The sequence below is a fragment of the Pelodiscus sinensis genome, chromosome 7 (genome assembly GCF_052426305.1).
Source record: "Pelodiscus sinensis isolate ZL-2025 chromosome 7, ASM5242630v1, whole genome shotgun sequence".
Taxonomy (NCBI): domain Eukaryota; kingdom Metazoa; phylum Chordata; order Testudines; family Trionychidae; genus Pelodiscus; species Pelodiscus sinensis.
This window is the reverse complement of record NC_143058.1, coordinates 32684494-32756582: the sequence shown is the minus strand read 5'-3', so window position 1 is coordinate 32756582 and position 72089 is coordinate 32684494. Positions and strand designations below refer to the sequence as shown.

General features: G+C 41.9%; 1 protein-coding gene, 1 long non-coding RNA gene and 2 other non-coding genes across 6 annotated transcripts; 3 read left to right on the top strand and 1 right to left on the bottom strand.

Annotated features, from left to right (window-relative positions):
* The first annotated feature begins 9048 nt into the window (after positions 1-9048).
* Positions 9049-9119, top strand: TRNAG-GCC (transfer RNA glycine (anticodon GCC)). Its single transcript has one exon. It is a non-coding gene; the product is annotated as a tRNA-Gly (tRNA).
* A 294-nt stretch (positions 9120-9413) lies between these two features.
* Positions 9414-9485, bottom strand: TRNAA-CGC (transfer RNA alanine (anticodon CGC)). The gene has a single exon. It is a non-coding gene; the product is annotated as a tRNA-Ala (tRNA).
* A 19241-nt stretch (positions 9486-28726) lies between these two features.
* LOC149524051 (uncharacterized) lies at positions 28727-36769 on the top strand. The gene is made up of 2 exons (XR_016350039.1): positions 28727-29396; positions 30694-36769. It is a non-coding gene; the product is annotated as an uncharacterized LOC149524051 (long non-coding RNA).
* Positions 36770-37633: 864 nt separating this feature from the next.
* Positions 37634-47803, top strand: NR4A2 (nuclear receptor subfamily 4 group A member 2). 3 transcript variants are annotated; one of them, XM_075933425.2, is made up of 8 exons: positions 37634-39855; positions 41479-41600; positions 42221-42908; positions 43684-43813; positions 44129-44292; positions 45030-45232; positions 45445-45623; positions 45741-47803. In XM_075933425.2, the coding sequence occupies exons 3-8, from the start codon at positions 42234-42236 to the stop codon at positions 45995-45997; spliced, it is 1608 nt and encodes a 535-aa protein (XP_075789540.1). In that variant the 5' UTR covers positions 37634-39855; positions 41479-41600; positions 42221-42233; the 3' UTR covers positions 45998-47803. The 3 variants fall into 3 exon arrangements, with proteins under 3 accessions (XP_075789540.1, XP_075789539.1, XP_075789537.1); XM_075933424.2 differs by lacking the exons at positions 37634-39855; positions 41479-41600 and having other exon boundaries at positions 41607-42908; positions 44129-44217; positions 45741-47799; XM_075933422.2 differs by lacking the exons at positions 37634-39855; positions 41479-41600 and having other exon boundaries at positions 41607-42908; positions 45741-47791.
* Positions 47804-72089: the final 24286 nt, after the last annotated feature.

Genomic DNA, 72089 nt, shown 5'->3' with positions numbered 1-72089 from the left:
TGTAGATTTTTCTGCTTCTTCATTCTTGTCTTTTTTCATAATATTGCTTCCTTATATCACCACCTTGTAGTAACTGAAACCCATTATCTCACGTATAATCAGGATAATGAGCATATTCTCTCATTTAATGGCTTCTGTGCCCTGGGGAAGGAGGAATGAGGTGGGAGGTTAGAAGTGGGATAAAGCCTATGTGGTAATCTTGGAGGCTCAGCAGATACAATAAATAAAATATAATACAGGAACATTGTTGCAGTCTCTAGGTAGCTAGCAGCAGCCCCAAAGTCTGTGGGAATGTTAGACTATAGCTTGCAGTTCCTTTAAAAAAAAAAAAAAAAAAAACTAAGACTGGCTCCTTAAAATATCTCCCCAAATAAGCCTGTTTACACCCACTCCCTAGATTTGTCTGATAAACACATTTCAGTTCCAGGTTTCCTTTAAGTTTGTATGGCCTTTTGGGTGTTTCCTATATAAACATGCAAGAATATTAAAGTTCAATGTGCTGTTAGTTTTTTAATGAAATCTTATGTGATCCATTAATGAACTGGGGCACACTGAGCTAGTCAGGCTAACTGAAACTCACTACCAAACAGCAGTGAGCCCCTTTTCCTCTTGCATTGGAAGTGCATTGGGGTCACTTCTTCAAGTAGTAACCAAAGAGTGTAGAGTATCAGGGTGCTGTGCTGTACAAAGGCTGGTGGGGTTAGGGCACTGCAGCAGGGCTGCAAAGCACACCCAGACTCAGGCTGCTGCATGCTGGCCTGCTGACTGTTGGGATGTGTCTACACAGCAGGGCTTAACTCAAAATAAACTACACAAGTTGAGCTACTTCAATTGCGTAGCTTATTTCAAAATAGCTTACTTTGAAATTGAGAGCATCTACACAGCACTTATTTCAAAATAGAGCATTCTTCCTCCGACTTCCCTTACTTCTCATATACAGGCAGTCCCCGAGTTACGCGAATCCGACTTACGTCGGATCCGCAGTTACGAACGGGGCCCTCTTCCTGGTCTCCAGCAGACCAGGGAGATGAAGCAAAGCAGTGGAGCACGCGGGCTGTCCGCTGCCTGCGTGTTCCGTCGCTTTGCTCTGCTTTGCTCCCCGTCCCCCTGGTCTGCAGACCAGAAGGACGGGGAGCAAAGCGGCAGAACACGCGGGCAGCAGACAGCCCAGACGCACGTCTGCTGCCCGCGTGTTCCGCCGCTTTGCTCCCCGTCCTTCTGGTCTGCAGACCAGGGGGACGGGGAGCAAAGCAGAGAAAAGCCGTGGAGCCCGAGGGCAGCAGGACAGTCACGGCGCCTCTGGGCTGTCCCGCTGCCCCCATGCTCCGCAGCTTTGCTCCAGACGCCTGTGGTACAGCAGCTGGGGCGCTGCCGGTTGGTCCTGTAGCGCCGCTCTGGGCGCTACTGGACCAACCCGGCAGCACCCCAGCTGCTCTGCCCCAAGCGTCCTGATTCAGCCGCTGCTGGTCAGTTTCAGCAGCGGCTGAATCAGAACGCCTGGGGCAGAGCAGCTTGGGTGCTGCTGGGTTGGTCCAGTAGCGCCAAGGAGCGGTGGCGCTACTGGACCAACCCAGCAGCACCCCAGCTGCTCTGCCCCAGGCATCTCCAAGTCAGCCGCTGCTGAAACTGACCAGTGGCTGACTACAGGAAGCCCCTGCCCCGGGCTTCCTGGAATCAGCCGCTGATCAGTTTCAGCAGCAGCTGACTTGGGGATGCCTGGGGTTCTTAAGTTGAATCTGTATGTAAGTCAGAACTGGTATCCAGATTCAGCTGCTGTTGAAACTGATCAGTTTCAGCAGCGGCTGAATCTGGACACCAGTTCCAACTTACATACAGATTCAACTTAAGAACAAACCTACAGTCCCTATCTTGTACGTAACCCGGGGACTGCCTGTAATGAGGTTACAGGTGTTGGCATTAGAAGTCCTCCAGATTGACAGTATTTTGACACTATTTTGAAATAACTGCCTGCTGTGTAGATGTGGACTAAGAGTATGTCTACAGTTGCAGCCTAATTCGAACTAGGACTGCAAATGTAGGCATTCAGAATTGCAAATCAAGCCTGGGATTTAAATATCCCACACTTGATTTGCATCTTCCCGGCCAGGAGCCATTTTTGAAATTTACAAGCCCGAAGTAACTGCCCGCGTCTACACGCGGCAGTGAAACGGGCATTCGAAATAAAGCCCTAGTTCGAACTACCTGTTAAACCTCATTACAGGAGGAATAACAGGTAGGGCTTTATTTGAACTAGGGCTTTATTTTGAATGCCCGTTTCACTGCCGCATGTAGACGCGGGCGGTTACTTCGGGCTTGTAAATTTCAAAAATGGCTCCCGGCCGGGAAGATGCAAATCAAGTGCGGGATATTTAAATCCCGGGCTTGATTTGCAATTCTGAATGCCTACATTTGCAGCCCTAGTTCGAATTAGGCTGCAAGTGTAGACATATCCTAAGTTATTTCGAAATAATGTTGCTGTGTAGACCTATCCTTGGTGTCCAGGCTGTGAGCCCGAGCAGCCAAACAGCTGAGGTACCTAGAATTACACAGCAGAATCCCTTACTGGTTTTGGGTTGTGGCCTGGATTATGACAGAACCCTGCTTTTTTTGTTTGTTTGTTTGTTTTTGTTTTCTATATGAGAGACAGTAACAACTCCAGCAAACATTCAAGTCTGTCACTTTGTCCCTAAACTTTCTCCAGCAACAGTTCAAGTAATGAGTAAAAAATATTAGGAAACTTGTCCAAAGATACATCAATGCACATTTCAGTGCATTTAACAAATAAACACAGTTTGAATCCCATGTTGTCTAAGTTATCCTCTTCACATTACACATATTTTGTTTCTTTAACTAAGTACTGGTAATTAACATAGGCATTCAGATAATGTATAAGAACAGATGCTTTCATGGGAGCATAAAAATTCACAAGGAACTTATGCAAATTGCTAGCTATGTAATCAATAGCTGTCTACTGAAACAGAATTAGTTCAACATTAGTTATGTTTCTTGTCAATTTTTGTTTAGTGACCTTTTGTGTTGCAGAACTAGGCAACTGAAAATAAAGGGAAATGAGGAAATCCAGGAGTTTCCATTTAGCTAATACTGTACATGTGTTTCTGAGGAGACAAAAAATTACCAGATACAAATGACTGATAGCATATTAAACTTGGTGATTGTATTTCATGTTCTCTGCTCTTTTCCAGCAATATGTTTGGCAATATCAGAATATTTAGACTTTTTTCCTACATAAATATTTTCTTCGTGTATTTAAATAATTAATTGGGACAGGCCTACTGGGGGTTGAGGTAAACTTAAAGAAGGCAGATTTGTGTGACCAAGTGACCTTTTCCTGTCCTACAAGTTCCTATGCTCTCGCTGTGCTTAAAGGGACATTGTCAAAATTGCTAGGCCTTAAAACTTTTAACTTGAACTGACAAGTTGTTCGACATTGTAAGTCTTACCTTAAAGATTACAGCAATTGTTTCATTTGTTTTGTTTAAACAATCTTTGCTGAAGGCTTTATAATATATATTTATTCTTTCTGTCTATATAGATAACTATCTTAAAATGCCCAATGTACGTTAGGGCCAATTAAACAAAAAAACGATGTGCTCTTGCTCCTGGGAAAGAAGTTATATGGTAGCCCAAGTTTTCTTTAATTTCTAGAGAATGTGAATCCATAATACAACAAAGTAGTCACTTTATTGGTTTACAATTAGTGTCCACTGTTCTTAGCCTGTTCATACACTTCATCTAGAGTTGGGGATATTCAGGTCTGGAATTAGTTTTAAAAAAAAGGTACAAAAGGTACAGAGTATGAACCAAGTTAGACCCACAGAAGGGCATGTATTTACAGGGCTGTCCTTAGGATTTATGGGGCTCTATGCAGTACTAGTAAACTGGTGCCCCTCTGCTCTATGGCAGCCAGGGGGGGGGGGGGGGGGGGGGGAGGAGACAATTTTTAGAGACATGATTTTATAATCTTCAGCAACACTCTAATGAAATATTTTTAAATCAAATTTTAAGCTAAGGGCCCGTAGACTAGCACATTAAATTCAGAAAATGACAGTATATATCTGAGGTGGGCAAATGCCTGTTAAATGGCTTCATTGCCACTTGAATAGCTCTTTCACAGGTTCAATGTTCTGCTAATAGGTCTGACAGGCTTTTTCGCTTTTATGTTAACTAGAGCCTCTCCTGAGGAAGCAGAGCCACAGAACAGAGATAAAAAGAAGTGGATAAATGGATATTAAGGCCCAGTGATGACCCACATTTTCAGGTGCTATATGCAGCTGCATATTCTGCATATGGGTGAGGACGGCTCTATGGATTTACATTTATTTCATAGTTATATTGTTTCTAGGAATAGTAAAGAATTAGTCTTATTTTATGCCATATATACTAGTGAGCAAATATTCAAGGAGTGTAAGTTTAAACAAAACAATATAAATATGTTTGTAGTCAGAGAGTACCTGTGCCTGCTGCTAGTAAAGTGGGGAGGGGGCAGAGGGAGAGCAGCCAGCTTTAGCAGTGTTAGGCTATGTCTAGACAGCAGCGCTATTTCAGGATACCTGTTAAACTTTAAACACACCTGTTATTTCAAAATATATTTCAAAATAATGGGTGTGCTATTCTGGTGCCCCTGTAACCCTCTTTCTGTGAGGGTTAAGGGACTTGTCAGACTAGCGCTTTATTTCAAAATTTGGCACTGTGTAGACAGCACCAAATTTCAAAATAAGCTCTTTTGAAATTACCTTGAAATAAGCTACTCAATTTGCATAGTGCAAATAGTGTAGCTTATTTCAAGATAAGGGTGCAGTGTAGACGCACCCTTATGGAACATACTCATACACAGAGAGCATGAGCCAAGCAACAGATCTGTGGAGGCATGTGATTCTGTATGTCCCTTCCCCCACATGCATCACCTCTGTTAGTTTTGTAATAGTTTATTATAATAGTTTCTTGTAATAGTTTATACACTCTTTACTATAAGAAGTGTATATGTCAAGAAGTTTATACTGTACAATTATTTCTGTATTTTTCCATTGGTGCAGAAGTAAACTTGGGGGCTGATATAGGATGTATTGGTTTTCGGTGACTGTCCAGATCTGTTCAGTCAAAAGGCTTTTGTCCCTTTTGCAACCTTTTTACCTATTTGAAAATAATTCAGGGGCTCAAGCTGTCTAAATAATACCCTTGTGACATTTTCCCCCATCACAATCTGATGATAGCAGCATTCCAAATCATAATGAGTCAGAAAAACATTTGGGAATCTCCAGGCACCACTGTGCAGTAGCACATGAAGAATATAAAAACAGTTTTTCAATAATGTCAACCAATTACATGTCAATAGAAAATTTGTATGATAAATATGTATCTGTTTTGTTCATGCAGCCAAATAGTTCATAATATCTCAGTACTATAATATATTTTTTGCTTTTGCTGTAAGAAAAAAAGAATGCAAATAAAATCGCCACAGAAATACAACGCATTTATTTTATCTTTTTGAAAAATAAAGTATTCAAAAAATTGAAATGAACTCTAAATCTTATTGTCAGAACTGTTGGAGTCTAGTAGTAAGAAATGTCCCTTATCTCTTATGCTACAAATTAAAAATTAGTTATGCGGCATGCAGCCATAATCCACAAGCCCAGAGAAAAATGAAGTTTGCCTAGGTAGCCTATATCAAATGCTTTTATAACTAAGTGATTTATGAATGTGTATCCACTTTGTTTTAATGTGGCAAATGACATGAGAGACAACTGAAACTTTTTTTGAGGGAAAGTACTTGTACTTTGACTTAGTTTAAGATAGTTATTTCAGAGTGTTGCTATATTTCTTAGCCCCCACTGTCTAGTACCATAAATCTGCATATAATCACTTGTTTCAGAAATCTTTTCTTTACCACCATTTTTAAAGAGGAAAGCGCACTATGAGTCCATGATATGATATTTTCAAAGGTGCTCCAGGCATGTTCTAATTCTAGATTTATATTGGAGCTGCAGTAAAAGAATGTCTGCAAATTGCTTTTGATTTTCCCACGTCACAGTGCTATTCAGGTTAGCTCTGCTGGCTGGATGTCATAAACAGATGCAAAAAGTGCCTTAGCCATTTAGGGTAACAGTTTTCAAAACTCTGTTAATTCAGTACTCGTGCTAATGAACTGTTCTGAAAGGGTATGTCTACATAGCAAGGCTAAAGCCGAAATCGGCTACGCAGCTTGAGCTACGTCAATTGCGTAGCTTAAGTCGAAATAGCTTATTTTGGCTTTTGGCACTGTCTACACAGCAGGAAGTCCGAGGCAGATCACTATTCCTCCGACTTCCCTTACTCCTTGTAAAATGAGGGTTGCAGGAGTTGGAGTAAGAAGACCTCCACATCGCCATTATTTCAACATTATGTGTAGACATAGCCAAAATGATCAGGGGGTTGGTTGCTGATCACACAAACCTTGCTAAACCATAGGGCTCTGTGGTGGCAACCCTGTAAATCAGTCAAGACAGTTTCTTGAAGATTGCAATTCAACATAACTAAAACCTATCCCTTTAATCACCTAATGCCTAATCCTACCAAGAGAACCACACCGCAGAAAGCTAAGCTGTTCAGCTGACTTCCGAGGGACTTTGCATAAGTAAGGTATCTCCACACAGGTTTCTCTTTGCAGAATCTGGGTCTTAGGTGTCTTTTAGCTTTTGCTGCTCAAAGGAAATTCCTAATCGAATTAATTGGATCTGAGTGATCAATATTTAGCAAATATTTTATTAGAACAAACATTGCTGTGTTTTGAAATAATATATTTGCCTTTTTTCATTATTCAATTGGCATGTGGATCTGAGTGAATAAATTTAAAATATATTAAAATAATTTATCTGGAATATTTCATTGTTATTTTCCAAGGAAAACATTTGTTTTTTTCATTATTTACCTAATTCTTTGGGAAGTTATTCCTATACCTATTCTGTGGATAAAGTATCTAAAACTGTCAGATTAAAATGCAAAGCAAGAATCCAAATACATAGTAATAAATAAATTGCAATCAAACTAATGTAAACAACAAACAAACAAAAATCACTGATGATATAAAGCAGGCATAAAGGGCTCTATATCCCTGTCTTTTCCTTATGCTCTCCTCCCGCAATCACTAACATTCTAGGCAAGAAGACCCTTTTGTCTTTAACTTAACCCCTTAGGAGTTAGGGATTTCCATAGTCTCAAAATGGTGATGGTTGGTAACATATGTTCTGTGACATATGCTATCGGATAACCTAAAGAGGAAGTAACATACTGAGTTTCTTTCTAGTTCAGAACCAAGAAGACTGATTTCATGCAGCCTCTGTTTTCACACACAGAAAATTTGCGCATTCACTCACTTGAACATACAACTTATGAGCGTACATGGGGTAGTCAGATGCATAATTACGAAGTTTATGTGCATATATGCCTCTTTGCATAGGCAAATTCATATTTTGACATATTATATGAACTCACAAAGCGGGGGAGAGCTGAAAATTGTCTGTGGTGCGTCTACACTGAACCCGGAGCTTGAAATAGCTTATTTTAAAATTTGGCGCTGTCTTCCTTGCACTTATTTCAAAATAAATCGTTGTTCCAAAATGTCCCTTCCTCCACGTGGAATGTAGTTTACAGGGCTGTTGGAATAGTGAACCCGTTCTATTTTGAAATTATGGGCACACTCAAAAGATGCGGAATAGCTATTTTGGTATCCCCAAATAGCGCTGAAATGTAGATGTACCCTTAGTGTTAAAATAATTCTTTTTCTTTGCATCTAGGGGTACATCAACAAGCAACATTATTTCGAAATAAGTAGCGTTATTTGGGTGTGTCTAGACTACATGCCTCCTTCGACGGAGGCATGTAGATTAGCCAGATCGGAAGAGGGAAATGAAGCCGCGATTAAAATAATCGCGGCTTCATTTAAATTTAAATGGCTGCCCCGATCTGCCGATCAGCTGTTTGTCGGCAGATCGGGGGAGTCTGGACGCGATGCCCCGACAAAGAAGCCTTTCTTCATCGGCACAGGTAAACCTGGTTTCACGAGGCTTACCTGTGTCGATGAAGAAAGGCTTCTTTGTCGGGGCATCGCGTCCAGACTCCCCCGATCTGCCGACAAACAGCTGATCGGCAGATCGGGGCAGCCATTTAAATTTAAATGAAGCCGCGATTATTTTAATCGCGGCTTCATTTCCCTCTTCCGATCTGGCTAATCTACATGCCTCCGTCGAAGGAGGCATGTAGTCTAGACACACCCTTTGGAAATAACTTAGTCCGTGTCTACACAACAGGCAGTTATTTCAAAATAATGTTAAAATACTGTCAAGTTGGAGGACTTCTTACTCTGACTTTTGTAACCCTCATTGTCCGAGGAGTAAAGGAAGTCGGAGGAAGAGTGCTCTATTTTCAAATAAGTGCTGTGTAGATGCTCCCAATTTCAAAATACGCTATTATGAAATAAGCTATTCAATTGACGTAGCTCAATTTGCATTGCTTATTTCAAGTGAACAACTCTGGTCAAGACTATACCATTTGTCACAACATGACATTACTGCATCTCTGTGCAAGTGATGACACTACACTAATACACTGTCAGTTGACAATGGTTAATTTTTAATAGAGATAACATGATACATCATATTGTATCAAAATGCCAAAATATTGACACAATGTTGCAAATGTAGTCATGATACATTGGTTTGTTGGAAGATAATGTGAGCCCTGGAAGACTGAAGTCATGGTACCCTGTAACAAAATCTGGCAAGCTCAAGATACATAAAATAAAGAAAATAAAAAATTGCACACAGTCTCAGCCAATTTCCAAGATATTAAACTAATCTGCATATTTTTCTGCATCTTAGAGACTATTTTATATAAACCAAATGTTAATTAGCGGAAGGTGGCTTTAAAAAGTATAGTCTGCTTTAAGGAACAAATATTTAAATGTATTTGTTTTACACCATAGTACATATAGATGCTAATGCTGTACACAGTCACATTTCACTTATTCTTATATACAAACCTCATCCCCATGAAGCATTGGTGGTTCAGTGGTAGAATTCTCGCCTGCCACGCGGGAGGCCCGGGTTCGATTCCCGGCCAATGCAACATGTGTTTTTGTTTTTTGTTTTTTTTGAGCCAGCATAGTATCAACTTTTTAAAAGCCACCACGTCTCCCTGTTTTCACTGCTAGCGCCTTCAGGCTGCATTTCATTCAAAGACCAAACACCACCAGAAGCTTTTGCTCTGTTATTTTCAGTGTCCCTATTACTTGGCCTATGCCTTTAATGATAAGGACTCAGCATCTGGAGGTTACACCAGCCCGGAGACGCAGGGCCCACCCACTAGGGACCCCTGGAAGCTGTTGGTAAAGTGCAAAAACAACAAAAAAAAAAATCTGCTGGAGATGCCGGGGATTGAACCCGGGACCTCACACATGCGAAGCGCGCGCTCTACCACTGAGCTACATCCCCCAGCTGTCCCAGTAACTCCCGCCAGGCCTATGCATCATTCCTGCTCTCGTACCCACCGGCCCACCTCACGCCGGGCCCAGGTTCGCCCCCCCCTCCCTTGCGCTGGGTCTCGCTCCGCACAGCTCCCCGCGCGCCCGGCACTAGCCGCCAGCCTCACTCAGCGGCCCGGCCCTGCGCGCCTGGCCCCAGGACAGCGATATGGGCCTGGCCGGGGCAGGAGCCTTCTTAGGAGCGGCTGGTGGCCCGCGGGCCCGGGGGCAAAAAAAGTTGGGAGGAGACTTCCTAGCTCTGAGTGTGCCCCCCCCCCGCGGCCCCGCGCTTCAGTCCACCCCGTCAAACCGGGAGGGGGGGGGGACAGAAATTGTGGTGCGGCCCGTATCGGAGCCCCTCCTCCCCCTGCCTGCCTGAGGCTCTGGGATGAAATGTAGGTGGGCGGGGCGGCGGGTGTCTGTGCGGGCCCCGGGGAAGGGGCTTGGGGTGCAGGCGCTGGGAGAGAGTTTGGGGGTGAGGTGTCAGCTCTGGGAGGGAATGTGGTTTTGGGAGGGAGCTGGGGTGTTGGCTTGGCACGAGTAACGGGATCAGGAGAGGATTCTGACCTGGAGGAGGGGGTGTAGGGTCTAGGACGGGGTTGTGACCTGGGGTGCAGGATTTTGGGGTGTGATCTAGGGTAGCAGAAGGTTGGGGGGAGAGAGAGATGGAGTGCCAGGTGCAGACCCCTGCGCATCACTCAAAGCAGCTGGCTCTCTGAACACCCAGCTGCAAGGAAAAGTTACAAGAGCAAAAGTTCCAGAAGATGCATTATGTGAAGCCGAACCCTAATCGCTTAGCATACACCCAAAGTCTCTGTAAAGAAAATGGAAAATTGTTCCGTGCAAGGCCAAGTGTTTGCTTCAAAGCGGGCACGTTACAGCAGGTACCTAGACATCTCTGAGGAGCATTGGGACACACTCAGTCTGGAGGCAGGCATGGTAAGGGTCCTGCCAGGCCAGAGCTTGAGGTGCAGGTTGGCTTCCTGCTGTGTGCAGGTTCCACACACATGGCCTTCCGGAGACACTGCTTCTTTTCTTGCTTGCAGGACGAGATGGGGATGTATGTGTGACGCATGCATCCTCATGGAGAGGAGGCTAATACAATGGTCTCCCAACCTTTTTAACCACAAGATCACTGTTTTAATTTAAGTGCAATGTAAGATCTACCTCAAAAAAGAATACCTTGTCCCACTTCCTTTCCACCCCTTCTTTAAGGCCATGCCCCCTCCTCTTCTCTGAGGCCTTATCCTGCTCACTTCTTCCCCCATCCTCATTCACTTTCAACAGGAGAGGGTAGGATTTGGGGTGCAGGCTCTGGTTTTGGGCCAAGAAATTTGGAGTGTGGGAGGGGCTCTGGACTTAGCCCAGGATAGGGGTTTGGTGTCCAGAAGGGGTTTCAGAGTGCAAGCTCTAGGAAGGAGTTTGGGTGCAGGGGGGCTCACATCTGGGGCAGGAGATTGGGTATAGGAGGTAGTTCAGGGCTAGGACAGGGGTTCAGGAAGCAGGCTCTGACTTGGCAGGGTTTAACTGAGACAGCTTCTGGATGGTGGAGAAGTGGGGTTAAGGCAGGCTTACTCCTGCCCTGGCCTTGAACCACTCCTGAAAGCAGGTGCCATGTACAACATTGGCTCCATAGCGCCATGTGCTGCTCCTCATCTACAGGCACTGAGCCCACAGCTTCTACTGGCCACGGTTCCCCATTGTTGATCAATGGGAGCTGCAGGAGTGCTGTCTGCAGGCCATGACAGCATGTGGAAACCCCCTGCTCTGCCTTTCTCAGGGGCTGTAGAGACACAGCCGCTTCCAGGAGCAGGGATAATTACTCCAGCCACAACAGGTTAGGCATTTTAGAACTCCCTACTCAAAGAATTAAATATAAGTGTAAGAGAGAAATTAAAATTATGAAATGCACAGACCAGTCAAAAACCAAAACTAACACGTTTGGTAAGCAGTAAAAGAAGTAGCAACAGTTCCTCCCTCTCCCCCCCACATATGTGTTGGGAGATGAGAGTGAAGCACAGTGTGTTTGTAAGAATGACAAACACACACACACTGTGTGAGAGTGACATAGGGTATGTCTACACTACCCTCCTAGTTCGAACTAGGAGGGTAATGTAGGCATACCGCACTTGCAAAGGAAGCCCGGGATTTGAATTTCCCGGGCTTCATTTGCATAAGCGGGGAGCCGCCATTTTTAAAACCCCGCTGGTTCGAACCCCGTGCAGCGTGGCAACACGGGGCTCGAACTAGGTAGTTCGGACTAGGCTTCCTATTCCGAACTACCGGTACACCTCGTAGTTCGGAATAGGAAGCCTAGTCCGAACTACCTAGTTTGAGCCCCGTGTAGCCGCGCTGCATGGGGTTCGAACCAGTGGGGTTTTAAAAATGGTGGCTCCCCGCTTATGCAAATGAAGCCCGGGAAATTCAAATCCCAGGCTTCATTTGCAAGTGCGGTATGCCTACATTACCCCGCTAGTTCGAACTAGCGGGGTAGTGTAGACATAACCATAGAGTTTGCATTGCCAAGCTCACTCCATCCCCTTCTCTCTGTGTGGAGATAAGGTACGGAAGTGGGGGGAAGAGGGACACCCTGACATCACTTTCCTGCCTCTTCTCCCTCCCACATCCTGCACAGCAAGCAGAAGGCTCCCAGGGGGATAGCTCCAAGGCAGAGGGCAGGAGCAGTATGATAGTGGGTGGAGGGGCAATTGAAGTGCCAGCGCTTGCTAGATTCCTGGCCAAACCAGTCTGGATCATCTGTCCGAGGATCTACTGATAGATCCTGGTCTACTGGTTGGTGACCACTAGGCTAATAGGTTCCCTTACTCCTCCCTCCATGTTACCATGCAAGATATCAGTCTTCTCCGAATCACACCATGTGATCAGGAGCATATGCTTATTGAATGTGGCCAAAAAACTGGGTCTTTTGCTGCACTGCTTTGTGGTTCCATGGCACCAGAAAATTTACTGGTGGCTTGGCATGGGAAAGCGTCCTACCATGGAGGACAGAATAAGGTTATGTAGGCAGAGAGAGAGTATGCTGCAGCTCACACCCCATTGCCTGAACCCGCTTGTAATTAGACAAAATTTGTGAACTCACTGGAAATTCCCTCCCTGGGGTCATCAATGGACTGGGAGACATCCTGGGGGAGGGGGGGAACCGGCTCCAGCATCATGAGTTCATGGTTCTCAGCCATCTGCAACTGGCTAGTCTACTCCTCCTCTTCATGCCCCTCTGCCACCCCACTCGCCTCATGGCTGACACCATGCATGTCTTGTCCAGACTTGATCACGCTGGGGGATCTGGCCAGGTTCTCCCTCCCCCCACCCCATGGGATTCAGCTGGTCATAGTAGAGGCCATGTGAGGTGCTGTCCCAGAGTGCAGCTCTCCTCCTTTGCTTTATGATATGACTGCCTAAGCTCTTTGATTTTTATCCTGCATTGCTGGATGTCCCTGGAATAGCCTTTAGCCACCAGGCACGTTGCAGTCCTGCCGTAGGTATCGTCATTCTGAGTTTGGGTCCCTCAAGGATGGGCTGCTGCTACCCTGCTGATACAGAGGCAGCAGCACAGAGCGGCAGGCAACCGGTCCACGAGGGGAGCTGGTTTTTAAACTGGCTCCCCTCATGGACTGACTCCCCCAGTTACCCTGCACTGCTGCCTCTGATACAGAAGCAGCAGTGCGGTATGACAGGAGCCTTCCCTGGGCCGGGAGCACACTGGCTGCTGGCCCTACCCTCAAGGACTATTGAATAGTCGTGTAACTGACAATATTTTGTGCGGTTACATGACTATTCAATTATACAATAGCTAAGGTCCCTAGTCTCTGTATTGGCATAACTTCAACTGTGTAAGGGCAGGAATAGCATTGCTCCTGGTGAAAAGCAGGAGTACAGAAATCAACTTCAGCAGCCCCAAAGGGCAATGTAACAGGCTTGGTAGTATAGATGCATCATTTAGAAAATCCACCATATGGGACTAAGGTTGATGTGAAGTCCTAGTGCAGACCAGGACTCTGTTTCTACACAGATAATATTTCTTGAATCTAAGCAGTCTATCTCATGATAATGTAAACCAGGGCTACTCATGGCCCGCGGGCCACATGTGGCCCGTGGTCCATTTGTTTGTGGCCCACAGTGCGGTTTTATGCAGGGCTCAACACGCGGCACACGGGTGGGAGCCAAAACAAAAAAGTCAATATAATGGTCTTCTGTTGATATGCATTTTAGTAGTTAAATTTCTGGACTGTTATTGCTCATTAAAAGTGCTGTCATACGGGTGGAAATCAGGTAAATATTGCAGTAATATCAGCAGAACTCACTTAAATGGGGCCTGTGTGTTGTGTAGTCTTGCCTTAATCTTTGTATTCATGCCCGTCAGTGTGAAAGAAGCTATTTGCATATATTTGAATATATATTTGTATGTATATGCAACTGTGCTTAAGTTGTGGTCTTTGGCATGTGCTGTAAGTATCATTGTGGCCCCCGGGGCTTCCAAAGTTGAGTAGCCCTGTTGTAAACTATTCTGCCTTCAGTTTGTGTGCATTTATAACAGATGTTAATATAAGGAGTTGTATGTGCACATTGGTGCCAGCACAGACCCCTGAGTTGATGAGGATTCTTTGCCTCTTAATAAAATGTCTATATTCCTCTAGCTAGCATTTGGGGCTTCGAAATTCATATTCTTGTTGAAGGAGCTCTTTTTCCTTCCTAATAAAATAGTGTACAAACAATTTAACATTGTCTTCCACAATGCAAACAGTAACCACCAGCCTTCTAGATATTACTGAATTTGCTTTTGATAATTCATACAAATCATAACATAATTAATTTGACTGTTAATAAAGGACAAAATAATAATAGTGTTAAGCAGCAAGAGCATCAGATCAGTCAAGGGAAGTGAGCAGTCACTTTCGCCCCTTATTCACCTCCTTGTAGTGGTCTGAATAATACATGATAAATACATAGTATCGATGCATACCTTGATTGATTGACAGGGAAACTGAAACTTCCTGTTTTGGGAGACAGATCAAGACACAGTACAGCCATGTCACTGAGGAAAACAGATGCCAATCTAAGTACTAGCAAGTATTTTATTAATGTTCCTTTTGGCTTCCAACATAAGAGGCTATTTGCAGCTTATAATCAAATAAAATCATGTTTGTGATACAGCTCAATTTAAATATCATGCAGAGCATCCCTTAATAAAAGTACAGTGAATTGAATCACTCAAACAAAACACTCCTACTGGACCATACTCAGAAAAATAGATTGATTGATCTATATAATATATTTTGCTTTCCTTATATAACTATAAATCTGTTCAGTACAAAATGCCAGTATTCCCAACTATTGAATGATTTTAAAACTTTAGAAAGCAGAAATCTAACAATGTTGTTCCTGTAACATTACGCAAACCTCCAAACATTGCCACATATGCATTGTTCCAGATAGCCTCACATTAGGCTTGTCCAGATGTCCGGAAATAATCCTGGTTCCAAGAAATACTGTGCAAAACAATTTTTTAATTTTGCTGGATACCACAATGCAATTTAACATTCAGCTTAGTCAACAGCTCTCTCACAGGACTAAATTCACCTCTTGGTATTTGCGTTTCTATGCTGACATCAGGAAAAAAACATTATGGCTACATTTAGACTGGCATGATTTTCCGCAAATGCTTTTAATGGAAAAGCACTTTTTGCGGAAAAGCGTCCGTGCCAATCTAGACGTGCTTTTCTGCAAATAAGCCCCGATTGCCATTTTCGCGATCGGGGCTTTTTTACGCAAAACAAATCTGAGCTGTCTACACTGGCCCTTTTGCGCAAAAGCTTTTGTACGAAAGGACTTTTGCCCGAACGGGAGCAGCATAGTATTTCCGCAAGAAGCACTGATTTCTTACATGAGATCGTCAGTGTTCTTGCGGAAATTCAAGTGGCCAGTGTAGACAGCTGGCAAGTTTTTCCATAAAAGCAACTGCTTTTGTGGAAAAACTTGCCAATCTAGACACAGCCTATATGTATTCTGTTTGGATAGATACTCAGTAAAAGAACTAGGATTAATAGATACTCAGTAAAGGAACTTTTGCCCGAACGGGAGCAGCATAGTATTTCCGCAAGAAGCACTGATTTCAGACAGTAGGAAGTCAGTGTTCTTGTGGAAATTCAAGCAGCTAGTGTAGACAGCTGGAAAGTTTTTCTGCAAAAGCAGTTGCTTTTGCGGAAAAACTTGCCAGTCTAGACACAGCCTATCAGTCTAGGATAAAATAGTTTCTCTGCATTTCTCAATAAGATTAACTCATTCCTGGTACCTCAGAAATGTTGTACTTATTCAAGAAAGGACTTAATTGTCCCTGGTAATATTATCTCCAATGTTGTTCCTATTAAAGCAAGGGTGGGAAACCTCAGGCCCATGTGTTGCATAAATTGCTAGTTTCGTCCCCTGGAGTCTAGTTCAATTTGCCTCAAGAAGAGAGTCACACTTTCAGGCTGGTTCCAACTCTATTTTATTGTTTGCAAACAAGGACGGCCAAGGAGCTCAGTGCTCAAAGCAGGGTCGACCATGAGCATCGCCTGAGCTGAAACTTTTATAGATTTCACATTCCTTCTGGTCAGCGTGTCGCAACGTGATTGGTCACTGCAAGTTTACTTAGTTCCCTGGCAGAAAGTTTAGCAGCTTCTAAGACATGCGCAATCAGCTAAATGATATGTGCTGTTTCTAGCTTAAGCAATGGAGGGGAAGAAGCACACTTAGTTTTTACTACACATGGACTGCATGCGCTTGATCAGGGTTAGCTGCTGGCGGGCTGCAAGATAGTTTGTTTACTTAGTGTCTGCAGACAAAGAGCCCAGCAGCTCCCAGTTGGCATTGTTCAACATTTCCAGCCAATGGAAGCTGTGGGAAGCAGTGGCCTGGCCTGCAGGTTCCCCACCCTTGTATTAAAGGCTAGCTGCAACCCTTAAAATATGGGTCCCTTAAAATATGGGTTTTCAATGTGATACTCAGTGGCTATGGTGAGTTCTAACCACCCTCTTACTTTTAGGATATGAGGGGGAGTCCTAGAACTTTCCTTCTGTTGTAATATGAGAGTCACAGTTTGGAAATTGTTATTATTAGAACTAATGCCCTAAAATATTCCTAAATGCAAAGATTGGACCATATGGAAAGTTTCAATTTCCTCCACTTTACATAAACTCTAATTAGGCGCAGTTCTAAAATCTCTTTGTTCCTTGTAGCAAGGTCTCATTATAGCTTCCTATAATTCAATCTGAAAAGGGTTCAATATCAAATTTATTTAATTCTAAATAAAGGGTATAAAGATCTATAAGATTCAGGAGGTCTTTTCTGAAACCCAGAGGTTAGGGCTTCTACCTGCCATGTGGGAGACTCAGGATATGTCTACACAGCAAGAAAAAACTTGCACATGGTCTGTGCCTGAACTCTGGGACCCTCCCACCCTGAATCCAGAAGTCTACATAACATGAAAACATCCGACAGCCCTCCTGAGGCCTGTCAGCCCGAGTCAGCTGGCCCAAGACAGCCACCCATGCTGGTTTTTCTTTGCTGTATAAACATACCCTTACTGTCCTGTCTCTCTGCTCCAATCACTCTTTCATTATTCATCCACAGTGGACCAGCTTTAAGAGAAGAGCCACACACCAAACTACCTCTAATTCAGTGTATAGCCTGGTCTCCCCCCTTTCCTTGAGTGGTAGGTAACTCTATTCAAATTGTTTTTCCTTCACTGCTATAGAAGGGGGCTTGACCCTGGGTCTTCTTCAGCCCCTTGAGTAATCTCACCACAGAGCTAAAAATTGTGAGGTGGGCATTCTCTTCTCTGGCTGTTTCAAGTGAGGCAGGCACCAAATTCATTCCCACAGGAAATTAAATGACACAGGTCCTGTTCATGGATCACTAAGCAGAGATAGGTGCTCCCTGCAGCCCAGAGTTAAGTGCCTCAGGCCCAGTCTACTCTACAGGGTTAAGTCGACATAAGCTGCCTTCTCTCAACCTAGCTGTAGAAATGTCTTCAGACTTCACTTAAAATTGGCTCCTGACAATGTAAGTGCTTTTGTATGTCTATTTAGTAACATCACCTCTCCAAGTGATGTAGCATCACAGTCGATGTAATTAATTTGATGAAGTGTCAGTGTGGACACTGTTGCTTACATCAACTATTACTGGCTTTCAGGAGCCATCCCACAGTGCCCAACATTTCCAGTTCCATCAATATAAGCATTCCTGGTGAGGATGCACATTGCCAACACAAGGAGCCAAACATGCACACATTCAAGCAATTTCATAACTGTGGTGATTCTATGCTGATGTAAGTTAGGTCAATGTAATTTTTTAGTGTAGACATGGCCTCAGTCTGAGAGGAATGGAGCTTAGTACACAACCTTCTCATCAGCATTTCCCATTGATTAACTTAGGCAGCTCGCTGCTTAGCTTGATGGCTTTATGGATCATCTTCAAAGGTATCTTTTTCAGTCTCCACTAATTATATAGGGACTATCAGTACCTAATTCAGCTTTTTGAATCTCAGGATTTTTACTGTGATTTTCTAGGAGACTAAAAGGCACTGTGCCAGTGTTGCAATGCCAAAATCCCTTTGTGGAGCCCCTCCTACATTCTTTTGAGTTGAAGAATCTATTCTTCCTCTATGTTCTTATAATGTAAACACTACCAGAAACAAATCATAAATAGTCTCTCATGATGTTAGAGCCAGTTGAATAGTGACATCACAGATTTGTGAATAAACGAACAATTCAAGTTCATTTGTTTGCATTAGTAAGAGTATGCTATTCATTTATTTTCTTAGATATTCAAATGGGTCATCACAAAATGTTAATTAATCTTTCACATTTCACCAATTTGTACCAAAGTATATTCTTTGGTATTTCCATTCTCTGTGTAAAAAGTTTTCATCCGGGCTCAGAAATAAATTCATATGACCTAGGGGTCTAATTCAAGTAATCCATAGAATCCCAATTATATGCTTGTGATATTAGTCAAATATTTTAAAATACATAATTTATTTACAAAATTTGGGACAAGTTTATGAACAGTTTGCTAAGCCAGGTTTGTTTATCACTCAGGGAACACAGTTGTCAGAGTAAATATTACCATGGAAGATTTTTGAAAGTGCGTAAGCATTTAGAAGCAGAAGTTCCATCAACTTGCAATGGGACTTATGCTCCTAAATCCTTTAAGTGCTTTTGAAAATCTCTCCCGCTGTCCTTTTACATGACCGATTTTTATTACATTCCCTCATTTATTTGGTTTGGATTACTCATCTGAGAGAGGTAGTGGAGCATGCAAAAAGTCTTCATGTAACTCGCATTCATACACTGCATGCCATAAAGACTGACACAGATTCTAGATGTTTAATGTCCCTAACAGGAATAATCTAGTACACCACCTAACATTCAGTTATGTACAAATATGGCATTTACCATCCCATGATGTAGAACAAAGAAAACTAGTGACAAAAATGGAGAGAGAAAAACAGGATTAAAGCTCTGAACAGCAACATTTGTCATGGTTGGAGACAGATGCGTAAATTATAGCCCTGTAGAAATTATTTGACTGACAAATTAATTACACAGAACAATAACGGCTCCTTGAGCCAAATTCAGCCCTGAGGAAGCAGGTACAAATCCTAATGACTTATTAAAAGGAATCTTGACTCTACTTCAACTGAATAAAAGTAGAATATTAACATTATTGGATTTGATGTTAAATTGAATGTTTGTTGTAAGACTCAGAAACACAGAGTCTCATGTAGTTATACAGATTTTCACAGATTATGAAACAGAAATTTCCAGACAGTTAAATGACACCGCTTTTTACAGGCCTTTAATTTCTATTATAATCCCACTTGAGAGGCCATGACAGAAGTTGATTTGGAAACAAACACAGCATTCCAATTAGGATAGATCATTAAACAGGACACTTCATATTTGATCGGAGCATACCTGATTAGTGTTTAGTTTTGAAAATGATTTGTTTTGAAAAGCATCTTATTTTATTAATCTTATTCATGCACTTCTTCCTCTCCTGACTCTTACTGCTCTGTGAAGGCCATTAGAAAGCACATGAGAGAAAGAGAAAAAAAACTTTATTTGCCTTTTTTTGTACAGGTAGTATGATATTTTTAAGGAAGAAATACAGTGGATTTAACTATTGATCCCGAAATAACTATTTCAAAATAATCTTATTCCCGAAGGAAGGAAGGAGTACAGATTTCAAATAACCAGCCCATATTTCGAAATAACAGGCTTGGTAGTGTGGACACTCCACTTATTATTTTGAAATAAGGAGTTATTTCAAAATAACTCCCTAGAGTAGACCAGAGCAAAGGGATTAATTGTATGACTAAGGATTTGGAACATCAGGCTGTTTTTTCCCCCAATATTATGCATGTAAGTATAGATCTATAATTATCACTGAAAAGCACACATGATGAGTTTCCAGATGTTAATACTTATCTGTTACAAGTTGTAGTATATTGGCTATTACTGCAACTATGCAGAGTTATTATTGCTAATAGATGCTTATTTGTCACTTTGATCAAAGAGTTTTGCATGATCTAGAATATTTTTAAAGTGCTAAAAGCTTGTTTGCTGTAAGCTGGTGCTGTCAAAGCATCTTAGATGTGTAATATGAAACAATAATTAGAAATACTACTTGCTGTTAATTAAGAGTGTGTTAAACAGGGTCTTAACACAAACTATCATTATTTAAAGTAAATTCTTTGCAACCCATAATATGACCACACAATGTTTTAAAAATAGGAAGAAAAGTGGTTTCCTTAGAAACTTTAATATAATGATTTGGAATTCCAAGGAGTCAGTGAAATTCAATTGACACATTTTCCAGTCAATGGTAAAACTCCCCTGGATTACATAAAATTAGGATTGGATTTTATATGCACAAAAGGCTGTAGACCAAATTTTACTCTCAGTTACTTTGTCATAAATCCGAAGTGACTTCCCCGACTTCAGTGAAAATGCCCCATATTTCCACTAGTACAAGAGAGTAGAATTTCATCCAAGGTAAAGTGAGAAGTAGGCAGTGTCACAGCTCTATAAAGCAGAACAACCCACTTCACCTTAAATCATCTTTTGCAGTATGTCTTAACACCTTCTCTATTCCACCCTTGTATTTAGCTGTGACAGCCTAGAAAGACCTGAGAAAGATTTCTCTGTTGTAAACTTGAAAGCTTGTCTCTTTCACCAGTAGATGTTACTTCACCCACCTTGTCTTGTAATATCCTTGGACCAACACAACTACAACAACACTGCAAACACCTTTGCAACTAAATTTAAAAATTTTAAATGTTGAGCTTTTTCACTCCAAAATGGTCTTATTTTCCTTCAGAAATTATTCTGTAAGACCTAGATGCTGTTGTAGTGCAGTTAAGAAATCCAGTCCCTGACCTCTCAGGGCTTCCAGTGTATTGGAAGAAATTTAACCACATCTATGCAGTTTGCATTGACAGAAATGTAGGAAACATTCCCACATTGGTAAGAAGCTTTGAGATATGGTGCTTTTTATCTGTAGATAAGGATTAATTACTACTAATATATACACCTGAAGGTAAAGTTTAGCCATCATGTAGACTTGTAGATAAATCACACTACCTATGATAGGAATTCTGTCATTTATAAAGTGCAATTCTGCTCTGAGGGTTTGATTGTATCAAAATTGCCCCTTGTTACTCAAGAGATGGAGAGCATGGATCAGCATTAACATTGCACTCCTTGTCAGTACTAACCCATCCCAACCCAAATCCCTACTTAGCTGCCACCTAACCCTGTAGACACCTAAGTATTTTACAGTAAGAAATCTCCAGTTGTCCATATTCCTGACTCTGGGCATGCATGCAATTGCCATACTCTAAGCACCCGGGCATCTGTCACCTGCCTAAGCCCCTGAGCAATCCATGAATCACAGGGAAGATAGACACTCCTCTGCCTAATTCACATGCAAGGCCCAATCCGGTAGGCATGCTCAGAGGCCACCTAACTCTACACAAAGCAGGTAGGGGATAGGACAGGTCTCCCTTATAACTCTTTGCCCCAGAGTCAGAACACTCACTGAGCATGTGAGAGAGCTGAAGTTCAGGTTTCCCTTCTGCCTGATGAGAAGGGATTTGAACAGGGCTCTGTTAACATGTCAGATGATTACCTTGACTGCTGAGCTGGTGAGTTGTAACCACCGCCTGGGACCTCTGGAGTTTAGTATAAGAGCCTCTCTACAGCTTCACCTATAAAGCCAGCTGGCTCTCAGGCTGTAGAGAGCTCCCATGTTCTTCTCTCTCATGGTATCTTGTCTTAAATGCCACTACATGGGACAGTGAGTGTGGGTTACATTCATTCATCTTTTCCTGTCCCTGTTAATAATTAATTATTCAACTATTGCATGGAAGTGGAACAATTTCAACAGTCGAGACTGAAGGAGAGCCAGAGCAGAGTATTCCAAAGCCTAGTCGTTATAGTCTTTAGCTGAAAGGTGGGAGAATCCTGTTCAAGTCCCTTCCGCTCACCAGGAAGTCTTAAACCAGGGGTCTCCAGCTTTGGTATTCTACATACTTAGTGGGTGTGGTTCACTCTCTGACCACTGGTTTACAAGTTGTAAGGAAAGTTCCTTCCTCTCTCTGCGTGTTTTCATGAAGTTAGGAGGCCTCTAATCACATTAAGTTGGGTCCTATACATGAGTCAGGTAGAGACGCTCACTTGCAGAGATAGGCACCTCTCTGCAGTCTGGATTTAGATAGCTATTTCCATAACAGAGGCAAGGTTTGGGACACACCCATTTTAGGGGAACTCCACCTAGCATGCTGGCTTTGGAGATAGCACTATAAGCCCTGGCCTACAGTAGGACCTTAGTCCAAAATAACCTCCTCCTCCCCCAAGTTCAAATTAGTAAGCAGTGTGTCCACACTACCAAGCCTGTTATTTTGGAATAACAGGCCACAGATTTTGAACTCTGTATTCCTGCTTTTCAACAGGAATAATGCTAACTCTAAACTTATGAACCCAAAATATCATAAATGTGGATGCTCCAATGCTGCTAATTTGAACTAATTGGCCTCCAGGAGGCTTCCCTCAGTTTCCCAGAGTGTTTCCCGGACTCTGAGTCTGAAGTAGCGTGTATACATTAATGGAGCCTGCCTCAGACAAATTTCAATGCTTCCCTGTAATGAGGACAAGCAAGTTTGAATTTGTTAAATCTGGAGTTCTTAAATTGAATTTAGTACTTTCAAAATAATTTCCTAATGTAGATATGGCCTAAAGGTAAATCTACCCAGAATTTTATGCCTAGGTCTGAGCCTGGATTCAAGCCAACTCCCAGTTGCATTCACACAGTAGTTGTGCTAACCTGGGGCTTGGATCTAGAGTTCCAGGACCCTGCAGGGCTCAAAGGTCTGAGACGAGCTAGAACCTATGTCTGAGGAGCCCTACTGGTTCCTGTGTACACACAATCCCGACTTGACTTTTTTCAAGAGTCTTCCATATGTATCTGACAGCTCCTGGCAGCAGAATAGCAGCTCTTCAGGCAGCCAGCACAGCAGGCTAGAAGTACTATTACTGCCAGGCAGAGCCTGCTCTTTGTTTCTCACTTGAGGGCCAGATCTGAGGGGTTTTCTTTCTCATTTGTGGGCCAGGTCATTGAGGGTCATGGGGGGAGGATGGCTTTTGCTTCTCACTTGTGTGTGCCGCCCCACTAATTTTCTGTGGGTGAGTGGCCCCTGGACCCAAAAAAAGGTTTCCCACCTGTTCCCTAAGGCAGGCAATCACAACCACCCCTGAGAGCTGGGAACTTTTGTTTAAATCATTTCTCCCCTCTGAAGGAGAGGGGAAGTGTATTTGGACCTCCCACAGCCCAAGTAAGTGCACTAACCACTGACTGTGCTAAAAGTTATAAGGTAAGTTGTGCAACAACATTTTTTGTGGAGTGAAGCAGGCACCTCACTCATACCCACAAGAAACTATGCAGCTGCTAAGAAACAAGAAGAGTCCCTAATCATGGATTGCTAGTGAAGTAGTAGTGCCTCCTTGCAGCCTGGAGTTACACTTGTCTGTGAGAAACTGGCAGCATTTAGTCTATCAGTGTCTCCCTCATGGTCCTATATTTGTTTGTTATAGTCTTGTAAGGTTTCGCAGGACCTTTGTTTTTAAAGTTATAGACTAACATGGCTACCCTTCTGAGACTTTTTCCCATTGGCTATTTCAGGCGGAGAGCTGACTGGCTTTTGTGCATCTCATTCTAAGCTATTTCTATTGATTGAATGTGGAACTCAGGTGCCTAATTTGGCTTTACGGATCATGGTATTGTTCCTGTGATATTCTGGGCATCTAAAAGTTAGGAACCATGACACTCAGCATCACAATACGTAAGTCTCTTTTGGGGCTCCAGGTTTGAGACCCAAATTCTGTTTTAATTTACCACTGTAAATACAAAGTAACTTAACTGGTGCAGTTACTCGAGGTTTTGCAGCAATGTTACAGAGTAGAATTTTACGTGCAGAATTTTATTGTGGTGATGCAAGAGCCAGAAAGGATTTTCAGCTGATTCCAGACAGGGATGACGCTCTTTTACTTGTTAAATAAGCAAGTGCTGAAATACTATAATGAGGATCAGATACTTATTTGATTTCACTAGACTTTGAATGAGATCATTTTTAGAAATGCTTTTGGTTTGAATCCCTATGATCTGGAAAGTAATATTTTTGCATTTGCTTATCAATATGTCAATAAAAGCCTAGTTCTGTAGGCTTCCTTGTTAAATAATATGGACTAATTTAATAGGAATTTGATTGATATAAAATTCCATTTTGGCTTATTTTTCTAATGATTTTTGTATTAAAATGCAAATGTGCTTATTTGTCTTATCAATAGAGACTAATTTTGTTGGCTTTGCTGGTGAATAATCTGATAAATACAAAAATCAGTTTTGATTTAGGTCTTTATAATTTGTATTTTATTAGTAAAGCTCTCTGATCTGAAGAGTAACATGTTTGTTTTCACTAATAATTTTAATGGGATCAATTATCATTTCAGTATTAATCTAATATTTCACATAGAAGAACCAAGTTCTATTTAGCTAAAATATAATAGGCAAGAAAGTGTAGTTTTCCCTTAGCGGTATATATGTGTTAAATTTCTATAGCCCAAAATGTCAATATTCAGTATTAGTATTCTTTCTCAAATAAATACTTATTGTAAGGTATTCTTAGAAGTATCCAATGTGCTGCTATTATTTTATTGTGTATTGTTGCCTTGCCATTATAAGGAATATGTTAGTCCAGTTTTAAATAATTATATTATTGATTTAATGCATTGAAATTATTTTTAAAAATTAAACTGATTAGATTAAGGCTGCTCCATGCAAAGGAATCCATAAATTCAAACACCCTACACCTGAACAGAATCCTGTTGAAGTCACTGGACTTTGCTTAAATAGAAGGAACTGTGTTGTGTGATTGAAGCCTGGATTTGTAGCTTACTGAGGGCATGTCTACACTAGGAAATTATTTCAAAATAATGGTTATTAACTATTATAATTATTACAATAATTAATACTAAATAATTATTATTAGTTTGAAATAATAACTCCTGAAATAACTATTTCAAAATAGCATGTCCACACTACAGGGAAGCCTCAAAATTAGTCTGAGGCAGGCTCCCTTAATGTGGATACACTACTTCAATTTAGTGCCTCAGGAAGCATGGGGAGTAATTACTTTGAATGACTCTTGCTAGTAGTTATTTCAAAATAGCAACAGAGGAGTATCCACACTAATGCTATTTGAAAAAAATATTTTGAAATAAATGTTATTCCTCATGGAAAACAGCAGTTATTATTTCAAAATAATGGGCTTGGTAGTGTGGATGCTCCACTTGTGATTTTGAAATAAAGGGCGTTACTTCAAAATAACTCCCTAGTGTAGACAAGAGCTGAAAGACAAGATATGTAGAATCCCACTGTGCCATTTTAAAAGTGCCATTTGTCAGAGTCGAATATACACTTTAAGGCTGCTATGAAGGTGTCATCTGAGAGCATTTAGAGAGGAAATGTTCACTTAGCCATCTTGAAACTTGTTGTTGTCATGGAGATATTCTGTCAGAGAGCAGAGACAATATCATGTGATGTAAGATGGTGACCAATCACACAGCACAAACAGTAAATCACAACTAGTGAATGCTTAAAGCAACATTTATAGCACATAATATGTGAGCAGTATGTAGACTGATCCAGGTACATATGAATTATCAATTGAATGTAAACCTAATAATGTGCAAAAAATGAACTCTCTGAAGAAATTTGTATATTTTGTCCTAAAGGCTTTGTCAATTTTGTTGCTGTATATATTTTACCCAGCCCTAGTTTGTATTTACTTGACACAAAACAGTACAAAAATATGCCTAAAAACAAATATGAATATATACATTTCAGCTGGTGTTAACTAACACTTATTTTCAGCTTTTTTAAATTAATCATTTGAAAATATAAATGATTATTTTATGATCAGTAAATACTTTTCAATTTAATTTTCTTTTTTCTAGTAGTTGGAAACAATTAATCGCTTTAGAGGTAATTCATACATATTCTATATTCAAGTCAAGCATTTGAAAAAAGCAAAATAGTATTTTAATAACTATTTTCATAATTATAGATTCCATTCTCCAGACAAGGCCTCATCTTGTTTTGCACCGAGCAAGAGATCCAGAAAAGGCAGCCTGGAGGATCAGAGCCTTCGTGTTCCCCACAATTGATTATTTATCTTTGTATTTCATGCCACTTAAATAATAAAATCAGAATAATTAGTTTCACTTTTGTTTATAGATAGTCCTTTTCAGTCTAAGACTCTAGTGTACTAGGTCAATGTTGCAGCATTTGTACATTAATAACAGTGGGGACAGATTTGGCTCTAGGAAAATATATATTCATTTGAAATTTTAGATAATCCTGAAAATAATATGATCTGAATTGTGACCCAAATTTGACTTAATACAGCCTGTTAAATATTAATTACTAGAAAATACTTATATATTCCAAGATATGAAAACGTGCCACCTCAGGAATGAAACAAAGGGGAAGTTAAGAAAAAGCATAACTGCAATACTAGCTAGGCATATGTCTACACTATAGAGCTTATGCTGGCCTAGCTATTCTGATATCCCTACCATAAACACAGACTAAACTAAAACCTGGTCTACAATGTGGGGTTAGGTCAACCTAAACTGCCTTGTGTTGACATTTCTGTGGAAGTGTGTTTACTTAAATTTTGCTCCCACTAACATAAGTGCCTCTATACTCTCATTTAGTAACATCAAGTCCCCAAGCAGCATAGAGTCACAGTCAATGTAATTAGGTTGACACAATGTCAATGTAGACACTGTGATGTTTACATTGATTGTTACTGGGCTTCAGAAGCCATCCCACAATCCCCACATTGACAATACAATCAGTATAAGCAGTCATGGTGAGGATGTTCAGCACCAACACAAAGAACCAAGAGTGTGCACATACAAGCAATTTAATAACTGGTACTGTATGCCAACATAAGTTCTGTTTACTGTATATAATTGTGTAGCATAGATATGGCTTAAGAGAAGGATTTTTTGAGAGTGTGTAGGAACACCACCTCCCCAAATATCATTAGGTACCTCATAAAAAACACTGTTCTCTTTCGCGGCTTTAATTACACTAGGGACTTTGTTGGCACAGCTGTTTGGTCGGGATGTAGTTTTCTCACATTTCTGATTGGTGTAGCTATGCCATATAACTCTGAAGTACAGACCAAGCCTAAAAGGCATAGTGCTGTAACCTGATTCCCTAAATGCTACAGCTAGTTGGCTTTCTCAGGTTTAAAGGCCAATTGCAAGTAAAGACCATATTTCAGAAAAGCCTTCCTATAAAATAGGAGCTCCAAATATATTACCTCATTTGTGTAGATAAGGGCCCTTTGATGAAAAGTATGGTGACATTTTCATAACTAAAGTTAGGTGTGAGTGATCTGTAATTTAAATTTATAAAATGTGTTTAAGTAAAGAATGCCAACACAAGGAGCCAAGTCTTGATGGTGTGTTTTCCAAACCCATTGGCTGTGTCTAGACTGGCAAGTTTTTCCACAAAATCATCTGCTTTTGCGGAAAAACTTGCCAGCTGTCTACACTGGCCGCTTGAATTTCTGCAAGAACACTGACGATCTCATGTAAGATCATCAGTGTTCTTGTGGAAATACTGTGCTGCTCCTGTTTGGGCAAAAGCCCTCTTGTGCAAATCATTTGCGCAAGAGGGCCAGTGTAGACATCACAGTACTTTTTGTGCAAAAAAGCCCCAATGGCTAAAATGGCGATCGGGGCTTTTTTGCGGAAAAGCACATCTAGATTGGCACAGACGCTTTCCCGCAAACAGTGCTTTTGTGGAAAAGTGTCCGTGCCAATCTAGATGCTCTTTTCCGAAAATGCTTTTAACGGAAAACTTTTCTGTTAAATGCATTTCCGGAAAATCATGCCAGTGTAGACGTAGCCATTATGTCCATACAATTGAAAAGTCCTCTCAAGATGCAATTTAAAGCTGTACTAGTTAGATAGGCTTCAAAGGTTTTGGCCTGCATATTGATTGAACTTTTCACTGTGTGTTGAACTAACTTGAGGCAACTGAAAAACAGGGTTTTTTTTTTCCTGTTGAGACAGGGGCCAGGGCAAAAAGGGTAGGAGAAAGAGAGGCTATCAGTCAATGGTTACTTAAATACTCCTGGAAGTGTAAACTTTGATCTCTCTGAGCCTGTTTCCCCATGGTAAAAAAAAATCCACACATCCCCCCTCAGATTTGTTATGAGGCTTCTTCATGCATGTTTGTAAGACACTCTGAGTTCTATGAATGGGAAGTGCTCTAGAAAGCATGAACTATTGCTGAATAGTTTTATTCAATCGTTTAGGCCAGTTCTACTTGACCATAAATCATTCTAAACTTAAAGGAAAGACGAGGGCAGTGAATTTTCACGGGAGGGACTCAGTTTATGAGGCTGTTACAAGAACTCTGCTGGGTAGTTGAGCCAACCCCTCCGTCTTGTACAAAGATTTTACAAAATCCAGGAGTGCCTAGAAGTGGATTTCACTCCGTGTACAGTTTGGCTTGAGAAATTCCCCTAGCGGTGCGGGCGGAGAACGCCTTTTGCCCCTCCCTGTCCGAGCGCAGCCGAGAGCCAGCAAGCGACGGAAATGAGGCCAAGTTCTGCAGCTTCGCTCGTCTCCCATTGGAAATGCTGGGGGCGGGGGCAATGCCGGGCTCTCCAGGCAGGCCTGTGGGGTCACAGGCGGGGCACAGCCGGGCCGGGTCGGGCCGTTTAGAGTGGGGGTGGAGCTTTGTACCAGCCCGCCGGCAGGGGAAGCCCTGCGCCGGGCTGGCTGACAGCCAGGCCCCAGCCGGGGGCGTCCGGGAGGCTCCCCCGTGGGCCGCTGTGCGTGCGGGGAGCGCGCCTGACCCAGCCATTGTTTCCTATCTCCGCACCGGCGTCAATGGAAAATCCCCCCCAGCCCCGCCTGGGTCGGGCTCTTTATCCCGCGGCGCTGCCGTCACGGAGAGCGGCTCTGCTGACGGGGGAGCTGACGCTCTTGGCTGCTGCAGCTGGGCTTGCGGCGGCTACAATGGGGCTCTGTGTGGCGCTGGGAAGGGGGCGCGGAGCAGTGAGCGCCCCGCCGCAACCCCCGCTTCCTCCTCCTGGCGCCCGCTGTGGCATGTGGGGGCCGGGCGCTGCTGCTAGCGCCGCCCCCGGGACGCGCCTGGCCTTCCCCTGCTCTGCCCGGGCTGAGCCCGGGGAGCGCGGCCGCGCCGCTGCGGACAGCTCAGGCGAGAGAGGAGCCAGGTAATGTTGTTACAGGCAGGCGTGTGGGGGTGTTTTTTGGGGGGAACCAGCCCCCCGAGAAATGCAAAGAAACTTGGGCTCACAGCACCCTGCCTGTCCCCCCCCCCCTCCTCGGGAAGGGAGGCTTCGCTGCCGCCCTCCTCCCCGTAGGCGCTGTCCGGGGCCGTGGAAGTGTGTAGCGGCTCCTGTAGCTGCCTACCTCTCCCTGCTCTCCCCACACACCCACGTTGTGGCGCGGGGCTTTCGGGAGAATCCGGCTGCCGCTCCATAAAGTAGCAATCGCGGAGCGAGCTGGGGCGGGCGGCGGAAGCCTGACTGCCCTGCCACTGGCTTCCCCAGGGAAGGAGTCGGGTGCGACCCCGCCTTCCAGCGCAGCGGAACCCTTGCCTCCAAACAGCCGCGCGGATTGAAAGTTGAAAATCAAACTCCAATAAAGCTCTTGCCTAATTGAACTTAACCGAGGAGGTTTCCGTCGTCCGGGCAGGCTGCCTGCCTGTCTCCATTTAATGGCGTTAAGCTAGAGTGTTGTGGGGCTTTTTGTTTTGTTTTGTTTTTACATCGGTACAATTCCATCAATAGTTTTCTGCACAGCTGGATTTCTGCTGGGTGCAGATGTTGCTAATGGCAGCTTAAGCACGGATGGGCAGATAACATATGGAATGCAACATGTTGCCATATGGTCCGTTTAGCCTTTCACCTCCACGAATATCAATCAAATATGTTCTGGGCGAAATTTAATGACTCTCTGAACAGGAAGATGAATTGCTTGGTATGATTTATATTCCTTGACCTGATGCTATATAACAATAAGACGGTAAATGGAACTCACAGTTTTTATAATAGGAATGTGACCAAATGGCGCTAGATTTCAAATACTATAAACATTTGCATGTAAGGATCTTGACAGCTGTCAAATTGTTCAGACAGTGAAGCATGCCCCAATAAAGGCATGTCCACAATAAAAACAGACAACCACGCCTTCCAGATTCTTGAGTAGAATTGCCTGCCTGTATCTCTCAAAACATTTGAAAGTATGAAACATTATTATTATAAACACTCCAATATCCAAAGCTATCTACACTTGTACTGCACAACTTGTATGGATTCAGGAATGGGGAAGAAGAGAGAAAGGTGCAGTGAAACTAATTATTTGGGATCTTCCAGAAAACTAGGAAAATAGATTCTGGTAAATTTGTTTCCTCTCACTAATTTCAAATTCGTTTACATTAGAGACCATATTTGTTTATTGTTTTCATGACCTAACATTTTTTACTTCAGCGTGATTAATTTTTTTCAGAATTACACTTGCAGAAATTTTAAGTTGCTTACTATTCTAACTGAAACAGGTATGTATACCCTTTCTTATGCTGATCTTATACTTTGAATGTTAAATATATCGTGGATGTAAAACACTCAGGTCCCAATCCAGTGCCCAGTGAAATAATTGGCAAGCTTCCCATTGCCTCCAATGACTGTTGAATTATCTCTAGGGTTGTATTCTATTTTAGTGTCATGGTTACAATGTTTTCAAGTGTGAGAAGACACTAAGGCTATGTCTAGACAGCTGGGCTGTGTCTAGACTGGCAAGTTTTTCCGCAAAATCATCTGCTTTTGCGGAAAAACCTGCCAGCTGTCTACACTGGCTGCTTGAATTTCCACAAAAGCACTGACGATCTCATGTAAGATTGTCAGTGCTTTTGCGGAAATACTATGCTGCGCCCGTTCGGGCAAAAGTCTTTTTCCGAAAAACTTTTGCGCAAAAGGGCTGGTGTAAACAGCAGAGATTTGTTTTCCACAAAAAAGGCCCGATCGCAAAAATGGCGATCGGGGCTTTTTTGCGGAAAAGCACGTCTAGATTGGCCACAGACGCTTTTCCGCAAAAAGTGCTTTTGCGGAAAAGCATCCTGCCAATCTAGACACGCTTTTCCGAAAATGCTTTTAACAGAAAACTTTTCCATTAAAAGCATTTCTGGAAAATCATGCCAGTGTAGACGTAGCCCAGCGCTATTTTGCAATACTGAAAATATCCCAATAGCTATTCTGCATCTTTGTATGCACCGGTTATTTCAAAATATATTTTGAACTAACAGGTGTACTGTTCCAGTGTCCCTGTAATGCTTGTTCCATGAGGGTTAAGGGACCCATCAGAATAGCACTTTATTTTGAAATTTTGAAATAAGCTATTTCAAAATTACCTCGAAATAAGCTATACAATTTCCGCTGATCTTATTTCAAGGTAAGGGTGCAGTGTAGATGAATTGTAAAGGACTTACCCACCTGAACCTCTAGGACAGGGCTACTCAACATGCAGCCCACAGGCCACATGTGGCCCGCAGCCTATTTGTTTGCAGCCTGTGGGTGGGAGCTAAAACAAAAAAGTAGTCAATATAATGGTCTTCTGTTGAAATGCATTTTAGTAGTTAAATTCCTGGACTGTCTTTGATCATTAAAAGTGCTGACATATGGGTGGAAATTGGGTAAATATTCCATTTTATTAATTTCAGCTGAGCTGACTTAAATGGGCCCTGTGTTTAGTGTAGTCTTGCCTTAGCTTTTTTCACACTGATGGGCATGAATACAAAAATTATTTGCATATATACAACCAGGCTTAAGTTGTGGCCCTAGACGTGTACTGTGAGTATCATTGTGGTCCCCTAAGTTGAGTAGCCCTGTATATTTACACACTCGCTCTGAATTAGTTCTTCAGAGGCACTTTTAGTAACTGTAATGCATTGTATTCTTTCCCTGTGATATTTTGTTCAGGATGGAAAGAAAATTAATACAATAAAACAAGGAAAGAGATTATAATCCATTGTATAACTAGTTTGAATCTATCACTGTTTTTGTAATCTTAAATTAAATTACACTATTTATACACATGTAACTAATATAAATTGCAGGCTCTTTGGGGCAGGGACTGCCTCTTTTCTATGTTCATATAATGTTTAGAACAATGGGGCTGTAGCCTCTAGGTGGTATTGTGAAATTAGTAATAAATATTATAGCCTCTCCCCGAGTTACGAACCAAACACTTGGCCGTAACTCGATCTATTTGTAACTCAGACCCCATTCAGGCACACGCGACCGTGCTGTTCGTAAGCGACCGCTCCATGGGAACTTTGGTCGTAAGTGCAAACGGTCGTAACTTGACTGTTCGCAACTCGGGGAGCGGCTGTACTGTACATCCCTCTATGTGATAAACCTCATGAATTATTAAGAATAGCTGGTCTGCTAATATAAAATGAGATTTCATGCTCCTGAAATATATATAGGATATGTGAGTGTGTTTTTAATGTAACATTCTGTATGACTGGCAGTATGTATGTATTGTGTGCAAAATTATGTTGATGTTACAAGAAGTCATTTCCTTTTCCCATAGAGACAACCAGACTCTTTTTCTATCGATATAATGGCACCATTCTTTTTCCATTGGCTGTACAAAGAGCAGAATTGAATACCTATTTCTAGTACATAGTTACAGGAACCTTTCTATGTAAATATGTAAAGGCAACGTTTAAATTGCCCAAATATGAAATAAAGTGCTGTCGTGTTAGGCTCAATGAGTTATTCCCATTTTGCCAATAGAGATAAAAAATGCTGTTGAACCAAAGCTCCATCAGATCATGTAAAGTAGTTGATTTAACTTAAATATTTTGATCAGAACATAACTAGAAAAAATGGTTTTATGTTAATGTTTCTTGTATTCAACAGATTTCCAATGGATGAATATTGTAGTGAGTACATAGGGGCAAGTGACACTGTTTTGTGATTTTAATCAGTTAGTGTTTTCCTTATTGCATTATGAAAATAGTAGTGGTATAAGATATACTCTTAACTCCAGTGTCTTTGATCCATGTATGATCATCCTACCTATTGTGCCTGCTTGAGAACTTTAAAAACAGACAGACAAAACGGCACAGAATTATAGAGATCCTTCAAGATCCCTTCCAGCCCTATTGTTCTATGAGTCTCTGATTTTGTTTTGTACTCCTTTTCAATTCCGGGGAGGGGGAGGGGCTTTTTGGGAGAGGTGTTGTGTGTGTTCTCTATGACCCTGTTTATGCCTGACCCACTCCCACATATGACTTCTGTAGAATTACTGTCTTAAAGTCCGAGGTAACATCCATTATAATTATAACTTAATCAAGTATTCCTAAACTTGGGCAAAGGGTCCTCACTGAGGAGTTCTGACTGAGTAAGGACTGTGTGCCAGTATTAGTCTTCTAGAAAAGGATTGAACTGCATTTGAACCTGTCACCATTATTCTAATGACCTGGGGAGGGAATCATATGTTAGTGATTGGTAAAACATTAAATTGACATTCATATTGGATTTTACAGTATTTGTTTAGCTATGGGCCTTCTAAAATTTGGACATTCTTTATATTCTAATCTCTTAAATTGCCAGCTGCCTGGAACATTGATTACATAAAGGGGATATTACATACTTCACCGGAGGCAGGGAAGGACAGGATATTTTGAAAAAATTCAAACATCACATATTGTGGATCCTTAATGCATTAGTTTCCTCAGTGTCTTTGAAACTAATGCATTAGTTTCCTCAGTGTAATTCTGATTGCATTACAACCACAGCTATTTATTTATTGTTCACTCTGATGTATTAAAATACTTCGCACTTCTGCTTCTCTTTTTGATGTAAGAGCTATAGCAGTATGTGACAAACTTTTGAGAAAGTCAACATATGCTGCTCCCCATTATTTGAAAATATGCTTCTTCTAATTTGTATAGTAATGCTACAGTATTTCTTTATTTATGAAGGTAGAGAGATTGTCTTCCATCTTTCATTTTAAAAATAACTTTAGAAATAAAAAGTGACCACTATTTCTCTTCTAAAATGGTTCAGCCTATTAAGTTACCAACATGTGCACAATCTCACATTGATATGCGGTTTTTAGTTTATCTCTTTTTAGTGGGACTATCATGTAAATATATAATATAAAAGTGCACTTCATATTTAATACTTTATCAGATTGACAGTTGTTTTAATTAAATGTGTTCTGTGTTCTTGTATTTAGATACCAAAATACAGCATTTTACTAGATTTTATAAAATTGTGTTTGCATTTATTTAATGCAAGGTTCTTTTTTAAAGCATGTAGTCTTGAATGTTTGTTCTCCCTTTTTTTTTCACATCATTACTCTGATACTGCTTGATTAGCTCCCTCCCCAGTCATGATTGGTAATTAAAATAGGCATTAAAATTAGTCACTTAGCAATTTTGCTGTTCAATTGGCAATTAAATTACTTAATTGCAATTAAAGTCCTAATTTTAATTGGCAAAATGATAGATGTAGATTTAAGATAATATGTATAAATACTTTAATAAGTGTCTATATAAGGATTACTTAATTACTCAACTTCAAGTTTATGCTGTTAACTTTAGAACTTTTAAGTGAGAAATGAAATTTATATTCTATTCTAAGGATATGGTAATTAGATGTATTACTTATCACATCAGGATCTTTGCTATAAGTTACTTCTCTTAAAACTATGATGTGGGTTAACCATTGAAGTATGCACTATTCATTATATTACAAACTAGTTATGCTTTTAATTTTGTATTCAATGTGACTCATTCAAATGGTAGATTGGCCTACTGAAGTAGTATAAATTTAGTCTGCTGGGTGTGTGAGATTGAACTACAGAACTTCAGGTGAGAATAATTAAACTCTATATTTTACTTCAAGTTGGAATTTCCAACTATTTAATAGATATCTATTGAAATACAGGATGATTATAACATGTTGCAATTTGTTGGTTCTAAAAAGAGATTCTGAAGATGAAACTCAAATAGTATTGTACATATGAATTTTCACTAACTTTACTTGTGATCACTTTATCATAACACACAGTTTGTTAGATTAATTTAACAAATCTGTAGATAAGAACCTAAATCACATGATCTGAAACTTACTTGCATTATTTCCCTTTATTTCAGTGGGACTAGATATCTGAGTTAAAGCAAGCAGCTTAGGGGCCTCCTGTTTATATGTCAGGTGCCATATTTACAAAATAGAATATAAAATATTTTTAACTCTTAAATATCAAGCATTCTCAGTTTTAGACATAGTAAAATGGAATAATTACTGGTTGATGCAGATTGCATGATATCTACAAGTGCTTTTGGACGTGCGTGTTAATATTTTGAATGTGTTGGAATGCTCACTATTTCCATTTAAAACATTGTACCTTTCGGGGGTGTTTTAAAATATTTTTTCTGTAAAGTTATTTTTGTTCAGTTTATTCTAAACTGATTATATTTGAATATAATCCTAAGGATATGTCTTTTTTTTCCCTAAATTGTTCTGTTTGGTTTTATTCTATTTACATTCATTGCAGAAGAATATAATAGTTTTCTATAAGATAGAAAAGATAATTACATTGCCAAATACTGTATGTAGATCCAAACTTGCCACTGGCTTAGATGGTTTCAGTGGAAAATCACTGACTTTTTTTTTTTTTAAATATACAGATATAATTGAAGCAGAGAATTCAATGTGATGACACACGGCGGTTCTCAGAAGTCACATTCTCTCAAAAGTCTAGTATGTGGGATATATGTTTATTATGAAACTATTGACAATGTCAAGCTAGCTCTCATTTTTCCCAACTCCACAAAAGCCTAATGCATCATTTCACTATTTAAAATGGTTGCTGTTTTGCCTTTTAAAATAGATTTGTAAGGTGATTTTAATGAAAATGTAGTGCTCTTATTTTCATTGTGTAACTTTTTACTCTGTAAACTAAGTTTTTTTTGCTTTTTCAGAATTCTGTTCCTTTATTGATCCCACTTAAGTCACTGGGAATCTTACTGTTGATATCAGTAAGGGTGATGTATGTACAATGCATCATATGTTTTTGGGATGAGGAAAATACTTATTTCATGAAAGCCTTTATTAACCATTGAATTAAAAGTTCCCTGGTTAAGATTTATTTTTTAAATTGTGATGTATTTTAAATGTATATACATATTATGTATAATGTACACAATAAAAATTTACAATTGAGTTCCCTACATTGGTTCCTAGTTTAGATTTTAACACAATGTTTAGTATTTTTTTAAATGCATATATATCTCAAGTCTTTTACTTATTTTCATGGTCAAATTTTCAGTTATCAAAGCAATATGACCACTATTATTATAAAAATGTTCCTTTTAAAAAGTTTTTAAAAGATGGCATAAACTGTGGATTTAGTGGAGGTTTTTAACTGCCTTCAGTCTATCCTTAAAAACACATCTGCTGTTTTTAAAAATCAAAGCTTTAAATTTTGCTTAAACACTGTAGAACTTTTTTATTCCTTTTAAAAGGAAAAAGGCTAATAATTTCCATTTTTTATTCCCCTTTGTATTTTTTCAAGATGATAGCATCAGTATTTAAGTTTCATTTCATTGCTATCTTTTTTTCAAGAACTGTATGAAGTCTTCCCATTTGATTACAAAGCTTTCTAAGGTTAGTTATTAGGATTTGGGCCTAAAAAGACCCCACTTTCTGTTAAACTGCCACATCCTGGGTCCTCTGTATAACAATTCTGAACACCTGGAGTCACTTTTAGTATGGGAAATGACTTATACAGCATATAGCCCATTGTTTTACTGTTTATACATATTCAATTCTGTATGTTTCTCTGTTCCTATATACATACATGCACAAAATCTACATTATCTACAGTTAGGCATGCTCTCAAGTTAACTTAGTATTTTAAAAATATGCCTTTTGGTTTTTCAAACCTGACGTATCTTTTTTGGCAGTAAAAAGCCACTATTTCACATGGCATGTATGTGGACAGAAACACTCTTTTTTTCTTCTTAAGAGTTAGATTTCTCTCTATGCTGGGACAGACTCTAGCAATGATTTAAAGGTTTAAAGCAATACATAAGTTATCCTAATGGTTTCTATGCTGCTCTTTCAGATCTATATGTCATTCTGTACCAGGTGGGCAAAGTGGGTGAGGTACTATTGTTTATTGGACCAACTTCTGCTAGTGAGAGGCACAAGCATTTCAGCACACAGAGCTTCTCAGATACTTGTCTCTTACCGGCAGAAATTGGTCCAATAAACTTTACCTCGCCCACCTTGTCTCTCCAATATCCTATTTCCAATACAGCTACCACACCGCCACGCATGCTGTACTGATGGCAGTTTTGTATTGACTGACTGAAAAAGTGGAGCTGGTATCCAGATGACAGTAGCACACACCCTGCTAAAGTACCCAGCCGCCCCGCCCCTAATGAGCTTTGCAGCAAGCCCCACAGCAAAGAGGGTTCCGCTGCCCCGGTGAGCTGAGTTTTAACAAGTATTTCCCGCTGTAAAGCCGGGAGCCCCCGGCCACGAGCCTTATCGCCTCTTGAGCTTCCGACCGGGGCTACTTAAAATAGGCTCCCGCCCACTCGCGGGCTATAAGCGGCTCCCCCGCTGCAATGGAGCAGGGAGCCGGCCAAGCAGCTGCTATTTTTGGCGCAGCCGGCTGGTTGCGTCAATAGCGGCGTCCCCTTGCGTCACGCGCCGCCCCGCCCCACTCTCACTTTTTCCCTTTCGTTCGCTGCAGCCCACGGGCGGCGGCTGACGCTGCTGCGCTCATGCTAATGAGCCCCCTCCCACCCGCCTGCCCGCCGCTCGCCAGGCCCGCAGCCGCCGCCGAGCTTAAGGTGGCTGCCGCTGGTTCTCGGGGCTCCGCGCGCTTGGAACGCCCGGGGCTATTTATAGCGCGGCCCAGCAGAGCTCCTGCAGTCTGGGCTGCTCCCCGCTGCAAGGAGGGCGGCAGGGGTGCAGCAGGGCAAGCCCTTTCCCGCTGATGAGGCGCGAGCAGAGCTACCCCAAGGGAGCTGCTGTTCCGCGCCAGGGGTGTTAGGTTCTCCAAGGGTTTTAACCCCGGACAGAGATCAGATGCTGCAGTCGACAGGGGACCCGGGACAGATGCGGGGCCAGGCTTCTTCGGCGCTTGAAGACTGCCGGTGCAGCGACCGGCAAGGAGCTGGTCGGGGACCCCCGCTGTCCGCTCTACAGGGGTCATGCCCTGCGGGCAAAGGGAATCAAACATAAAGCACAAGTCACGCGCCCTTAGGTCTGGAGCACGCTTTGCTCCGGCAAGAGGGGGGGGGGGGGGGGGGCAGGTGCTGGTCTCTCTGACTGTTATTGTGTACGCACTAGTGTTTCTCTAGTCAGGAATTGATTCCTCCTTTCCGTGAGCCTGCTCCGAGCCTGTGTCCGGGGAGTGACATGCAAAGCAGAGACAGGGCTGTGAGACAGCTTTTAGGATCGCCCTGGCATGAGGACAGGGCACCCCACGTCACCCTGGCTCCGCGCTTTTTCTCACTAGAGCACAGAGATATTGACAGCCAGGCTTTTACACGGCTCTAGTTGAAGTCTAGTCTAATACATATAACTCGTACAATCGGGCTCCTTATTTGCCGCGTATGGGAGGCGGTGCCCACTGCGGAAGGAACTTTCCTCCCAAAACAAATATTTATTTCCAGATGCCTTTAATTGGCACTTTGAAGTAGTGCAAGCGCCGAAATCATGCCTCGAGGTGTAAACCAACCCCCGGTCGCCCACCCACCTTCCTGACAACTGGACCACTTGTTGCGTGAAGCTGTGTTGTTTTGAGAGCAGGGTGATCTCAAGGCACTGGCAGACTCCGACTTTGTACGGTGACGATTGCTCTGCTCCGCGTAATAAAACATTCTCTCAAACGTACCTTGAGACTGTGACTACGGTGCTGCTGTTTGTTTTTTGAAGAAAGGGGGTTCCTCATTTTTAGCATGCAGCAAATGTCTCACAAGGAAGGGGAAATATCTGTATCTAGCAGTGCATACAAGTAGCTATGTCCGTATGCAAGAAAATTCCCCATACGGCACTGTGGTGTAGACACAACTTAACACACCCCACGCAGACTGAGCAACACACGCTATTACAGAGTCCGCCTGTGTGCAGAGAGATCCCGTAAGGTGTTTGACTCGGCGTGGGGGGCTCTAGTTCTTTGTTTACTGTCTTGCACATCTAGGGGGTGTACGTGCGGGGGAGGGGGGTCGCACCTATTTTGGAAAAGCTGTAACAAGGTGAACCGAGGGAGCTTGTTCCCACCTTAAAATCTGCACTCTTAGTGATGTCACGTCGGAAATTTACCAAAGCAAGAACTGGCCAACTGTGCAGAGAGATCCAGCCCCTCGAATGGCTGATTGGGCGGGCAGCACTGACGTGCACTGACGCTTGGAGACTTTAGGTGCATGTTGGCTGTGGAATACGGAGCCCACATAAACAAAGGCACATTGGAGGGAAGGGCCAGTCTGTCCGGCTTGCTCGCACTGAGCTTCAATAGTACTGTACTTCCCAACAGAGACTAATTAGCAAGTGCTCCGTCATCGGTTGCTTTATCCGCCGATCTGCCCCTGGGAAACTGTTGTTCAGACGGTTGAATGAATGAAAAAGACATTGCTAACAAGTGAGTATTTATTTTTGTAAATTTCGCCTATGTAATCTTGTATTTGATTTACAGCCATCTACTCTATGGACCCCTGTGTAGGGGGTGGGAGGACAGGTGGGATTGGAGGCGTTGACATATTGTGTGTGTGTTTCAAATGCAGTCTTTCTCGGAACTGTGTTTCCAAAATGTCATTCAGTTAATTCATCACTCAGTGACCCTCTAATCCGATTCTGTATACTATGCTAACGTGAAATCAACTACGGGGCAAGAATCTGCCCCTGGCTTTCTGCTATAACTTTCACGCATTTGGGGGACTTAGCATATCAAAGTTATGGTGTTAAGGTAAACATGCTTAGCTGAGGCCTGAACTTGTACAGTTATATAGCAGGAGAAAAGTTCTTCAGCGTCTGTATTGCTTAGGAACAATTTTCTCTCCATCTCCATGGTTAGCAACTGGTGCTAGTGTTATAAGGCAGCGTAGAGTTCTTTGGTGTCCTATCACTTAGTTGCCTTTGATATTGCTGCCGTGCGCCTATTACAAGCCTGTAGGGGGTGGCTTGTAAGGCTACCTGCAAGTTTCACCTGGCGTAGTTATTCTTTTCGGCGAGGATTCCACCTCGCCCCCCAACCTTGTACTGTAGTGACTTAGGGTACAGTGACCGTCAGCAAAGCGCACCGTGGTGCCAGGCATTAATTAGCAGAACACGGAAGGGAAAGGAGTGACTATTTGGATTAAGTGGAGTTGGAATGAAGATGCGGAGTCGCTGCCTGGGGTGTCAATGCAGTCTGGCGATTTTAGAGATGTTAGCGTGGTTTGTTTCACACGAGAGGGTAAATACTAAGTTTGTGGTGGTATAACTGGCAATATGTTCCATGTGCGAGGTCACACTATGAAGCAAACAGTGTTGGTAGGGTTAAAGACACACCTGCTCAAAGGAGCTGGGGAGGGTCGGTTATTTTGTCACATATCTCCTTTTAACTTTAATTATGCATACTTAGAAAACAACGAGAAAATATATTAGGCGGCGCTCATTTGTGGTTAATTAAGATTTCCCTGGGTCAGTGCATCCACTGGAAGCATTTTTTCGCCACTATTAACCAGGTTTCTTTAACCTGAAACTCCTCTGGCTTCTTGGACTGTCTAGTACCTTATTTAACGTGATTTATTGCCATTTATACCCCTTCCTAGAGCTGTCGTTAAAAGTCAGGTTGGATTGTAGTAATTTCAATGGAAATGCAAAACGTGGTTTCCCCCTTCTTATTCTTCAATAACTGGACTCGGTTGTTATTCGGGCAGGGGATATGTATATAAAACAAATCAATTTCTCCCCTATATGCAAATTGTAGAACACAAATAATTAAAGATTATAATGTGAATAACCTGCTTCCAGCAAGTTTTCTCCCCAGTAATAACTGTTTGGGGGAACTAACTCACATGCCGAAGTACCATAAGGAAAACCTGCCCTATTAGCTCTGCCTCGGTCTTACACAGTTTTAAATCTTATGTCTTAATTAAAGGCCGCACGATGTCTCTTATTAAAACTGGCAAACTCTTGTGCTAGAGAAGCTCGTGGTTTTGTGACAATTTGTTTCAAATCAATCCTTAGCAAATATGAACATAGTCTATTGTGTCTGTTTCAGAGAACGCACGGGGCAGTCTGCGGTCCTCAGTGATTTTCTAAAACCTTGGAAACTTTGTCTCCATTGAATACCGACACTGTCCACCTTTAATTCCCTCGAAAACGCCTGTAACTCGGCTGAAGGTTTGTGAGCTTAATTTCTTTAATATTCAAAAGAAACAACTTCACACTGAAAGCCAAGTAACATAAGTAAGACACGTGCGTAGATGTGTGCCAAACAACTTCACATTGTGCAGCTCACTTCATCGTGTGTCTTTACAAATGAACTAGCTGCAATATCATTGTACACAGAAATAAAGCGACTGGTTCTCATTCTGTCTGTTTGTGGGGGACTGAAAGACATTTTGGGGGTACACCATGCACTTTAAACATTCACAAACATCAGCTCTCTATGTACTCTAGTGTAATCTCTCTTTTCCCCTGTGAATACGTGTTCTTTGCGCAATAAGAAGTGTGTGCGGCTTCCTAATGTGGCCCACGGTGTTGTAGAAAGCAGGTGTACAAAGCAGGGGAGAAAGTATGCAGTTGACCAGGCTGAGTATATATTACACTGTTTCATTTCCAGCCATGCCCTGTGTTCAGGCTCAGTATGGGTCATCGCCTCAAGGAGCCAGCCCAGCTTCCCAGAGCTACAGTTACCACTCTTCAGGAGAATACAGCTCCGATTTCTTAACTCCAGAGTTTGTCAAGTTTAGCATGGACCTCACCAACACTGAAATCACTGCCACCACTTCTCTCCCCAGCTTCAGTACCTTTATGGACAACTACAGCACAAGCTACGACGTGAAGCCACCTTGCTTGTACCAAATGCCCCTCTCCGGACAGCAGTCCTCTATTAAAGTGGAAGATATTCCGATGCACAGCTACCAGCAACACAACCACCTCCCCCCTCAGTCGGAGGAGATGATGCCTCACTCAGGCTCCGTTTACTACAAGCCTTCGTCGCCCCCGACTCCCACCACCCCCGGCTTCCAGGTGCAGCACAGCCCCATGTGGGACGACCCTGGCTCCCTCCACAACTTCCACCAGAATTACGTGGCCACCACCCACATGATCGAGCAGAGGAAAACCCCCGTGTCCAGGCTCTCCTTATTCTCTTTTAAGCAATCGCCCCCAGGGACCCCGGTGTCCAGCTGCCAGATGCGCTTTGACGGGCCCCTCCACGTGCCCATGAACCCCGAGCCATCCGGGGCCCACCACGTAGTAGATGGCCAGACATTTGCAGTGCCCAATCCCATCCGCAAACAGGCCTCCATGGGCTTCCCCGGGCTGCAGATCGGCCACGCTTCCCAGCTGCTGGACACCCAGGTGCCATCCCCTCCTGCCCGGGGGTCTCCATCCAACGAGGGCCTCTGTGCAGTGTGCGGGGACAACGCGGCTTGTCAGCACTATGGCGTGCGCACTTGCGAGGGCTGCAAAGGGTTCTTCAAGGTGAGCTGCAGGTGCTGAAGGAGGGGTGGGGACAAGGGGTTAATACACTAACGCCAAGAGGAGCCCCTTCTTGCGCGCGCCCACACAGATGCAAAGCAACAGCCTGGCCAAGGAGCAGGCTCTGCTCCCACGGGGAGGGAAGGGAGAGAGGGGTGGGCGGCAAACACAGAAGGGGCAAGCGGGACAGGAGGGCCAGGTTCTGCAAATAACAGCGCCTTGTGCTCCTCCGAGCCCGATGTAGTACTTGCACGTGGCAAGGCATCCGGAGGTCCTCGGGCTGGCCCCCAATGCCTGCAGGTCCTTGGTGAGAAGTTGCTCTCAGGAGTTGAACAGGAGGCATTTGCATGTGCTAGAAGCTGCCTTCCCCTTCAGATTGAAATTGGTTAGGACAGAGAACCGTGTCTAAGCTAACCAAGTGGAACAGAATTCCCCATGGTAAAATTAAGTGATCTCTTTATTTCACCATCCTGATTGAATAATCCTATCATTTTAAATAGAGAAGGTCTCCAAGGAATGTAAATAATATGAATGCCCACGGATTTGTATTTACTGAGCGTCTCCTTCTCCTTCTCTTGGCATATAAAACACAGCCAGAAGCTGCAAGGTTAGCTCAAATGTTAACGCTATCAATTTTCTTCTGTTAAATGCCCTGGAAAAAAAAAGGGGGGGGGGGGGGAGATTCCCAGCCATGCAGGCACTTTAACTTGATCGGTTGGGGGCTGCAGAATTTAATGGAAATTAACAAATAATGTGTCGTTTCCTTCTCTCTGTGTAGCGCACTGTCCAGAAAAACGCGAAATACGTGTGCTTAGCAAATAAAAACTGCCCGGTGGACAAACGCCGCCGAAATCGCTGTCAGTATTGTCGGTTTCAAAAGTGCCTTGCAGTTGGCATGGTCAAAGAAGGTAGGTCTTCGCCCCCCTCCCTTCCTCTCCGCTCCCCCTCCTCCCATATACTTTCCGTTCCCTCTCCGCCCACCCCCACCCCACAATGTCTTTGTGTCAGGCCTCAGCTGGGAGAATGAGCTCTAAGTCCCCGCGAGCCAGGCAGATTATATTTCAATAGTAGAATCCCCTTGGAATAAGAAAGAAATTAAACTAAAGCAGCCTTGGCCGTGCATACACACCCGGTCTAGGTCCCTTTGGCGGAGAGGGGGGCTGTGCGTGTCTCTGGTGCACCAGGCGGGGGGAAGGATCACTGACCAGCCTTTTCTTCCGCAGTGGTTCGCACAGACAGTTTAAAAGGCCGAAGGGGTCGCTTGCCATCCAAACCGAAGAGCCCCCAGGAGCCCTCTCCCCCTTCTCCCCCGGTGAGTCTGATCAGTGCCCTGGTGAGAGCCCATGTCGACTCCAACCCGGCTATGAGCAGCCTGGACTATTCCAGGGTAAGCTGGAGACAATATTAACATACAGACCTAGCTGCAAACACCCGCACACGTATACACACACGCGCACACACACGCCCGTAGGCAGAGAGACTGACTAGTTACCAGCCCCCTTTCACTCGCACGGCAGAGATCGGTCCCATTTGTTCCACCGAGTTTCGGGACTCTCGTGACACACTCAAGCACTTGTGCATACTCCGAGCACAGGCTTTTCAGTGTCTACACACCCTGCGTGCTGGGTGCCTGTGCCCCGTGCCCTGGGCAGTGATGCTGTGGCAAACTGGACTGGGAGCGAGGGAGAAGTTAGCTTAGCAAGAACAGTCTGCGTTATTCCAGCTGCGGGGAAATATAGGCACTAATGGAAGAGAAATTTGTTAACATATATAAAATGTAATTTTGATTAAGGGGTTACCAGGCTTTTCAGGAGGCCAGCATCGGGACTGGCATGAATACTAACTTGTTAATTGTGTTGTGGAGATAAGAGGGAACGCTTCTCAGTGCAGGATGGCCCTCTCTTTAGTCTCTATAGAAATGGCAATTTACATATTCAAAGCAGCGACCTCATAGCACCATCCCTAATTGAATTAATTGCCCTGGAACATCTAATTTCCTTACTGGTCAGAGAGAGGTTTAATTGTTATAAAAACCTGGCTCCCCTACTAGAAATGGGGTTAGCAATTTCACGGGTTATATATTTTAGAGAACCTCATTAAGTGCTTTTTAAAATGAAATTCCAGTTCCAAGCGAACCCTGACTACCAGATGAATGGAGATGACACTCAGCATATCCAGCAGTTTTATGATCTCTTGACCGGCTCCATGGAGATCATCCGAGGGTGGGCAGAAAAAATCCCTGGTTTCACTGACCTCCCTAAACCAGACCAGGACCTCCTCTTCGAATCCGCTTTCTTGGAACTGTTTGTGCTCCGGCTAGCATACAGGTAAATGGCCAATATTCAAAAGGCAACTTCTGGATTATTATGAAATCAAACCCTTTCATGGCCCACTGATCTGCGTTTTATTAACTCCTGGGTAATTAGGTGCCTCTTAAATCCTCCATTTATTGCTCTTCACGTAATTAGTTGTTTAGCTTATCTTTTCCCCCCTTTTCTCTTTCTCGCCTCCCCTCTACCCCCTGTTGTATTAATTGCAGGTCCAGCCCAGTGGAGGGCAAGCTTATCTTTTGCAATGGGGTGGTCCTACACAGGTTGCAATGTGTCCGGGGCTTTGGAGAATGGATTGATTCCATTGTCGAATTCTCCTCCAACTTGCAAAATATGAACATTGACATATCTGCCTTCTCCTGCATCGCTGCTCTGGCTATGGTAACAGGTCAGTACAGCTCTACCTTCTTGTGTTTGGTGTTTCGACATCACTCCATCTCTCACTTGCCCTGTTCTGGTCTTCCATGGTCAATCATATGATGTCTTGCATCCTTGTCTTTTGCAGAGAGGCATGGGCTAAAGGAACCCAAGAGGGTGGAAGAACTTCAGAACAAGATTGTAAATTGTCTCAAAGATCATGTGACTTTCAACAATGGAGGTTTGAATCGCCCCAATTATTTGTCCAAACTCTTAGGGAAACTCCCTGAACTTCGTACCCTTTGCACGCAGGGGCTGCAACGCATTTTCTACCTGAAACTAGAAGATTTGGTGCCACCTCCAGCAATAATCGACAAACTTTTCTTGGACACATTACCTTTTTAAGACTCTTCCCATGCACTTGAAGTGAACTTTAAAGAAAATAAACTCTATCTGTCTGAAGGGGAATTCACCTGTGCGCAAAGTAGCACCTTTGAGTGCCACATTCCCATCCCCAAAACTGTTGCTAACCTCCTGAAGACAGAAAGTGAATGGGCATTTTGTCTCTGGAGCATCAAGGATTCAGATGATGGACAACTTAAATACCATGGTATAAGCTTTTTATTATCGGCTCAAAATATTATTAAGAAGGACTTCTGATTAAAAAGACGATCATATTTGGCAACGCCGGGCTAAGACTCATATGATGACAAAGAATTAAGGTGACCCACAAGTCTCACCCTCTTAAAGACTAAAGTTTTCTGATGTAGAAGAAAGCTGTAATATATAGTAAAAACTAAATGTTTCGTGGGTGGCATGAAATTTAAAGAAGGCAAAGGCTTGTAAATTTATCAGATGCAGTTTGGCTTTTTAAATTATTCTGTGCCTATTTATGAATAAATATTAAAATCAATTCTAAAAAAGATAGATGTGTTCGCAAAACAAAAGAGAATTAAGTAACTCAATGAAAAGGGAAAGCATGATGATTCTAGGAAGACAATGTTATAGGCACTTGCTAATTCAGTAATGTCTATATTCTATAAATAGTATTTCAGACACTATGTAGTCTGTTAGATTTTATAAAGATTGGTAGTTATCTAAGCTTCAAACATTTCTCAATTGTAAAATAGGTGGGCACAAGTATTACAAAACCGAAATCTTGGACAATGGGGCATATAGTGTTTGTAAACACCGTCCAACATTCCTTGTTTGTAAGTGTTGTATGTACTGTTGATGTTGATTAAAAAAAGTTTATATCTCGATTATTTTGTTGTCTAAAGCTAAACAAATTTTGCATGCAGCAGCTTTTGACTGTTTCCAGAGTGCTTATAATATACATAACTCCCTGGAAATTACTGAGCACTTTGAAATTTTTGTTTTGTTTTTTATGTCTAAAATTGTCAGTTAATATATTTTATGTTTGAGTAATATTTTGAATATTGCCATATCCTGTAGTATTTTTCTTTGTATATTTCCAGTATGGCACATTCTACAAGTCACTGCCTTTTTTTCTATGGTGTATGACAGTTAGAGACGCTGACTTTTTTTTCCCCTGAAACTCTTTCTTTGAGAGAGACAATTTTAATGTTTACAACAATAAAACCATGTAAACGAATAAAATTTCGTCTTTCTGTCTAAGCGAGAAGTACCAATACCAAAATCCATTGCAGATAAAGAAAAGTGACTGTGACGATGTAGTAATAAAAATGAAAAGGAGAACGGATGAGCTGTGTCACTTATTTAGTTGTTTGTGGAGCAGAATTTGCAGACTCTGAAGGAGGAACAAGAAGAACATCTAAGTCTAAAAGGTTGGTCCACATTTTATTCTTAGGAGGTCCCTGACCTTGCACAGAATTGAAGCACTACTTTTAATGTCATTTAATTCCTCCTATATATTGTTTTTATAAAATCAAGGAACCTTTAAGGACTCTGATTTTCCAGATCCTGTACTGTAGCTCTTGAGGTCTGTTTGGGATAGGGAAAAAAGTAAAGGGCACAGAGAGCTGGTGACTGTCCCACGGACGTGGTTTTCTGAAGTCAGTTTTTAAAAAAGCGTTTACATGTTGTGCCCGTGAAATGTTTGCATTTTCATTGTAGGCATCAATTCTAAGCCTGGCTTAGAATACTTCAGAGTTCTCTTTGAAGAAAAGTTTTAGAGGGGTAGCCTTGCTAGTCTGTTTCAGCTAAAACGACAGGAGTCCTGTGGCACCTTAAAATCTAACACTTTTACTAAAGTTTATTCCCAAATAAATGTGTTAGTCTGTAAAGTGCCACAGGACTCCTCCTTGGTTTTTTTCCCTTGAAGAAAGTATCTGAATAAATAAGACAGAAATTGTCTGTTTTGAATCCGACTTGTTATGATGTAGTCTCATATCTATAGACTTTTAAAGTTTAAAGAGGGTGAAAGCTAGAAAAGCTAATTTAATTGTTTTATAGTGACCCCACGCGTCTTATATTTCAATGTGAGACTGAGAAATAGGTCTGTTTCATAGCTTTGAATAGTGCAATTTTAATTCAGAAACAAAACGTGGATTTGAGAAATTGTGGAACAGTATAATGTATTTAAATGTGGTTATATGAATGATTATCGCTAACATATACTTAGGGGGTAACGTTTATAGTAAAAGTAAAGCATTGGTATAATACGTGGAGATTTATCCCAGAGAATATTCTCAGGGCTAGTTTCAATCTGTTTTGAATATGCTGTCTGCAAAGCACAATAAAGAACCTGGACGGGCAGATGAGAAGAAAGAGATAAGCCCAGTTTTCCGGGTTTCTAGAAAAGGGGATTTGGGAGTGAGAGGTTCTCAGAGTCCAGGCTCGTATGAGGAAAAAACCCGAGTTACAGCTAACAACCCCGATTACATAAGGACATCCGCCGAGCCTCAGGGGTTAGAGAACTGGATACAAAAGAATGAGAGGGCGAGAGATAAAGCAGGGGAAGTGGAAGTGTGTAGTTCAAACCCACTCTATCAAATTGTGCGGCTCCAGTGTGCGTAGGTATCATCAGCTAGTTAGTTCAGTTCGTACCAATCCAGGCTAATAGTGCACCAGCTGGTACCTTAAGAGGACGTGCCGTACCGCACACAACCCCGGTGTCACTGAACCGTCCCCCGGGGTGTACGGCCGAGACGCCCCGGGATCTTCCCTGTCTTTCTGCAAACACAGACTCGCCGACTTCTTCCCACAGGCTGCGCTTGAGCTAAGGAGGGCTAAGCCACTCCAGCGCGGAGAAGGAACCAGTCCTGAGCCCAGCTTGTCTGCTGTTTGTGGCTAAAGGGAGCAGGAGCGGGGTTTTTCTGCGGTAAAATCTGCTCTCGAAGTATCGGACCTTTTCTCAATGGCGGGGATGTAAAATCTTCCTCGTGTCCATTCCTCGGGCGTGCCCCAGCGATTTAGGGTCAGGGATCTTTGAGCAGAAAGCGGATCAAACTTCTTAAGTTACCGCCCTGACCGATTCCTTAAGCAGAGACAAGGCGAGGGACCACAAGGCAGGGTCCCTACCACAGTGTCACGAAGCCCTCAAATCCAAGCCGGGGTGGAGGACATTGGAAACTTTCCGCGGCAGTTTTTACGTCGGGGATATTTTTACTGTTTATCCCCAAATGCCCCGAAATAAACGCGTAGACTATCCCTCCACGGGCCAAATTTGGTTCTCGTGATGAAGTTACTGCGGTTGTACCCAGGTATACCTGTGATTATAACGGAGTTACTCCGGCTTGCCCCAGATGTGCATGACAGAAAAATATGTTTCACAGATTACTATTCTCAGCGTAAATGTACAGATTATGCTGGATACACGTCCACAGAAGGACAATAATACGAATTTATGGAGAGACCTATTGTTTAATCAACTTGGAAACTCAAGTTATTTTTATTTCCTGATGTTGACAGTCTCGCTTGGCATCTCCCAACTGATTTCTACCGTTTCGTGCGTTTCTTCTGAATTTCTTTACTTTTGTCATTCTCAGGCAAAACCGCGAATTTGCTTATTGCAGCGGCTTACAATGTAAAGATGTTGTTACGTAAAGAACCACGTTCATATTTAGTTACGGATTCGTGTCGGTCTGAAAGCGAGGGCACAGGAATGCAACTTGTTTTTACAAGTGATGGAAGAATTCACTTGTCCCTCTGTGACTTGTTTTCTTAGTTGCTGAACATAAATAGTTCAGCCTTCCTTTTTATGCGTCTTCTGCACATCAGCGAAGGACAATACAAAGAAGCTACAGGGAAGAAATACATTGTCCTATGAACTCTTAATGTACACTTTATGTAAATACCTCTAAAAAGAGAGGCTACTCAGCGTCACAATATAGAGCGCTGTGCAGGCAATTAACAATGTACCGGAAGAACTTTCTGTTTTCCCTGTTCTGATGGATTTCATGTTTCCAAGGAAGTTCTTTGAACTAAAGAAAAATCTCTAGTTAGCCCAAATATGCAGAGACTCTTTCACAGTGACCTTCCGTTTTTCACATAATTCTCATCCACACACACCCCTTAATCCAGAGTTTATCTGCTACCTCTCTGTCATGGAGCCTGCTTAGCTAAAACCCTGTGAAACAAGGCCTAGCCTCTTCGGGAAGGTTGCATACCTGATCACTTTTGGAGGTCAATAGGTGCAAAATATTGCCCCAAGAAGATAAACGGACAATATTTTGCAGCTTTTAAATTGATGTAACATTATCTGTTGCATTTCATGTGTGCATTAATCTGAAATTATATAACCTAGCTATAGCTGAAATGCTTCCAATTCTGTACACAGCAAACACTCCTATTGTGTCAGAGCAGTTGATCCTAAACTCTGACGGGACAGTCCATTGTCACCATCAGCACAGGGGTGTTGTATGTAATTAAAGGATACACAACAAGCGCTAACTGTTAATCAAGGCCTAATGTGCTTCTTGCCTAACAACCTAACAAATAATACCAGGTGCAATAATGTCAGGGATGTGTTATTTGTTTTACTATATAATTTACTTTTTTGGTTCTCTCTGTGCCTTTTAAAGAAATCGGGTCAACACCTTTGCACCTATTGGTGGTGATTGGCACACTGTAAACGTCCTTCTGTGGTAGCCACTTTAAGTGCATGATTTGGTCTTAGTTCTATAATCATGATTTGCCAATCATTTAGATACAAAATTAAAATAAACAATCAAAGATGTTGGGCTCATTCCTGCTCCCAAACCCCAAAGCCCACATACTGGTAAGTTTAAGATGAGGAGACAATGCATTTTAGTGATAATCTTTTAACAGGTCATCAACCATTAGCAAGACTTAGCTCGAAGAGATCCTGCTCTTGCTTCCATCGAAGGCCAGGGCAACCACCTCATGTACTTTGAAGAACGTTGAGTCTGCCCATAAATCACCAGCACCAGTTTGCCTGCAAGTGAGGCCGGACTTGTGAGCTCCCGGGCTTCATTCTTTTGCCCTGGGGATGTTCCATCGCCTGCTGAAATAATTTTTCAGGCACTCTCACGAGTCTTTGTAGTCAAATGAAGCCTTTGAGGCATTGAGAACAGGTGGAAAGCTCTGTCTGCCTCTGGGAATGCAGAAAGGAGGTGCCACCCCGGTGCGCATACATTTCCAGAGGAGTGAGTGCACGCACAACTGCTAGCCTCCATTTATTGTTCTGCTCATTGCTTAGAATACATAGTCACTGTGCAAATAGCATCGTTTAAGCTGTGCCTATAGGTCATGTTGCTTCCACAGCAGCTATGTCATATGTCACAATAACTCGGCAGGTTATTGCAACAGAATGGAAAGGATACTGGTTTGCCTAGCTTGGGAACAGTTTCATCTTCTACTCCAGGCTTATTCTCTGTAAATACCCTTAAACAAAGCTGAGGTCATTGACTTCAATGGGAATCCCAGGAATAAAACCGGGCGCACCATTTTGAAATTGAAGGGGATAACCGACAGTCTTATAAACAAAGCAGCCAGGAAAGATCAGCTTTCATATTAAAATGCCATCCTTACAACATATATGGGTCTCAAATATTTTCTTAGACAGATGGGGTTTATTTCCACATACTCTTTAAAATCAGCATCTGCTTGTGCATGCATATACACTGGCTGGTTTTACGTATATGTGGCGACAGACACTCACCTACTAGGAACAAGTATAAAACAAATGCAGTCATTCACGGTTCAAACACCCTTGCAATCAGGAAAGGATGCTAAAGACATGTAGGAATCTATTCTCCCCTGGGTACTAAAAACTTGCATTAAAGTGAATGGGAGTAATTCACACATTAATGGGAGGATGCCATTTCATGTTAAACTTCGCAGCTCTTGTTTGAATTTAAATGTTACATGTTACTATACACTGGTTGTTATATCTCCGACGTATTTTAAATAATATAAAAAAGTACCAATAAGTACATTTAATACCTTTATGCGGGTTCACCTGGTTTTTTAGAGAGCCATATCAGAGCTTATGAGACTTCGTGTCAATTCATAATAGTCTTTTAAGCATATTTCTTTAGTACTAGCCATAAACTAGCATGTATAGCATACACGCGTACATCAGTACTGAGACCGAGCATGCATTTACTCATCCACGCATACGTTTATGTAATGGGTATTAAGCTTTTTGTCAAATCCTACGTAAATCTGAAATAAGTCCTTAAAAATCTGCCAAACGTCCAGCTAAATCTATCGCTGAAAGTTTTTGTTCGGCATAATAAGCGATCCCACTTTCAATAGGGGAAAGCTGTCTATTTGATCAAACATCAAACACTTGCAAGCCGAAGGAATAGGTTACTCCGCCCCATAAATAACAAGAAATATATATAAAAATAAATTATGGTAATCGATTGGCTTCTTCCCCTTTCCAATGCTTCTTTATCATCAACTATTAGTTCTGTGATCGGAGAAAGAAACAATAGCTGTAGACAGTACCGGCAAGGACAGCCAATTTGTACCGTGATTCTAGCTCTGCTACTGCAGAGCTCTGCTGCTGGGGTGACAGATATTTGGTAAAGTGCCTGTCCTTCTTTCAACTGCGAGGGTTCGCACAATGACGGAGGATGCTCTCATCTTATGGGGAAATCTTCTATGTGGTGACAAAATGTGGGGCGCTGTCAGAGGGTCGGGCAGAAAGCAACTTCTCTAAAACTCCTTGGTGGCTGTTATGAGGGAGAGAGAAGAGAGTTGGACGGGGAAGGAGATGAGAAGGGCGAGAAAAAGGCAGAGTGGGACAAATGGACACTGCCCGGGGAAAGGGGAGGGGAGTGGCCGAAAGAAGGGACGGATAGATGGCGTGGGAGGAGAGATTCCATAGGGTGACCGAGAGAGAAGAAGGAGAAAGAGCTGGGAGGAGGCAAAGAGATGGGAGAAAGCAAGAGATTGGGGAACAAGAGAAGCAAGGAGACTTGAGCGGCGGTGGTGGGGGAAGGGAGCGAAGAGACGGGGCGAGGACTCTGTGTGAGTCCTAGGGGGAAGGTGAGGCGGAGCTGGGGAAGGAAGGAGGTATATGGAGACTGACCGGCGCGGGGGAGATCAGAGATAGCCGCTGGCCCTGGGCGGCGAGGATTCAGAGCAGGCAGAAGGAATCTGAAGGAGCTCAGGGATGAGTTTGGGCCTGGTGATCCTCTACCTAGGAAAGTTTCCTGGGGATTTCCATGGGAAGGTGGGGCCCGGAAAGCAGAGCTAAGACTGTCAGGCTGGATAAGGGAGCTGTCGGTCTGCCGGCAGCGGGTGTCATGGTCGGAGCAAGGGAACTGGCTGCACCTTTAGGTGCCCCTGCTCCCCTTGAGTTTTAGGCTCCCAAAAGCAACCACGGAAGCCCTGCGGTCCCTTGATTTCCCTTATGTGTGGTCACCGCTGGTGAGCTCGACCTGGAGTTGGCTTGGGAAGGACAGTCCGGGACATACTGGGTGGAGGAAGGAGGCTGGAGCGCCGGGGAGGGGGAAGCAAACACCGGGGGCACCCTGGCGGCGGATCCTGCCTTCCAGCGGGTCTGCGAGCAGCTATCAGGCGACACTGACCAGCCCGGACCCTCTGCAACCCACCCATCCGGCCCCTGACGCGCACGTGGGGGGCGAGGCAGCACCACGCTCCGGTTCTGGAGCCCAAGGGCCACTCACTCTCCCAGCGTCCCTCAGCGGGAGCGCAGGCCTCTCCCGGGAGCGACTAGGCCGCCCGCGCACTCAGCTGGCCCTTTAAATCGGGCAAAGAGAAGCTGCTGCCGGCCCCGGGCAGCCATTTTGTGTGCGGCTCCAGGAGCCTTCGCCTTGCCGCGTTTCCCCCCCTTTGGCTGTCCCGGGCCCGAGAGCGGGCGGGCTGGGCGCCAGGCCGCAGGGGGGCGAGGCCCCAAGGAGCGCTGCGCTGGAGGCTGCCGGCACGAGGTGGAGTGGCAAGTGGGAGAAGCAGGAGTCGCCTGAGGTGGGCGCCCTGACGGAAGCGCCTTGCAGCAAGTTGCGTACCATGGCGCAGAGCAAGAAAAACTCCAGCCAGGCCTGAGCTGCCCCTCAGGCCCAGCTTCCCCAGCACCTACTGCTTGGACACTTACGGCTTGATCTCACCCTAATCTACTGCAGGCATGTGAAACGCCAAGCCTAGTGAGGGCCGCACGAACGAAAACTGAGCTTTCAGGGCCACCAAAGAAAATGTACTTTATCAAAAAAGTCGTAATTGTTGATTATTATAGATTATGTTTTAGATATATTTTATAATATTTTTTCAGGGCCTATTTTAACATAATACACTAATTTGACGTGTACAACTATTTGCTTATATAAAATAATTTTTAATTTAAATTTAAGGTACTTTTTAATTTTTTATATGATACATAACTTATTTTGTTGAAATAAAAACGAGTCTAGACCATGGTTAATCAAATAGAACACACTTCTGTGAACATTTCAGATCCTTTGTAAGTTTGGGATTTTGCATAAACATATTTGTGCAATTGCAAAACATTGACATATATGTATAGATATAAAATTAATATACATTTTGGGATTTTATTTGGGAATAAATAAATAAACAAAATATTAACAAAATAACCCCTTCCTCTCTCCCAGAGCCAGGCACTCCCATATCCCTGTTCTAACCCAATCTCCCTCTGCTCCCCGAGAGCCAGGCCCCCCCAGTCTAATGCTTCCTCCCTCCCCCCAGAGCCAGGCACTCCCAGCTACGCCCCCCCCCCCCAATACCTGGGTTCCGGAGTTGCCTTTGCTGCTGCCACACATTTCTTTCTCTGAGGTGCTGGGGTGGTGTGAGCACAGCGGCCAGCTGTGAACACGTGCTGGGCACCATGCGCAGAGCGGCCCGGTTGGCTGTGAGCATGTGTCCATGAGCACAGCCATCCGTCCATGAGCACATGCTGGGTGCTGTGCACAGAGTGGCCCCAGCCGTGAGCAGTTGCTGTGGTGCAGAGCGGCCCAGCCAGCTGTAATCTGCACTCGGTCATGTGCTCCGAGCGGCCAGCGGGTCGCACTTTATTCCTTTATAAAAATGTACTGGTGGGCCACAAAAAATTTTGATCGGTCTGCATGAGGCCCGCCAAACACCAATTTGACATGCCTGCCCTAGTGTAACTTCATCCACTTAAGAGGAGTCTCTTCCTCTGTACCCTGAAGTGTAAGTGAAACAGAATCAGACAATTGATGAGCTGTCAGTCTTTCTTTGAAATCCACTCTTCCATTTCCAGCCAAGTCCATACAGCATTTCCATGTGAAGGGGGTGAATTGTGGCTCCTACCAAAAACAATTGGAACACTTACCTGTGTTTAATTTGGAAGGATATTGGGGTTGCACAAATACATCACAGAGTTGATTAGAATTTGCACACTTGGCAAACAAGATATGGTGGATTTAGGTCAGATGTTTGCTCATATAATAGATTCTTTTTCTTTTGACATTTAATTTGAGCATCATTTATCTTAGGGCCTGGATAACATAAAAAGTGGGGCTTTCATGTATTAAGCTGAGTCCTATAAAACTATTTGTCTGCAGTTATTCTGAGATGCATCATAATTGGTGACTTACGGACAAGAAAGCTATGCAACACCTTCTGAAACTGCTACTTTTAAATGAAATATTGAAAAGATGAACTACAGTAGGCAGACCCTTACTGGAGCATTATTAATTTTGGAATGCAACCAACAATGCTTGTTTTCTTAGTCGTTTACTTAATTACCATACTTACCTACAGAATGTACAGTTAGAAATAAGACAGGAGGAATTCATGTTTGCAGTTAGAACTTGAAAATCCCTGTTATTTGTACTTCATCCTTTGCAGGAATCCTTGGCCTGGCTTCATACCTCAAAACATACTCGGCACACCTGTGGCTCATTTTTAAGCTAAGAAAAATAAAATCTATAACTGCAAAATCTGCCCTTGGAGGGTGTTAGCCCTAAATAACCTTTACAGCCGGTTCTGGTGTGGTGGGAGATATTGGTATTCATTAATGTTTTGACATGTTGACATTTTGTATATGGTGTGGTGCTTTGTCTCTCTTCCTGATTCTCTGTTTTAGTAAAATGTAGCTTTTGCCTGGTTGGAAACAGAGAGCTCGTCTGCAAAGAAATGTCTGGGATTTAAGCTTTGTTTTGGTTTTTAAACAAGTGTGTTTAGGTAAATAACAGTATTATTGCAGTTAAGCATGACATAATTGTAAATAGAGCAGTTGTGACAAAACAGATTTGTTTTTTCTTTCAAAAGAAAGATATATCTAGCATGAACAATTGTAAGATGTAAAGGCAATGGATTCTGCATATCTGATGCTTAATATAGATACTCAATAAATGTGGTATGCTTATTACCTTAGTGTATACATATAAGGAGTACTATTGTAAATAGATTTAGATGATTGTACTTGTAAAAATGATGTCAGCATTTGAGTCTCAAATGTGGTGTCTTCTACAAGCTAGAAAGTGTACCAGACCAATAAGTTACTTTTTTGATTGATTATGGAATATAAACTCTCAAGTACACCTTTGATGAATAGGCTGCATATATGCTGAAATTATATCTGGTGTATATTTGTTCTTTGAATAAGAAATCAAATGTAGTTTGTGTAGGATCAGGAGGTCAATCTGGAATCCTGAGCGTGATACAAGAATTGGTGTAATATTTTGGCCCTATTATTTTGGTACTTAATCTTTATTGTACATTTTAGATAAAGAGATCTTTGAAACAACGTGAAAGAGTACTATAATTTTAAACTTTATGCATCTGCCCGTTTATGAGAAAAGAGATTCTAATAAAATAACACTTTCCCCCTATGCATAAAGTTTTTTGTTCATCTTTCCCTGACAGCGTATCCATGGCATAAAAAGATTCCAGTGCGTCTGACAACCAGTCCCTTGTAAATTTTAAAAAATTGCATGGCCATGGTTGTGCATGTATGTTTGAGTGCAGTACTTGTGAGAGATGTACTTCTGCCCTGAGGATCGAAGTACTTTATCAAAAGAAACAAATACCCCTCAGTGCAGTATTGTCACATAATGTGTCCCTTCAGGCACAGTTAAATCAATAGAATAAATCTTCAACATTAGGTACCTGCTAGCCCTATTTTCTTTTCTTTTCTAAAACACACCCATCCAAAGCTTTAGACAGTTTGACATTGCTTAAAATCACATACAAAATAATACAGTGTAATACAGTTACCCTACCCGTCATTACAATTTCTGTAATGCAGTAATGAAGGAACCAAGCCAAAAAGAAAAAAAAACCCACAAAAAACTCAACAGTTTGTTCTCTCACCCTCCACAAGAGCCCAAAGGTGACTTGTGATTTGCCCTAAAATATTAAGGAAAAAAGTGATTAGTGAAATATTAATTACTGAATTATAGGGTTGCACTTTGGACTAGGGAGTACGTAAAAAATGCAGAACTGAGGGGCCGTCTTGTCCAGCAACATGCAGCAAAGCATACTTAGGCTCAATTTGATTTAACATCTTTATTAATGGCTTAAGTACCTCCTTTAAATCTAGAACAGCCTTCCCCTCCAACTTTCTCAAATAGTACCATCAAAAAGAGCCTATGAGAAGGAACAAGCCTTGCAATATGTCTTAAAGGACTGCTGGATGAAAGTTGAAGAACAAACTGCAGAGTTGTGACCTCTCCCCCTCCCTTTGTTAAGATTCTGCCCCCATCCTCCATAGCTAGAGAATGTGACCTTGAGAGACTGAGATGTTCTCCATAGCTGGGTTATAATATGGGGAGAGACGTAGTCTCCAAAATACAAAGTGCCCAAATTTGAGAGAGCTTTAGAGATCAATTCAGAAGTTTGAATTGCACCCAGAAGCAAATTGGAAGCCAAAGCACAGATGTAATTTATGAAAGAACGATAAACAGGTATCTACAGTCTGCACCAGATGAAGTTTCTGAGGCGGGTGCCAGGTACAGACCCAAAGAATAACTGTAATCTAGGCTGGTGCTCACAAAAGAATCAATGACTGTGACTGTGCTATACTTGTGGCTTAGTAAATTATAGAACGTGGTACACTGTGTGGTATAGTATCTGCGGTGTAGTGTGTCTATAGAATAGTTGTAGCTGTGGTTGTATGTTTAGTTTAACATGTTCATAGGTAATGGCCGAATATAACAGTTTTAAATTAAAACTATATGCGCACACACTTATTTCTGTAGGCAGTGTACATAAATGACATGCAAAACCTTTTCTGTGTGCTAACTCTGTGAGATATGCTTGGCGGGCAGTTCTGCAGGTGATTTAGAAACTATAACATACCACTAATCACTTTTTTCCCCTATCCCTGTTGTTGCTAATTCTGTAGGATTATTTTAAATGTTATTCCCTTTAAATACATTCCTAACTTTGTATGGTTTGACATTTTTTTCGTCCCAGATATTTCTTCTGTTTTTATCTCCACTTACTTCCTGTCAGCCGCTATGACAGCTCCTTACCTCCAGGTGGAAGGGCAGGTGAGTAGCTTTCTCTCGAAATGATGTCAGGGTTGGTTTACTTCATGGAGTTGCTAGGAGTGGATGCTTTATGAACAGTTTGGTCTGTATGCTCTCCCTGGAGTCTGAACTCATCATTACTGTGACATGCTCAGCTTCAGTGGCCTGGGGTCTGGGATTATAACTCCAACCCCAGTCTGCAGTGAAATTTATTGCCTATCTGTGTCCAGGTGAGCTAAATTAGTCTGTTGGCCATAAAGCATGGATGCTGGAACAATTGTAATCAGGGCCGGCTCGAGCCATTCCTGCGCCCTGGGCATTGGGCGTGCGACGCATGCGCGGCCCCATCCCTCGGCACGCTGCGCATCTTACAGCTGCCATCAGGTGCCCCCCATAGGTTGGCGCCCCAGGCAGCTGCCCGGCTAGCCCCCCACTTAATCCGGCCCTGATTGTAATAGTGGAGTGATGAGATCCATTGAACATACTGTAAACCTTGGCTGCATCTAGACTGGCATGATTTTGCGGAAATACTTTTAACGGAAAAGTTTTTCTGTTAAAAGTATTTCCGCAAAAGCGTGTCTAGATTGGCACGGATGCTTTTGCACAAAAAGTGCTTTTGTGCAAAAGCATCCGTGGCCAGTCTAGACGCGATTTTGTGCAAGAAAGCCCCGATCGCCATTTTAGCCATCGGGGCTTTTTTAGGCAAAACAATTCTTCCCTGACTAAACTGGCTCTCTTGAACAAGTATTCTTGCGCAAGAGGGCTTTTTCCCGAGCAGGAGCGTGAAAGTATTTGCTCAAGAAGCACTGATTTTGTACATTACAAAGTCAGTGCTCTTGCGCAAATTCAAGCGGCCAGTGTAGACAGCTGGCAAGTTTTTGTGCAAAAGCAAGTGCTTTTGCGCAAAATCTTGCCAGTCTAGATGCACCCCTTCTGTATAACAGAAACCACTTTAAGCCAAAAAGTGTAGCAGCATCCCTGGTTTCAGCATCTGTGCATGAAAGGATCAATTTGCAAAGTAATATTTGGAAAGTAGTCTCACAAATTCTGATCTTTTTATCAGAATGTTAGGTTACACATCCTGCACTCTGGTTCAAAAAATTATTCTAAATATCAGCATATCTCTTGAATTACTGGAGATTTGGGTTAAAAAGTGACATAGAATCTAAAGTCTCTTCTGTTGCTTTGAAAATTATACCATTTGCCTTTATATTAAATGTAATTATGAGTTACACTAGGAGTGTTTGTATGTTGGAAGAGACTGTTATAATGTTACAAATTAATAAGATCCTAATTTCCAAAGTTAGGATTTAGGAAATTAAAAATTATGTGGAATGCTCTGTATTTTCTTGCTTATAAATACTGAGCACACACAACTTATATATTTTGAACAGATTCACAAAATAAAACAGTATAAATTAAATGGGATAAATAAAGTTAGATAACCATAAGAAGGTGCTGGTGTACATATCACTGTAAACAGAGTGAGATCATGGTTATTTAGCATTAATTGTGAATATCAGGTTCTTTGTTAATTTATCAATACCTTCTGAGGCTATGTCTAGACTGCAGGCTTCTTTCAGAAGAAGCTTTTCCGGAAGAGATCTTCTGAAAAATCTTCTTCCAAAAGAGAGTGTATACACAGAAAAAGCACATCAAAAAAGTGATCTGCTTTTTCGAAAGATAGTGTCCACACTGAATGGATACTATCTTGCATTTAAGCTGTGACTACTGTGGACGGAGTGGCCACCAGCGCACCTGTGCTTTTTCCTCTTTCCTCTTCTTTTGAAAGAACTCCCTCTTCCCCATCCACACACGCCTTTTTCCTAAAAAGCTCTTTCAGAAAAAGGCTTCTTCCTCGTAGTATGAGGTTTACTAGAAAACCCCTCTGTTCTTTCCATTTTTTTTCGAAAGAACGCAATTGCAGTGTGGACGTAAGTGAAGTTTTTTTTCAGAATAACAGCCATTTTTCTGAAAAAAACTCTGCAGTGTAGACATACGCTGAGTCATAGAAAAAAAGGGAGCTACAATTTCAAGAACCATTTAGATGTAGGCATTTAGTCATTGTTAAGAAATTTTTGTATTCCTAGAAAGGTATGTCATGTAGAGTTCATTGTAAATTTTGATTCTGGAATAATAATTATTTTTGTGAACAGAAAACATATGGATTTTCTGGAAACATTTACAGTATATTTTAGATACAGATGGACTAAATTTAGTTAGGATGAAAAATATAATATTTATTAAGGAAATTATATAAATGAGTGTTTTTATATAGAAGAAATCTTGCCAAACTCAGTAATTTTTTATAATTATTTGTAAAGTTAATAGATGAAAGGGATCACAGTGGATGTGTAATATATTTGGTCTTTTGATACACTGCCTCACAAAATCTTATTTCAAAGATTAATTCAAACTGGCTAGGTTAGCATATAACGACTTTCACATGAATGAAAAAAAGTGAAGGGCCATAAATAAAATGGTAAGATAAACAACAATATATCAAGTTGTGCAAGGTGTAAAGTGGTGTGCTACAGTGATCAGCATTAAGCTAATATATTCAATAAACATATTTAGCAATGATTTGAGAAAAGAGGTAAATATAAAGTGAATTTAATTCATAGCTAATAATAACTTGGGAGGTGTTGCAGACATCACCAAGGACAGATAAATAATACAAAGTGGACACTGAGAGGTTAGAATTATGGATTTCGCTCTTGAAAGCAGATCCATGTGGAATCACATTGAATGAAGTAAGGTGTTCTGTGTAATTTGTAAGGGTCTTCCTGAGTGGATCTGATTAGGATTACAATTTTTTCAGGTTAATTCACATTTTGTTAGTTGTTGTAAAATAACACAAAACAGGCATTCAGTAGGAAGGAAATCTGGAAAGTAGTGATGTTAAACCAGAGCTAAAAGTAAATAGGTTTAACTTGAGCTTGTAATGTGACACAGCAACACAAGAAAAAGGCAAACATGATTTGTAGTTGCAATGGCAAAAATATTATGGGACAGATTTGGGAAGTTATAGTCCTTCTCAATATGAGGAATAAGTACTTGCTGGAATATTGTTGTCTCTCCCGAGTATTTAATTATTAGAGGATGTCAAAAAGTTAGAAGGCATTTTTGGGGAAAAAGAGTAACACAAATATTTAAGGGGCCTCAATATCTGGGCTTCAATAATAGTAATTTATTTTATTGAAATAAGGTTGCAATTTTAGAATTAATCTTGCTTCAACTGCCATTCAGTTCATTTCCTGCCAGTGCAGGATTGTTCCTTATATTTTAGCGCTTGCTTTGATTCAAGTTAATGGTTAATGTATTCTCTGCTTCCCTAAAGGCATGTTTCAAACACTATTAGACTATAGTAAGGTTCTACTTAGTATGAGTAAGGGTTGAAAAATTGGATATTTAGTGAGTTTTCAAAACCGCATTAATTTTGGACTTAAAACAAAAAATTATGAAAACAAGCAAATATGTTTTTAAAGCCATTATTCTAAACCAAAAAACAAAAACCCATACATGTTTATTTAACAATTAAGGTCCGAACCTAAGAAGCTTTGCTTGCATTAGCCCATGTACCTATATGAATACCCATTGAATTAGTAGTGTTCCCTGCCAGGGTCTATTTGCATAGATTTAAAAAAATGTATTTTGCATATTCCTTAATATAAAGGGTTTAACTAGAACAGGGTTTAATGTGTTTCAGGTTAGCATCATGTACAACTATGGAAGCTATTGCCAACTAATAAACCCAATTAAAACAGAATTTTTAAATGGAAATGTTAATACAATATAGTATTGCAAAAACTGTGTTTCTCCCCATTGCCATTCAAAAAGACCTGTTTTCAAATTTTGCTGGTCACAAATAGTAATAAATGTTAGTCTCCCCCTAGTCCCTACTGGACGTCTGTCCATATCAATAATTAAAAAAACCCTCTGCCACTGGTTTGGCACAACTAGGCACAGTTGGCAGCTTTCTCCTCAGCAGAGGGCAGGGACTGGAAGAGCAGATGTGTTACAAGTCTGCTTTATGGTGCATTGGCACAGCTGTGTGGGAAAGCTTGTACAACAATTTAATGCAATAGTTTGGCTCCAGTTTGCAATTCTGCGGCTAGATTCTCTAGTTTCTAAGCAGAAGAAGTGAATCTGCATTTAAATAAAAAGTAAGGAAGTGGTATTATGTGTCAATGTTTTTTCTTTATGACTATTGTAAATAGGTGAAACCATACAGAGAGTCTTTAATGAGCATCCATTGCCTAAATATTGTTTTTGGAAGATAGTAGGGAAAGGGAGAATGTATTAAAAGTATGTTTAAGTTAATCTGCTAATGAGAGCAACTTGTGATTAAAATAATACTCAATGTATTGTGCATATTTGTTGAAAACTGAAAAAAATCATTGCTTGAAAGTATTTGTTCAAAACTTTTTATGTAATAGCATGTATTAACTGGCATTCTGCTAAGATCTAAATACTCCCACAGTTTCTCTAAGAAGAGATGATCACAGATTAGGGCTGGAAAAGCATGAAACTGAGGAAAGACAACTTCATAGCATGTTTCTTTTCTCATTTATGATATTTTTAGGGGTCTATGCAGTGGCAGATTTATGCACAAGCTAAAATACAGTTTAGGGCCTCAGATTATGAGGGCCCTCTAAATAAAAAAAAATTGTTATTATTGCATCCTGGTATGTACTGATATACAAATATATAGCTTTATTATTTATATTTTCATTGTCCTTTTTGTTAGAATAATACATTTTTTTTGCTGTTTCTGTGGGGTCTCTGAAACATGACATTGTTTGGGCCTCAACATGTCTTAATTTGTCCCTAGGTCTAAAATGCTTTCTGCAGATTGGGAGATGGTGGGTCATGTGTTGAAGGGCCTGTCAAGTGCAAGTTACTGCTTAGTAAGGTCATGCTACTGGTAACACTTAGGTGCATGGTTAACTTTAGGGTTGTTGAATAGTCCAACTGAAATCAGAGGAATTGCTCACAAGCTTAAAGATAAGCGTGTGCATAAATTCCTCTTCCATGATATCAGACTTTGTGGAAGGTGAATTGTGTGTCAAGAGGCAGTGTGTGTCAAGTGAGTTTTCAGTTTGTCTGCTGATGGCAGTAGGAGGGAAGAGAAAACTATGAGAGGAAACAAGGCTTACACATTGACTAATTCCGTGAGATAAATTGATTTAGAGGGATAAAATTTTTGCCAATTCCACGAGAAAGGGGACCCTATGCCAATAATAGGAGAAGTGCGTGTGTGTGTGACCTCAACAGATCTAAATGTGTGAAGTTTTCTGCCTTCTACTAAGGCAGGGCTGGGCAAAATATGACCCAGGTGTTGGATCTAGCCCAGCAAGCCACTGGATCCGGCCTGCGGACCACCATGTTGGGACCCTCAGGCACGTAGCTTTGTGGTGTAAAATGCAGTCCGCACGTGTCTCTGTTCTTCAGGGAGTGGGAAGCTTTGTGCTATCTCCCCATTCCCATCCTCAGCTCCTAGTGGCCGGAAACAACTGGTCAATAGGAACTGACCCTAGCCAGTCTCTCAGCTCCTATTGTCTGGAAACAACCAACTAATAGGAGCTGAGAGATTGTCCTGGAGGATGGGAACAGCACAAGTCTCTTCCATCTTCTGGAGCGAGAGCCACGTGAGGGGGAGCAGCCTGCAGTTTTAATTGATTTGGTGCTGCAGCAGGCAGGGAGCCCAGCCTGCCTTTGGGGTGCGGCAGTGCTGCTGGCTTAGGTAAGTGACTCCCAGCCAGAGCCTGCTTCTGGCACCGCAGTTGCTCCTATTCACCAACTCCTTCCCCCAGCTGGTCACCATCCAAACCCTCTGCACCTCCTTGCACAACTCCCTCCCAGACCCGGTAGCCCCCTCTACACTGTTCCCCCACGCCAGAATCCTCTCATGCACCCAAACACTCTCCCAGACCCTGCACCCCACTCCTCTGCCCCATGTTACCACCCACACCCTCTGTAGTCTGCACTCCCTTCCTAGGTCACAGCTACCTCCCAGATTTTGCACCTCCTAGTGCCCTTTTCCCAGGCCAGAATCCTTTCCTGCACCCATGCCCCCTCCCTGATCCTACACCCCTATCTCCTGACCCAGATCATCTCCCCCCTTTTGCTCAAACTTCCTCAGACCTCATGGCGTCCACCCCCATCCTTTACTCGGTATGCCTTCCTGTGCTCAACTTCCATTCTAGACCCTATGCATCCTCAAAAGAAAAGTGTGGCCCTTGACCACTTTGCAAAGTCTTGGAGTGCCCCCGAGCCCCCCCCCCCCAAAATTATTGCCCACTCCTGCACTAAGGGGAGCTTGGAGATTTTACTGGTCTTATTTATAAAATTATAAATTTGCTACATTTATTTGTAGTTTTACATCATCTATAAATAGATTAAAATGTATGATTTTGTTTTTTACTCATCCTTTCAGCTTGTGGAAGCTGTGAATCATCAGATGACCTTCTTTAAGTGGCATGTGGTAGACAGTGCTGTGAGAGTATGTCTTATTTTTCTGAGTCCTCCACAGATAGCTGAGATAGCAAACCTTGGCAATATGCTTGCCTTTTTTTTAAATCTCATTTGGAAGATAAGACATGCGGCTTTCCACTATAGAGCAAGGGCAGTGTGCCATTATTGGTTTAGACTATAGGGCAAGTTTATAGGCACAGAAGCTATGGGAAATGTCCTAGAAACTCAGTGACTAGCTGGTTATTACTGTAACAATACAGCATTTTCTATGCAGTAAAGACAGCATATTTACCTAATAAGGAAAAAAATATGTGAAATATATTTGCCTTTGTTGTGCCTGACTGAAATTTTGTTTCAATTTTAATTATGCAAGTTAACACCCAAGTAAAATGAAAGCTTTAATTTCAATTGTCTGTCCATGTTGTAATTTTAGGGTTTTTCCTGTATCATGACAGTAGTTAGTTTCATGTGTCAAAGGCTGTTCCCACAATTATGGTTTGCCTAATGGTCCTTTTGTTATGATTCATAGGCTAATAGAAGTCAGAGATGGAAAAGGCCTATTAGATTATTGAGTCAATGCCCTGCAAATGCAGGATATAATCTCTAGATAGAAGAGGTATCAGGTATTATTAAAGAGATTCTACACTTGATCTTAGCTAAATAATGGGTAAGTAGTCATCTGAGTTCCTTGGATGGTGTAATAAGGATTGTTTCATTTCAGATTTTGTATATATTAAATATATTTTGCTGCTGATGTGCACACAATGTAAGGGAAAGAGCATCCCTCTTGCACACAGGAATGTGCAAAAAAGCCCATCACATTTTGCTCAAAAGCATTTATGTTCTGTTAAGTTAAAGCGGGTAAAATATTCTTCTTTGCCTAGTATGAACAGGAAACCTGAGGAAGAACAAATTATCATTAGCATGTGAGTCAAAATTAGAGCTACGTGAAACACAGCTGTTTTATTTTTTAGGGCTTTGAGCAAACATTTTCTTTATTTTGATCTAAGCATATTGTACTCTGAGTTTCAGGCTCAAGTGAACTGAAAATCTTAAAATGAAAATCAGTTTAAAACATTATTCTTTACCTGGTTTTATAATAAAGCAATTCTGAAATGTATAATTTTTCCATGCTGTCAATGCAAAACTATAACTGTCACACAAGTTCATTCCAGACTAGCTGAGGTTTCTTCAAAACTGAGCCCTGAATTTTCTGTGGTTTGGGGATCACTGCAAGCCAGCATTAATTTGTAATGAAAGACATGCTGAAGCTCAAGCAGTGAGGTGCTGAGGTTAAAACACTTTTTCTTTCATAGCTGACATAGCAAGCCCAGAGGTGCTGGGACTATTAACTGTCAAGCCTGGAGGTGCCAGGACTTGGCCCTGGTAAGGACCAGCAAAAATTAAGCATTATCTAACACTAGGCAACAGAATATTGTAGGTTTCCATTTCCCCCCCCATCACGAGGTTAGTCTATTATCCTCTGGTTGTCCCTTTATGTATTCATAAGTTTTTCTCCAGTTATGCTCCCCAAACCTTTATGAACAAAAGACAGCATGTTCCGTAATGTCTGGGAGTGGGAAGAGAATATTGTATAAATACAGCCTGATTATGCTATTAGTGGTGAAGACACCTAGTGGCAGATTGTGATGAAACTTATGATTCTGCTCAGCTCAGGTAACAGGAAAGTTCTTTCATTACATGAGACTTTTTGAAAGCTTTTTTTGTTGTCCATTTCTTACTTCTCAGTGTTCAGACAAATGCTTGATACTTAGCTTATTGCTGGTAAAATCTTCTGCAATGAATACCACCAAAACCATGAAGTGGTGATTAGATTAGTTTTAATAGGCAGTTTCCATGGGTTCATGTCATGCTTTCAAAGCATCAGGCTACATTGTTTGCATTCAGTGCAGTAAAATATTTTATAGCTGATCTATTTTGTAGAGTCTGAATATTTTCTGACCCTGTTAGTTATGTATGTATGTATTTGATGGCAACAAAGTTCCTGAGAAAAAAGTGATTGTCATCCTGGAACTTTTCTGTGCTTTGTAGCTTTTATTGCTTTTCAAGTCTGACAATGTAAATATTCAGTCTCTTTGAAAAGAAATGAACATATATGCAGTCTCTCACAAAACCATGTATATTGTGATCTTTTTGATCAAGGAAGTGCATAAAATGCTTGTGTATATTAAAATATTTGAAAACGAACAAATATCTTTAATGAAGGTAGTTTTCTCAGGAAATGCACTTGAGGCTGCAGAACTTAATTTCATTTACAAGTTTGATACCTGCAACAGAGATCTGGGATGTAAGTGACTAATCAACTAGTTGACTATCTGATAAGCAAAAATGTATTGGAAAGTCGACACACTGGTCGTCTAGTTGCTTCCCCCCCTTACTGCCTATATCAGAAAGTGGAAGTGGGAGCGTGGGGGGGGGGGAGGGGAAGGAGGAGGAAGAAGAAGGGGAGCTTGGAGGAGCCAGCTTAAAAGCCGGTTCACTCCAGCTCCATGGGAGGGGGCAGGGATGTAGCAGTGGCATTCCATCTTTGTAATGTATAAGAGTCCCTGCTTGGGCTCTTGCACATTTCAAAGTGGAAGCGCCGCATGAAGCCTGGAGCCAGTGGGGGACTCTGAGTCCCCTGCTGGCCCCAGGCTCCATGTGGTGTTTTAGTTTTTGAAATGCACAAGAGCCCCTACTGGGGCTCTTGTGCATTTCAAAGGCGGAACGCTGCTCGGCATTTCTGCCTTTGAAATGTAGCAACAGCTGGGCTTGCTCTTGCTACATTTCAAAGAAGAAGCCCCCTTATCGACTAATTGAATAGTCAATGGAAATTCCATTGACTATTTGATTAGTTGATTAGACCTCTGTAGGGATGTTAAAATTAGATTAAACAAAGACCTTGTGTGGATGGCCCACTACACTCCACATCCTAATGACATAAAAAACCAAGCACCGGTTACTTAAGAGTACTTAGTACCCACTCTATCAGCTTCATTTAGCATGGACACTCTAATTAACAATGTTTACCCCTTTTTTTCTTTCTTTCCCCCAACCCCCCTCTTTCTCTGCTATTTATTTGGAACCCAGAATCCTTAACTCCATTCATCTGAAGAAGTGGGTTGTGCCCACGAAAGCTCATGATACCATCTACAAATATTGTTAGTCTCTAAGGTGCTGCAAGACTATTTGTTGCTTTTTAAGTTTTTTCAGTTACAGACTAACCCCTCTGAAACTTTCTTTCTGTAGTTAGAGCTATGTCCTAAGTTTACAGATTCTGACTGCAAAGTAACTTACCTTTCTGGAAGTGGACAATATCATACTATATTAATGTAACAATCATACTATTCTACATTTAGTGAAGGAGAACATTAAAGCTAAGAAAGACCAGTAATTTTGAGTCTTCCATGATTCTCCAATGCTGATATAACTCAGTTCGACTTCCCACCTGTGTTTGTATTTTGGAATCAAGGAGCTCATAAGAGCTATATAAGTATACCCATCCAACATCTCATACAGTAATATGGAAAGTGACAGCAGACAGGTCTGGGTGGTTTTCATGGCAAGGGGAAAAGTAGACTTACAAATGTAGCATCAAAAAGAAGGGCTAAGCGTTCTCCTTAGAACTAAATAGGTTGAAATACTTGAGACAGAATAGCCAGACTATTAAAACTTGGGTTCTTCAGTGGTGGATTCTTGAATAATTGTCTTTGACATATTGAATATACTCTCTTTGTTGGTCTGCCTCATCTATATCAGAGACTTTATCGCTTTTCTGCAGATCTAGTTCAATGAAGATCTCTACTGGTTGTCAGATGAAATCTCTGAGTGGTCAGTTGGAACAAATTCACAAACGTAATGGTCCAAAAAACTTGAGATTAGAGTAATAGTATAGTAACGTAAGAGTTTGAGTGTTGGCAGCTGTGAAATTCTGTATTATTATCAAATGTACTTGCTAGAGGTAAGAGATTTTGTAAGAAATATTCAAATGCCTTGTTGAGGTTCTGTCTCAATGGAAAAGAAGATAGGTGTCACATAAATTAGCTTTGGTCTGGATTATCATAGATAACTACAATTTTCAGGTTGATATAATTTTTGTATTCCATTTGATGGGAGTTTAATTATGCAAAGAGAATAGACAGATGTATTTTAAAGGAGTTGCAGCCTCAATTTCTTTTCAAAACTTTTTCCATCAGCTTTTTCTTCTGCTGATTTACTATACTGTGTGCCAGTAAAGAAAAGAAGTTTGGTCCTGTGGCTGAGTAACAGATTTCCTCTTGTGGATAAAATGAATAATAAAACCTCCTTTCCTCAGTAGGTATGATAAAGCTTCATTAATATTTGAAAAGCTTTGAGATCCTCAGATAGTAGGCACTAAAAAAGTGCAAAGTATTATAATAATGGTGTGGTACTGCACTTGATCTCATTCGTCCAACTTTCTATTACTCTGTATGTTTCTTAGTTTGGCTATCACTAGAGGAAGTTCTTATGAATGTCACGAATTTCTGAAGGTTGTTTCCTAAAAATTATTCTGTTTTTAATATACATACTTGTCTCTATATATGTTAAATGCTACTCTGGAAAATAAGTCAATAAGGCCCTCATTTTCAAAAGCAGGCAGTGATTTGGGTGCCCAGAATGGTGTGTGTTAAACACCAGGTTTTTTTTTTTCAGAAAATGCTGAGCATCAAGCACTCCTTTAAGGTGTCTTCAATTAGGCACAAAAATTGCTAGTCTTTAAAATTTAGATATTACTTGTTTTAGGTTTGATGAGTAAATAGAAATTAAACCTAAAAGTTTCAAAACTCTTATATTTACTATATGGAGCAGAGGGGTGGTGGGTACACAACATATACAACAATTCATTCTCATAACCTTTGGTTTGCAGCTCCTGCATCTGATTATGCATATAGTAGCTCATAGCAGTGGAGGTAAGAACAAAGGAGATGCAGTGGCCATGGAGAGGCGCTTTTTACCTGGCCCCAAGTTGCTGTGGTGAGAGGTGGCTGGGGTAGTCCTCTCTCCCAGGGCAGCCTGCATACTGAACTCCTCATACCCAGTAGGGATGTTAAAATGTGTTTAATTTTGTAAACAGTAATGGCAGTAATTTTCAGCAGTTACGTGTTTACACATGGGATAGCAAAGAGGAGCTGGTGCTCCTGGGGAGTGGGCTTTTAAGCTGGCATCCCATGGGCACCAGCTCCTGCCTCTCCCCATCCCCATGCTGCTGCCCCTGTGGGAGGCAGCAGTGCAGGGTGTGTGTGTGGGGAGCAGGCAGCGCTGTAGGAGCTGGTCAGCTTCTGCCTCCCTCCCCTTTGCGCCGCTGCCTTTTTATCAGAGAGGCAGTAGCGTGGAGGGGGGAGGCAGGTGGCTCTGTGGGAGCCAGTGCTCAGGGGAACAGATCTATGGGAGCCAGCACATGTGGGGAGCTGGCTAAAAAGCCTGCTCCCTGTGCAGGTTACCTGCTTCCCCTCCAGCTGCCTCTGATCCAGAGGCAGCATGGGGAAGGGTAGAGGGTGCTGCGTATAACAGTTAGAATTAACTTATGAGCCCTTTGGTTAATCATATAAACAGCTACACATGGTCCCATCCCCATCCCAGAGCAATGTTGTAAATGAATCATGTGCATTTTCATTTTATTTTTCAAAAATAAAAAATAAATTAAGTTAAGGACTTGATCCATGCTGGATGAATTTTCTATCTAGTATATGAATAAAAATGGAGTGACACCACATTCTGGATCAGGACTAGTAATGAATGTAATCATTTGTTTATTTAAAAATATAGAGCATCCAACAGCTCTTTAAAGGGATACAATAGTTGGGACAAAGAGAAATAATTCTGCAGGAGAGACTTACTTCTGCACAGCATTGAAAAGATTTCTTATCCCGTGAATGCATTCCCCCTTTAGCAGGCATGCTTATGCAGTTTCTAGTATGCCCTTTACCTGCCAAACTGTATTTGATCTAAGTTTTTTTCCTCAGGGTTTACAATAAGCTTTAAAAACAATATATGAAGTACAGCCTAAGGACCCCAAAACACTGAAGCCAGGGTTCATAAAGCATTTATAAGGAAAAGCTGATGACCTCCTGAGGCTATCTGTGTTTACCCACTGTTCAACATGTGACTGAAAAGCATATTAATATGCCTATTAGTAATGTAAGTCTATTTCATTTTGGGGTCAGACATCTAAAAGAGTATTTCTCTTCTCTTTTCCTGATTGCCCTACCTGGACAGTAACTAACTGACAATTTACAATTCAGAATGATATAATGAAATTAAAACTCTATCTGGCATTCTAATTTGCATATCTTATTATATAGAGTGACACTATTAGAAGACATGTGTTGAAGCTTTCAAAATGATTATGGTATGTGAAGGCATTAAGGACATGGATATGGCTTGCTGGATCGTAGGATGCGTGCTACACTGGCACTGTACAGAACTCTCACAAGTCTTGCTTAGCCTAGTAGGGATGTTAAAATGCATGTAATTAAGTTACCACGTAACTGCTGAAAATTTCAGGTGGGATGGGGTGGAAGGAGGCTCCCCAGGAGTCAGTGTGCATCGGGAGCTAGCTTTTAAATTGGCTCCCCACGTGTATCGGCTCCTGCTTGCCAACCTTCACTGCTGCCTCTCTTTCAGAGCAGCAGGGTGGCAGGCAGCTCCCCAGGAACTGGTATGTGGGGAAGCTGGCTTTTAAGCTGTCTCCCTGCACATACGGGGCACCTGTGTTTAACTGTGAACATTAACCAATAAGCCTAGGTATATCAGTTAACCATTTATATGGTTACACTTTCACATCCCTATAGCCCAGTAGATGTTTTCATGGGGAAAAAGATCCTAAAAGGTCATCTTGTTAGTCTTTAAAGTGCTACACAGTCCTGTTTTTTGTTAAAACTCCCACTGGCTGAGTAAGAACTTGAGGATTTAGCGTCAAGTTAGAATATTAATTACAGATATATGAATAGAAATACAAGTTCAAGTTCTATTACAAACTCCAAACTCTGATCTATTTTGGTTGAAATGTTTGTTTTGCAATTTTTGACTTGATTTTCAGTTTTCTCCAGACCTTCAGTTGGGTCAGAAATGGAAGAGGTGAAGGACAAAGATGGGTTTAAGTTAATTTTGTATTCTCTGTATTATTG

Excerpts from the sequence above, each read along its gene's own strand:
- NR4A2 (XM_075933422.2), top strand. The coding sequence starts at position 41,997 with ATGCAGTTGACCAGGCTGAGTATATATTACACTGTTTCATTTCCAGCC. Across the intron at positions 44,293-45,029 it reads GCAGCCTGGACTATTCCAGG|TTCCAAGCGAACCCTGACTA; the intron begins GTAAGCTGGAGA and ends ATGAAATTCCAG. Across the intron at positions 45,624-45,740 it reads TGCTCTGGCTATGGTAACAG|AGAGGCATGGGCTAAAGGAA; the intron begins GTCAGTACAGCT and ends TGTCTTTTGCAG.